Source organism: Lemur catta, chromosome 17 (genome assembly GCF_020740605.2).
Source record: "Lemur catta isolate mLemCat1 chromosome 17, mLemCat1.pri, whole genome shotgun sequence".
NCBI lineage: Eukaryota > Metazoa > Chordata > Mammalia > Primates > Lemuridae > Lemur > Lemur catta.
The window spans coordinates 32,597,126-32,669,214 of NC_059144.1; the positions used below are offsets into that span (position 1 = coordinate 32,597,126).

Genomic DNA, 72,089 nt, shown 5'->3' on the forward strand with positions numbered 1-72,089 from the left:
TTGGGAAGAAATACACAGAGGTCCAGCAGTACAGGCAGTCTTCTTTTTGTTTGTTTGTTTTCTGTTTTTTTCCCCAGCCTTCTTTTTCATTTTTTTTTTTTTGAGACAGTCTCTCGCTGTGTTGCCCCGGCTAGATTGAGTGCCGTGGCGTCAGCCTAGCTCACAGCAACCTCAAACTCCTGGGCTTAAGCAATCCTACTGCCTCAGCCTCCCCAGTAGCTGGGACAAAGGGCATGCACCACCATGCCCGGCTAATATTTTCTATACATATTTTTTTAGTTGGCCAGATAATTTCTTTCTATTTTTAGTAGAGACAGGGGTCTCGCTCTTGCTGAGGCTGGTTTCGAACTCCTGACCTCCAGCAATCCACCCGCCTCGGGCTCCCGGAGTGCTAGGATAACAGGCGTGAGCCACCGCGCCCGACCTAGCCTTCTTTTTCTATAGCCATGATATGCTTTGTATTCTTCGTACTTTCCATACATTTACAGTACTTTCTGTGTGTGCATGAAATAATCCTTAATAACATTTTTAGACAATCTCTGAGTAGAAAATAGGATAGGTTGGCGTTAGGAACTACCGCTTTTAATTAGAAGCGATTACGCACTGCTTTAAAAAGCATACACGTTTCACATAAGCAAACAAAAGCTTTCAGAATTTGCCTCCAAAAAACGTGTGTGTGGACGGAGAGGGAGGGGTGTTAATTTGTATTTGCGCATTTGTATTTGCTCCCATTTGTAGATAAATATTTTTTTAAAGCATGTATACATCCTAGAGTATGGAAAGAAAATTTCTGGGAAGATTTACAAAAATCTACAGCAGTTGGGAGTAGACTCACTTTTCGTTTTATTTTATCTTATTTTAATTTACCATATTTTTCACTTAATTTTTCTTTCCATACTATTTTATTGCATATTTTAATTTTATCCTATGCATCTTTACTTTCTAATTAAATTATATTTTGACTGACGGAGGGAGGTGGGAGAAGGGCGGAATCCTGCAGACCTCTGCATTCCGCGCTCTGGCCCCGCTCGGTCCACCGTCCTGGGCGCGCCCAGCCCACCTCCAGCGTCCCACCTGGGCCTGGCCACCTGGCGGGGTTGGAGGCGGGGAGAGGCGGGGCGGAAGCGGAGCTGACCCCGCCCCTCCGTGCACCGGTCGGTTGCCCAGGCAGCCGGCCTGGCGTGGCCTGAGCTCACAATCAGCCCAGTCTCTGCAGCTCCCAGCCCGCCCCGTGTGCTCCCCTGCCAGCGCGCTCGCCCTCCGTGGACTCCGGGCCTACAGACACACACACCCTTCCCCGCGGCCTCGCGCGCCGGCTCGCCTGCTCTGCCCAAACGAACACCATTCACGAACACCTGGGCGCAGCAAGCTGGGCCTGGGAACCCAAGGTCGAGGCTGGGGCCAGCGCCAAGAGGCAGAGGACGAGAGCCAGGGCTGGCCTCCCGGGCATCCCCCGAGACCCGGGAGCATGGGTGCTGGAAGATCCGCGGCTCCTGATCGCCCAGACTACTAAGAGGTAAGTGCCATTGGCACCTTGGTCCTTGCACCTGGCCTTTCCCTTGACATTACATCTCTATCCACTCCTCTCCTCTCCAGATTTTTGTGAGACTTAAAACTGAAAAGCACAATAGAGAACCCCCAAAATGTAAACCATCGCTTATGAGGGAGCTGAAACCCACAGAAGGTAGATTTATTCACAGCGAGCATGTATCGAGGGACTTGGCTAGATACTTCACCGGGATGAGCTCATTCCTTCTTCGCACAAGCCCATGAAGTGGGTACTGTTTTATCCCCATTTCACAGATGAAGAAACTGAGGTACAAACTAGGTAGGTGACCTGTCCATATTTACCCAACTAGTATGTGTAGATAATGATGCTGGGAAGGAAGGATTACAACAAATTTCCCCATCTCAGATCTACACTCTTTCCCCTGTACCAAGCTTGGCTTCCTGCTTCCTCTTTCTAGTGAACCTCCCTTGTCTCACAGATTCCTCTGAGAATTTGATGAGCTCTATGAGTCTCTCCCCACAGAGCAAAACTGCACCTGGACACACACACACATACCCACAGATTTTCATATATTAATAATTTCAGAGGATGCAGACCCCAAGCCTGGACCTCAAGTCAAAACATTCTGTTCTATTCCACTACCTTTGAGATTGTCACTGTAAGACTGCTGGCTCGGCTGGTTGGGCCCAAGGTGGCCCAGGGCTGTGCTGAGGAAAAGTACAGGTGTGTGTATATGCAGCAACCCTCTTGAAGCTCATATGTGCTGTGCAATTTACAAGGAACCCAGGACTAGAGGGCAGGATGTCTGTGATTTCCTCCAGTGGAGTGAGCTCTTGGTCAATCTCCGCAGTTGGTTGTAAAGGGCCACGAAGAGGCGCCACTGTCTACCCAGCATTTCAGGCCTTTAGTGGGAGGGTTGTAGTCCATAGTAAACCGACCCACAGACTGCTGAATTCATCACTGTAGCTTGATAGGACAATGCCACATGCTGCTAACTCTTTGTTAGAGATGGATACTATCAGAGACAACTTTGATGTCTCTGATTAGGAAGCCGCTGTTCACACAAATGAGGTGGTACCAATTCAGTACAACCAATAAGATATTTGGGAGCATCTTACCCTATTCCCTATGTGATGTACATATGTATGCAGTATGATGACCCTGCACCTAACCAGAATATGGCTGATAATACTAAAACAAGCCACAATAAATGTCACCAAGCCAAGCAGCAAAGGCCAAGTGGATGAACCTGAGGCAGCCTCACGGCTTTACTGGGAGCCTATCCAAACACATGATTCTAACAAGCTGAGTTACTTGGTTTCCTAGTCCCACCACACATTATAAACAGATTAGAAGGGAAGAGAGGGGCTACAGCAAACAGGACATTGAAGCCATCAGCCTATATCATGGGCCTACATGATCCCCGTAGCAAAGACGGGAGCACAAAGAAAAACTAAGCAAACAAAAGAACAAGACAATAGCATACATTTGACATTGGTGGACTCTCTCCTTTTTGACTTCTCCTAGTCTCAGTCTGCCCTGCAGCCACCAAAAAACTCTTAACTTCCCATAGACCAGGCTTAGATCACTCTCCTTCCATCGTGAATTATGGTCCCTATTGCCTGGTAGATTCTAACTCAGCTTGTGCCAAGATTAACTGTCTACACCACCTGCCCAATCTGGACCCCATCCTGAGTGCCCCATCTCAGATACAGGTATATAGGTGCTTAAGCCAGAAACCTGGGAGTTTTGGGGTTTTTTTTTTTCTTTTTTTATTCTTTCACTCAATTTGTTAACTTTCAGTCATCTTTTTTGAGTAAACATTTATTGAATGCCTTGTATGTCAGGACCTAGGTGACAGAGAAATAATGGTAATCCATAAGGTTTCTGTTCCATGAAGGCTATATTCTAGTGGGGGAGACACACAATGCACAAATTTAGTATATATCTAACTCTTATTTATCTGTATAAAATGTTTTCAGATAATAAGTGCTTTAGAGAAAATAAAACAAGAGGAAGAAGTAACACGGTGGCTACAATTTGGAAAATACTGACCCATGGAAATTCTGGGGGAAGAGCACTCCAGGCAGAAGGAACAAGAAGTGCAAATTCCCAGAGGCAGCCATGAGCTTCTGTTAATAAACAGAAAGAAGGCCAGTGTAGCTGAAGTTGACTAAATCTGGGGAGACTGGGGTGAAGTGAGGTCAGAAGGATAGGGAAAAAATCCTTAAGAGAATGTAGTGAGCAGTTTGGGTTTATTCTAATTACAATGGATAGATAACCTGGGGAGAACTTTCTGGCATGAAGGAAATGTCCTGTTTTGATAGAGGTTTGGATTGCCTAGGTATATGCATTTGTCAAAACTCATGGAAGGGTACGTTCAATAACTGTACATTTATTATGTATTCAAAAGACCAAAAATAACAAAAGAACTTAAACATTAATGTTGAACTTGAGTTAAGGGTATGCATGTTAGAATGTGTCTGCAATTTACTTTGAAATGGACGAAAAAATAGGATGGATTAATGGACAGCTAGAGGGATGGATAGATATGTGATAAAGCAAGGAAAGCATTATAATGGTAGGACCTCATTGCTGGATATATGGGTGTTCAACATGCACTTTATGTTTCAAAACATTTATACTAAAACACTGAGGAGCCAGGCATGCATTTAGTCCCGGCCATCTGGGGGGCTGAGGTGGGAGGATCACTTGAGCCCCGGAGTGCAAAGCTACAGAGAGCTGTGATTGTGCCACTGCAGTCTAGCCTGGGCAACAGCGAGACCCTGTCAATTAAAAAAATTTAATTTAAAATTTAAAAAATAAATGTTAAGGGCTAGAAATTTGTCTGATCTTATCTGACGTACATTTTTAAAAGATTTTCTGGCAGTTGTTGATTATCAAGAGAATAGGCTGTAGGGGGTTGTTATGGAAACAATGAGACATTAAGAAGGCTGTGGCCATGATTTGGCCTAGGAGGGTAACACGGGAGTGATGTCAAAGTATATGCTGGAGGTAGAGTTGTTGCCGATGAATTTAAAGAGTGAGGGTATCTGTGAGGGAAAGAAAGAATGAAAAGGTAACTCCTAGTGTGCTAATCTGAGCAGATGGATGGACGTCAATATCATTATTAGAAGGTGGGGGGAATGGAGAAGGTCAGGGTGGTCTCAACAGTTGTGTGGTAGCTATGCTACCTTGTAAATGCCTGTTAGACATCCACGGGAGAATGAAGAGTAGGCAGGTGGATTTATAACTTTTGAGCTCTGGGAAGAGTCAGAGATGGCTGCATAAATTTGAGAGTGAACAATCAGAAGCTGAGAATTGGGCTGAAGGTCTTGAGATGGGATGAGTCACCAGGGGAGGGTGAGGATAGAGAAGAGCCCTAAGGACCCAGCCCTGGGCACCCAGCAGTTAGTCTGCTGCCAGAGAGGGGGAACCAGCAAAGGAGACTGAGGGGGAGTGGGCCATAGTGTTGAAGGGAAACAGGCAATGAAGATACTATGGTTGCCTACAGAGACATATTTAAAGGAGGAACAAGTGGTCAACAGTGCAACTCACTGCTGTAGAGAGAATGTAGGTTGGGGAGCAAGTTTGCGGTGGAGAAAAGATGGTGCCTAGTTTCAGATTTTGTAGTAAGATGGAATCTTTTCATTGGAAATGATGGAAACCTAGCTAACTTGCTTATGCTAAAATAAGGTGGGGGAAAGGATATATCTACTCATGCAACCCTGAACATATAGTGGTGGGTGGCTTCTGGCACCATGAAATCCAGGGTGCAACCGATGCCATCAGTCTGAGTCTCTCTCCATCTTTCAAACATGGGCTGTCTTTGTGATAACCAAAAGAGCAGCCTGCAGCCCCATCCCCATCCCCACATCCTACAGCTTAGCAACTTTACCAGAAATAGTCTTCCCACATAGTTCTGGCAGGGAGTCCCATAGGGTGCTGATTGGCTGATGTTCCTTTTGAGCATATGCTTGAGAGGAATGGTTCACTCAAAAAGGCCAAGCCTAGGTCATGGATCCCTTCCTCTGGCAGGGGACAGAAGGGACAGCCCCATCCAAATGATCTGGATTGGATTCCCTGTATGATAATGAGGTTCTTTTCTCATAAAAAGTGATGAAAAACAAGGTGGTGTTGTGTACTACTCAATTCATAAAATGATTTTTGCATAAATAATAATAGGAGATAAAATTACATATTAGAGTATCCATCACAATTTAACAGTGGGATTGTTTATGAAAATTTACCATTGTCTCTCAACCATTTAACTACCTCATTCCCACTTAAAATGACATAGAAATCATTCATCATATCTTTGGTATCTCACAGAGCCCAGTAGATTCTATACATTTTTATAATATGTTTAAACCACTAAAATCTGTGTGGTCTCTATATTGTAGGGGACATGCTGATACAGAGCCAGGCAGAAGGGAGCTCAAATCCTTACCTTGGCAGATTACTTAACCTTATGGGTGAAATGGGAAAACCATGGCACAGAGGGAAGGTTAAATGAGATAGCCAGGAAACCACCTAGCAAGCTAGTATTAATTATGATGAAAGATTTATTTGGAATTACTGTAACTTTATGCCAACTAAAAGGCTTTTTTTGTATTTATATGTAATTCCTACTTTCTAAAATCAGTTGCAAATAAATAATAATGATAATGTTTCCTAAGAAACAGCCTCTCTTTTTAGGGAAGTTTTAAAATATTGTAATTTAATCAAAATAAAGATGATAAAATTAACTTTGTGTTGTGCTTTTTTCCCCCCTGCCACTATAGTTTTTGTTTTGGTCCAGAAAAGGCTTTTAAGAAGCTGTTCAAGCATGGCTTTGGCAGATAAGAGACTTGAGAACTTGCAGATCTACAAAGTTCTTCAGAGTGTTCGGAACAAAGACAAGAAGCAGATAGAGTTGCTGACCAAGCTTGGATACCCTCAACTAATCAATTTCACAGACCCCATTGATGGAATCAGTGCTCTGCACTTGGCCTCGGTTTCCAATGACATCGATATGGTCAGCTTTCTCCTTGAGCTGGGTGCTCACCCTGATGTGCAAGACCGGATGGGCTGTACTCCCACAATGAGGGCTGCAGAACTGGGCCATGAACTGTCAATGGAAATATTAGCCAAGGCAAAGGCGGATATGAGTATAGTTGATAATGAAGGAAAAGGTAAAAATTCTAACATTCTATCCAAGAGATTGCAATTCACTTTGTAGCCAGAAATCAATAAAATGGACTTTTTTTTTTGTTTTCCAGCTTTAAAAGTGAATTATTCACAGTTTTAAGTGAAAGGCCAAATTCTTACTCTTATACCTAAGGATACTCTCTCCTCATAATTTGAAAATGAGATAGGTATAACTTAGGGAAACCAGTTTTCAGAGCTTGCTCATAGAATTCGATCATTCTGTGTTTGGTCGTTTCTTTGAAATATGGAGAAATTTCAACACTATACATACTGTTATTACCATAATCATCCATTATAAAATATAAACTTTTGTTTAGAACAAGAGAAGAGGTAGAGCATTTATTATTCTTTTTCACATTTTAGAACTTTGGGCAGTACTATACTTAGGATTCCAAAAGGATTTTGTTCCCTCTCAACAGCAGTCTGATGTAGAAAGAAGTTATACTTGGAAGCTTGAAAGGACTAAGGTGGATTCTGCCATAAACTTCAACTTTCTAGGGTCATTTTTAAATGTTTTTGGAAATACAACTTCAAACTCTAGATATGGCCTTTCAACAATTATTCAGGTGAAATAGCTGTATTTCCACACCCTCTGCACCTCCCTAATGCCAAGACCAAGGTCTGAGAGCTTCTTGCCCAAATAACTTGAGATTCAGGCAAGAGTTAACAGACTAATAAAAATCACTCAGGTAATTACCACCAAGCTTAATATAAATTGGTAGGTTTAATCAGTTGTCCTAAAGAGTTGCTACAAGTACAAAACCACTAACATCAGCCCTACATTTGAGAAATAAATCACATTTTGTAATGCTAATGTTTTCTGACAGGAATAAAATCTACTTGTATAACTCCCTGCAGACTTGGTATTTGATAGGCGACTTGCTTAAAACAAGAGTAGAGGACCAAGAAAAGGGAGAATTATTTATTTAATGGCACCACGTAACAAAATAAACTTCAGATGCATTTAAGGGTCAAGTGGATTTTAAAATGTTAAATCTCGAAAAAACAATAGCCTCTCAAAGCTCTATGGAATACCATTTCCCAAAGTGTGTTCCATGGACCACTGAATCACTGGATGTTGAGAAATATTATGTGGAAAATTGGTTCCACTGTTGAATTCATGAAAGAAACATTGGATAAAACAAATTTAGACATGTTTCTTTCATATTGTGGGACCAAAGATGGCAACATTTTCCATGTTCATTTGATCATGAAATAGATTTTACTTTATGGCATACTATATTCTTGGAGTTTTGTGGAACAAAGTTTGGGAAACATTGAAATGAAGAAAAGTCTAACTTCTTGAGTTTGAAACAGAGGTATCAATCACAAAATAGATTGAGAAATTCTATAGCTTAGAAGTCTAAAATTATAAATTTTTTAAAAAATAAAATTGGAAATAAGGTCAAATAAATATTTGTAGCAAATGCAACAACTGTATGGTTATATGCTCATTCAAATTGATAGTAAACCTATCAAGGTTCTGGAAGATGAATGTTTTAGAAAACAATTAGACAAATCACATGAGAAGAACTTAAAACACAAAACAAAACTTGAAACAAATATAAAATCTTGTTTCACAAATAACCTTGTTAGTGCTGCTGCCTATGGCCTTGACTCTGCAGCCCATGGTGTGCCCACTGCAGAGGGCATTGTCTCTTCCCCACATCCTTGAGCCTGGCTTACCTCGCACAGTCCTCAGTTTGGCTGCCACTGGGCAAACTGCTTCACTTACTCCACAGTAGTCTCTCTGCCACTAACATCCTATTTTCTGGTGGCTGATATTGACAAGCAAACATTTAAATGGTTCAGTGGATCTTTAGAAGGATGTGAGACATGTTAGGCCTAATCTATACTTTCTCTTTGAACAACATTCCAAAATATGGAGAAAGTAAAGCTCTAAGCCAATATGCTCTTTCCTGTATGTTGTCCTAAGGAATTTACAGTGTCTGAAATTATTCTCCTTGAGAGTTAAGCCAGACTAGTTCCTTATAGCACCCATTTCCCATTGTCATTGTTGTTTTGGTCCATTATTACATGTTATGTCTTGCTCTGTCCTTAGTTTTCTATTTTTTTCTTTTTATTTCAAAATTTTAAGGGGGTACAAATGTTTTTGTTATATGGATCGCTTTTGTAATGCTCGAGTCACAACTATAAGTGTGCCCATCACCCAAATAGTGTTCACTGTACCCATTAGGTAGGTTTTTGCCTCTCCTCCCCTCCTTCCTACCCTTGATTGATTTCTGCTGAGTTTTACTTCCCTCTGTGCACATGTGTGCTCATCGGTTAGTTCCAATTTAATAGTGAGTACATGTGGTGTTTTTGTTTCTATTCTTGAAATATTTCACTTAGGAGAATGGTCTCCAGTTCCATCCAGATTGTTGCAAAAGGTATTAATTCATCTTTTTTATGGCTGAGCAGTACTCCATGGTATACTTACACCACATTTTATTAATCTACTCATGAATTGATGGGCACTTGGGTTGATTCCACATCTTTACAATCGTGAATTATGCTGCTATAAACATTTGAGTGCAGGTGTCTTCTTGATGAAAAGTCTTTTTTTCCTTTGGATAGATACCCAATAGTGGTATTTCTGGATCAAAGGGTGGGTCTACTTTTAGTTCTTTGAGGAATCTCCATACTGTTTTGCATATGGGTTGTACTATTAATAATTAGCAGTTCCATCAACAGTGTATAAGCATTTCTTTCTCTCTGCATCCATGCCAGCATCTATTGTTTTTGGACTTTTTAACTAAAGCCATTCTATAATAACTGGGGTAAAGTGATATCTCATTGTGGTTTTAATTTGCATTGCCCTGATGATTAGTGACATTGAGCATTTTTTTGCATGTTTACTGGCCATTTGTCTTTCTTCTTTTGAGGCTTCTATTAATGTCTTTTGCCCACTTTTTAATAGGATTATTTGCTTCTTTCTTGCTGATTTGCTTGAGTTCTTTGTAAATTCTTGGCATTAGCCCTTTATCAGATGTATAGCTTGTGAATATTTTCTCCCATTCTGTATATTGTCTGTTTGCTTTGTTATTATTTTCTTAGCTCTATAGAAGCTTTTTAGTTTAATCAAATCCCATTTAATAATTTTTTTTGTTGCCATGAGTGCCAATGAGGTCTTACTCATAAGTTCTTTGCCTAGACTGATATCTAGAATGGAAAACCTATTTGAGAAAAATTATTGAGGAAAACTTCCCTGGTATTGCCAGAAATTCAGACATACAGATAAAAGATGGACATCAAACATTGGGAAGATTCATAGCAAATAGATCATCTCCAAGACACATAGTAATCAACCTGTCCAAAGTCAAAATGAAGGAGAAAATTCTGCAAGCAGCAAGATATAAGCATCAAATAACCTACAAAGGAAAATCCATGAGGCTAACTGCAGACTTCTCAGTGGAAACCTTACAAGCCAAAAAGGATGGGGGGGGGCATCTTCAATCGTCTTAATCCAGTCTAGAATTTTGTATTCTGCAAAACTAGGTTTCATAATCGATGGAGAAATTAAGTCTGTCCAAACAAGCAAACACTGAGAGAATTTGCCATGACCAAACCTGCCTTGCATGAAATACTCAGAACAATATTATACACAAATCAAAACAACAGATACACACCAGTGTAAAATCACCTTAAACTCCCCTCCCCCCACAAAACTCACAACTCTTATAAAACAACAGAACAAGAGGTAAAACAAAGCAATAAGGGACTACCCAACAGGGTGAACAGACCAACGTCCCGCATATCAATGCTATCAGTTAACGTTAACAGACTGAATGCTCTTCTCAAAAGACATAGGTTGACTGAATGGATGAAAAAACACAGCCCAATTATCTGCTTTCTCCAGGAAATACATCTAAACCACAGGAAGCACATGGAACCAACATGAAAGGATGGAAAAAAATATTCCATGCAAAATAGAAATCAAAAGAAAGCAGGAGTAGCCATTCTCATATCAGATAAAATTGACTTTAAGACAACAAAGAAAAAGACAGTCATTATATAATGGTAAAGGGAGCAATTCAACAAGAAGACATAATCCTAAATCTGTATTTTGCAGCACAGGAGCTCCAAGATTCATAAAGCAAACTTTACTAAAGTTAAGCAAAGAAATAAATAGCACCATCATAACTGCCAGAGACCTCAACACCCCACAGTCAGAGCTTGCCAAATCATCAAAGCAGAAAATAAATAAACAATGGACTTAAACCAAACTCTAAATCAATGTACCTAACAGATATTTACAGAACGTTCTACCCCAAAACTACAGAATACACATTCTTCTCAGCATCACATGACACATTCTCCAAGATTGATCATATCTTAGGCCACAAAACAGGTCTCAACAAATTCAAAAAAATCCAAATCATACTATGTACCTTCTCAGACTACAGTGGAATAAAACTAGAAATCAATCCCAAGAGAAACATTACAACCTACACAAAGTCATGGAAATTAAACAACCTGCTACTGAATGATTATTGGGTCAAGAATGAAATTAAGATGGAAATCAGAAAATTCTTTGAACTTAATGACAAAAAGGACACAAGCTATGAAAATCTATGGGACACAGCAAAAGCATTCTTTGGGGGAAAATTCACAGCCTTAAATGCCGACATCAAAAAGACAGATCACAAATTAACAACTTAATGTCACACTTTAAGGAACTACAAAAGGAAGAATAAACCAATACCCCTGATGTGTAGCACATTTTGATATGAATTATGTTGAGGGTCTGTATGGCATAGGTCCTGGAAGTGGGGATTTAGTATTTTCTCTCTTCAGTGGAACAAAATGATTTGCCAAAATGGCAGAGCCCCCTGCTGTCTAGTTTCTCATCTCATTGCTACTATACTGACAGCCTGCATCTTACAGACATGGCTGGTCTGCACATTTTGTCATTCAGTACCATCTCTTTTGCCATTCTTCAGTTTTAGAAGGGACTGAGCGACCTACCAATAGCACTTTGGCACACCCAGCCCTGTACATTCCAAGAAGGGACACTTGGGGTATGGACTGCAAGATGCCAAATACTGAGCATCGACAGACTCACACATCAGCACTCTAGTTCTTCCCTAAACCAGGTCCTATCACATTTGGTTGTGACTTTTCTAACTCTATAAAAAACTGAGTTTTTTTTTTTCCGTCTTGGTTTTTTAATTGGTTTCAGGGAGAAAACCAAGATAGATAGGCCTTTGTGCTACCACCTTTGGCTAAATGTGGATGTTTAAATAATCATTTTTTCCTTCCTATCACATTCAAATGTATATGGACTGTTAATTAAATACTCTTTGGGGATTCCATTTTTCTGCAGGTGTTTTGTTTTACTGCATTTTACCTACTAAGCGACATTATCGCTGTGCTCTGATTGCCCTCAAATATGGTGCAGATGTCAACAATTCTTCCTATGAAGGAAAACCAGTATTCCTTAGAGCTTGTGAAGAAGCACATGATATTAAGGACCTGTGCCTGACATTATTGGAAAAAGGAGCCAATCCCAATGCTATCAACTCAGTATGACTATTCCTGTGATTATAAATATTTCTTTTTTTCACTTATAGAGTAATTATATGATTTTTGCATTTAAATATGGTAACATTATCCAGTTAGTTTATAGAATGTTCATTTTGACTCAGAATGCTTGAAAATGGTATACTTTCATTATCTTTATATTGTCATGATTCTATAGTCTATTTCCTAATTATGTTTGCAAAATTGGCATTTATTATATATAATGTCAAAGTATTATTATAGGAAATAGTAAAACAGGTATCAGTGATGCCTAATAAAAACTTTTCTTCTTGAAAAGAAAATATATAGTTCTGCTGTTTCTCTGATCCATTTTGTTCTCTCTCCTAATTTTACTGAGTTTTCTTTTCTTATAATTGTCCTTTCTAGACACTGTAAATAGATTTTCTTCTCACTAGTAAACACCTATGACTTAATCTTATATTGTTTTTATATTCTTTCCCTTTTTCTCCATTTTTGCTCTGCTTTCTTTGCAAGAAATGCATTTTTTAACATGCTATTCTCACAGTGGCACGCAGTGTGACCTTGACTCTGTACTTGTTTAACTGTTGTTCCTCTTTGTTACATAAAACTAAGAAAAATGTAGAGAACTAAACTTGTAAGGGTAAAGCTAAGGTCAAATGGATTCATTCTATATTTATACTGAATATGTTACTGAATATGCAGGTATAAATAGCATTTGATCTGTTTCATGTCCAGGCCACAGGCCGCACGGCTTTAATGGAAGCGTCGAGAGAAGGGGTGTTGGAACTCGTTCGAGGCATCTTGGAAAGAGGAGGTGACGTGAATACATTTGACAATGACAGACATCATGCTGCTCATTTTGCTGCTAAAGGAGGCTTTTTTGATGTAATAATCTGCTCTGTGCTTTAAAATTTGTTGCTAAAACCTTTCTCTCCTTTTCCCCAAATTTTTATATATCAAGTAGGTTACACTAAGGCAGAATTTTTTCTGAGTTACCTGTGTTGTTTTCATCTTGGTTTTGCCCAAATAATTCTAAAATTATATCTTAAAAAACATATTCCAGCTCTTTATTTAGTTTTATGTGTTTGCTAATTTATTTAATATTACTAATAATACTTTTCTGTCTACTGAACTATGACAATCGAAAATTTCTACCAACTGAGACTACCCTATTTTCTGCCTTCATCATGTATTATTAGAATCTTCTAAATATGATATGATCTAGTTGTGGGGAGAGCAATGCCCTCATACTCTTATCTCTGTGATGTTTGTGTATATCTAATGATATGCCTGAATTTTAAATATTAATATTCTGATTATCTGGACATATCAGCAAAGAATATCTCATAGAGTGACACTGCAGAAACAAAATAGGAGTTAATACTATCCTATTTTTCAAAATTCTGAACTTCCTCTAAAATTTCTTTACTCAATTTTCTTTGAGTTTTAACATGATTATTTTTATTTTTGTCACTGACTCTCTTCCCTGCAATAAAAGTATACATAACAATAGAAACCACATTCGGTAAAGAATTTGCTCTTCTGATGTTATTTAACATTCTCTGATGCTTTCTTAAATTGCCTACACTGACCAAAATGGTAGTGCCTCAGCTGAGTATAGAGTTTCCTATACTCTAGATCAATATGGTTTAATAGAACTTTTGGTGATAATGGAAATATTCTACATTTGTGCTATACAATACAACACGATACGGTAGCCACATGTGGCTTTTGAGTACTTTAAATGTGGCTAATGAAACAAAGGAACTAAACTTTTAATTTTTTTCAATTCATTTCAATTTGAACTTTAAATAGCCACATGTGGCTAATGGAAAATATACTGGATAACACAGATCTAGGTGCCAGTCTTCATTTAGTAAAGGCATATTCCTATTCCTGTACAATATCCACCATTTATTTTGCAGATATTGAAGCTTCTTTTTGCCTACAATGGAGACCTGGGTCTGATTGCAATGAACGGAAACACACCACTTCACTACGCTGCCATGGGTGGTTTTACAGATTGCTGTAAATACATAGCTCAGCGAGGTAAAATTGTCTAGCAGCTTTGTACTTAAAGTATTCATGATTTGCCTGTGTCACAGATAAGCAGAGAATTCGAGCCTGTCACATGTCAGTTGCTTATTTTTTCTAATAGCCAAACCTCACTGATATGTAGAAAGAAAATTGAAATTTTTTTCTGGCACTACCATCTATTAAATCATGAATCTGGGCTTAAAAGTGATGAAAATCTATTTCTCCAAATTTTTTAGGTTATTGTTAAAAATCTAAAGGGGACTGTTCATGAGTCAACTAATTATTAAAATTCTTATAGTTGATTAAATTCCTTATTTTAAAAAATGTCAACATCAACCCTAAAAAAGGGCAAACACTAAAACCATTTGCTTTACTTTGCATTTTTAATTATTTATTTTTTAAAAATACTCATGTATAAAAGTAATTTTTCTGGATAATTTGCAATTATTGGGGGAATATATTGGGGAGAAACATGAAATACAATGAAAATTTTCATGGAAAATTTGAAATATAAGCAATATTTATTATTTTGGATTTTATTGTAGCTTTTAATAACTATTAACTTAGAAATATAAACTGTATTATATATAGCTTAATGAGTTTCTTAAAATGAAAATATTAGCTAATCAAGTTTAAAGATATAGATCAATTTGTTATTAATTACATGCTAATTAAATGTACATTAAAAGTTTTTTAACTCTTTTTTAGAGATGAAACTGCATTTTGCTAAACTTTATGTTTTTTCCAGTTTATGAGAAATAGGCAAAAACTTGAAGTCCAACAACTCTATAATAGAGCAGAGAAAGTGTTTTGTTTTTCTATCTTCCACACAGGCACAGAATTTTAGAAGTCACTAAAACCCAAGGATCCCATACTGTAACCATTAATATTATAATAAGGCTAACATGCCCGCATAACAAATAGTGTAATAACTGATCCATTTTTAGTTTTATAAATTTATACTTTTCCCAGCCCCCAAATATAATAAATCCTTTTAACAAATGAGGAAAGAAAAATATATCAAATTCAAATTTAATTTTTGCTTTCTCAAACGGTTATCGGTCTTGTTTTCTAGTCTGTCACTAGCAGCAGTTTATTCTAGTATTTCATTTTTAACATTATGCATTTCTAAAAATTAAAGATCTGCCCAAGTTCAGACAAGCTTCTTCAACTTTAACATGTTGACATATCTTATTGGGACAAATGTTACCATGCATATACTCTATCATTTCTGTGTTACTGGGATAAAATCACAGAAGGCACTTTGAGAAGCAAAGGGCCAGGGCTTGAGTCATACAAAAAGCCCTTGCCAATGATGCAGAAAAAAATCCATTTTCCTGGAAGAATCATAAGACTGTATTTCTAAAGCAAATGTCTGAAAATGTACGGAGTTCTGTAGCATGTTAGGAAGTACAACCATGTCACCAGATCCTACGTGGATGACCCAGTTTCACAGCAGAAGTGTTATCAGTTACATTTAGAATCAGTTACATTCAGTTACATTTAGAATCTTAGATCTAAAGCAATCAGAGCAGCAAGAAACCATTAGCAATGAAATGCTCGTTTCTGAATAAACTCCCTGGGTTGAGTCTCTTCGTATATAAGTGTAAGGCATTTGTGCTGTCTAGATTCTTTTCCCACATTTCCTCCCAGTGCTTCTTTTGGCCCCTGGTCCTACAACTCCCTGTGAGCAGTGTGGGAGCCACATCCAAGGGCGGAGAGGGGAGTCGCCTTTGGCCCTCTGAGTTCTGCAGCACCAGCCAGCTAAACGTTGAGCATCATTACCACGGAGAAACATCAATCACAAAGAGAATGAATGGATCTTTACTTACTAATCGTGAAGGAGGAGACAGAGTCTCGAGTCAAAAAGGAGAGGAAAATTGCCTTTAGATCTTTAAGCTGGGATGTTGGAGTCTTTTATCCACATAAAAGTTTCTAACTAGGAGGAAACTGGAAGCAGCAGAGGGTGAGCAGGAGCAGGTTTAAAATCCTTTGATCCTTAGAGCTGGGTGAACATAGGATTGGCTTGAGAGGTGGTAGATAAAACCCCCCAGACACCGTGAGTAAGCAAAATAGCTAAGTAAAAACAGTGCACTAGGAATTAGTATGGAATTGCACCATGGAATTACTATGCTATGGAATAATATTGCAGACACCACTGGAAGGGCTCCCGTCCCAATAAGTTACTGTTCCCTAAACTGTCCAATATAGAAATTTTAGAATCTTTATCATCCCAATACACGTTTTGAATGATTTAATCACTAGTAAAATTATCAGCTTTAGTTTTAAAATTTAATTGTGACAATACCAAAGAAAGTATTAATCTCAAAAAAAAGAGTGTGACTTCTTCATAGTCTGACTTATTTATACATATCATGGATTCTTAATGTCTCAAGATACCTATTACAGAAAACACAGCCTTTTTGGTAGCACTAAATGGATTTCTTGATGTGTTCAGAAAAGCTTATTTCTTCGGTGAGTATTTACAAATAATGTTGGTCTCATCATTTTGTTAAGTAAGGGACCAAAAAGGAAAATGGATTTTAATGTTTAACTTGTACACAGATACAATACCGAAATTTTCAGATCTGGTTCACAAATTACTTTTTTCTCTGTGAAAGTTTTCCGTGTGACCTTACCACAAAAGCAGCAGATTAGTATAAATTACATTAATTTAATGCACAATACAGATAAAATATAGTTTTAGGTTGCACACAGATTTATAGTCTAAATCATTCGAAAAGAAACAGGTATTCTGAGCTTATAAGGTCCTAGGTAAGAAGTTTGAATACAGGTTCTTTCCAGATTCAAGTGTATTCTTGCTCTCTCCCTATGGCATGAAGTCTCCTTAACAAGTAAACCAATATGGTATGTGTTTCAAACATCTATAATTTATCTGAATAAATCTTATTTATTTATATTTATAAGTAGATTAAAATTTATAAATAAAGTTTATAAATGTCCTAATCCTGTTATAAATTGTAAAGTTATCTCCCACAGAATTCACTGAAGTGAAGCTCACAGGAAAAAAAAAAAAATCCCAGCTTAATTTTGTAAAACCAACCAAATATGCTCATTTCTATAAACATATAAGTTGGGGATGCACTTTTTTTTTTATTTCAGCATATTATGGGGGTACAAATGTTTAGGTTACATATATTGCCCTTGCCCCACCCAAGTCAGACCTTCAAGCATGTCCATCTCCTAGACGGTGCACACCACACCCATTACGTGTGTATATACCCATTCTCTCCTCCCCACTCCCATCTGCCCGACATCCGATGAATGTTACTACTATATGTGCACTTAAGTGTTGATCAGTTAAAACCAATTTGATGGTGAGTACATGTGGTGTTTGTTTTTCCATTCCTGGGATACTTCACTTAGTAGAATGGGTTCCAGCTCTATCCAGAATAATACCAGAGGTGCTAGATCACCATTGTTTTTTATGGCTGAATAAAACTCCATGGTATATAAATATATATATATATATATATATATATATATATATATATATATATATATATATACCACATTTTATTAATCCACTCATGTATGGATGGGCACTTGGGTTGTTTCCACATCTTCACAATTGTGAACTGTGCTGCTATAAACATTCAAGTGCAGATGTTTTTTTTATAGAATGTCTTTTCTTCTTTTGGGTAGATGCCCAGCAATGGGATTGCTGGATCAAATGGTAGTTCTTCTTGTATCTCTTTGAGGCATCTCCATATTGCTTTCCACAGAGGTTGTACTAGTTGCGATGCACTTTTGATTAATCATTTGCAATTAAGAAAACAATTGGATGAATGTCATTTGTACAGCCATACTAATGCCTTGGTATCATTCCTATAATGATGCTTCATGTTTTAGGATGTGACCTGAAATGGAAGAATTTAGAGCATAAAACGTCCAGGGCTGTGGCGAAGGAAGGCGGCTTCAAAGCAGCAAGCAAAGAAATATACCGAGCAGAGAAAATCGCCGCTAAACTGGCCAAGCCAGGAGTTAAAAATCCCAATCCGCTCTGGGCCCTCAGACTACATGACTGGTCTGTGGTACATGAGACTTCCCTCCGCGAAACCTTTGCGCTTGTGGACAGGGGCGATGGGACTCTCACCAAGGAGGACTTTGTGATGGTGCTGGAGGAGAGGCAAGATTTTGCAGGCCCGGAAAAGCTGATGACCATAGCTCAACTTCATGAAAAAACCCGAGGAGCAGGGGTCAACGTGAATGAATTCTTTAAAGGAACCAAATACTTAAGCAAATCTTTTGTATTGGGATCTTATGGGACTGAGAAAAAGAGAAAAGGGATGGGCAAAAAGGGAAGGAAAGGCAAGTTTGTTTTACCACTCCCGATCTGTGTCATTCCTGAGCAGGCGTTTCCACGCCGGGAAGACGGTGGGCCACCCTATTACATGATAGAGATCTACCAGAATGTCACTGACAGCAGTCGGTTTAATCGAGATCATCCACCAGAACATCCCATTCAGGATGACTCTGCCTGGTACACTGATGATCCGGAGAAGGTATTTGGAAATATTAATTTCATCACCAAGGCAGGCGATCTGGCTTCTCTGAAAAAGGCATTTGAATCAGGAATACCTGTCGATATGAAGGATAATTACTACAAAACACCACTAATGATGGCGTGTGCAAGTGGAAACATAGATGTGGTCAAGTTTCTTCTTGAAAAAGGGTACGTGCTTTGGTGGAGTGAGGTCTAAATTTTCATGAGACTTCATATGTCGAGGAAGGGAAAAGAAGCCTTTTAAGAAACATTCAGATCCAGTCAGAGTTTCAGTAGCACCAGGAAAGTGCCTGATCACTGACATCTACAATAAATAGATCCTATATGGGAAACGAGGCTAATGGGAACATAGGACTATGTGTGCACAGAGATGATTTGCAATAACAATTATGCAGACAGTGAAGGCCAATAAGTTTTCCCTCTGAGTGTAGAAAGAGTCTTCTGATTGGGTATCACTGGCCTCCTGTTGGTGACAGGACAATGCAGTTTGATCTCAGAGCTTTACCTAGATGGTGTGGAGTCATTTTTTAATCTACCTCTTTTTTTGTGTGGCAGTCTCAACAATTTCAGACAAGTGGGATGGTGGCCGTAATTACTAAGGACATGTTTTGGTCCCTCTAAAACCCAATGTTCTCCTCCCGAGAGGGCAGCCTTTTCCTTGGTTGACTTATAAGTATCTTTAAAATATCAAAACATGGCATTTTTATGTAACTTTTTAAACTACAACAATCTCTCAGGTTTAATTTCTTCTTCTTCCATACTTGTATAACCTGAGTAAGTTTCTGAACATTTTTGTGCCTCAGTTTTCTCATTTATATAATGGGGCTCTAATGGGACTTAGCTCACAGAATGTTTTGAATATTAAACAAATTCAAATATGTAAAGCACTTAGTGCAGTAATTGCACACTTGTGAAAAGATGTTAATGTTATTATTTCTATAGTGTTTAATGTCAAAGAAAGACTTAAATTTGTATATTATTAAGAGGACTATAAAGCAACTAATGAGAATTTGAACTTTTGGACAGTGAGTTTCTAAAAAGGACTAAAATTTCAAATAATACATTATAATGCTTAGAATTTGTAATGAAGTTTCATTTAAAAATTCATAACATGCAGAGAAAGTAGATACAAAATGGAATAATATAACTTTAATATTTCCTGTCGGCTTTTACCTTCATTGAATCTAGTTTTATAATTTTCTTTGCTTTTAACCTTGCAAAATTATAATCCCTAAGATGCCTTTTAAAACCAAACAAAATGAATATACGAGGTCTGTCTGGAAAGCATCCAGCCATTGTTAATATAATGAGAACATATTACATGGCTGGATACTTTCTGGACAGGCCTTGTATTCATAAAGTTACGGCTGTCAAATAATGCAGAAGAAAAAGGTTTGAAGAAAAATTTAAAGACATTTTAAAGAAAGCAGCATTTAATTTTACTCAGAGCTCCCCTGGGTTACAATTTAACAACTTGATAAAACTGTATGAAATTTTACTTTGCATTTTTAGCTTCCCGTGCTTGAAACAACCAATATTTTTAGTTTGTGCATCTGTTCTATTTTACAGGGCTAACGTTAATGCAACAGATAATTTTCTTTGGACTCCACTTCATTATGCATGCCATGCAGGCCAACAAGATATTGTGGAGCTTCTTGTTAAATCTGGAGCTTCAATTGATGCAGTTTCAATCAACAACTCAACTCCTTTAAGTAGAGCCATTGAAAGCTGTAGGCTGGATACTGTAAAATACCTACTCGATATTGGTGCTAAATTCCAGCTGGAAAATAGAAAAGGTATGTGTTGATATTCCTGATGGTTAGGATTAGAAAGGAAGAATTTATGTTATGGCCTAGACCCCTTCTGATGTTATTCCTATAGGACCACATTTTCCCCTGGGTGACTGGTGCAAACCTAAGCCTGAGTTAAATGTTATGGAAGTTTATCTTATACCCAGTGCTTCTCAAATCATTGGTGTTGAAGGGCCAGTGCTTTATTAATATGCTTGCAATCTGTCACGGACTGAGATTCTTTGGTAAAATACAATAAAAATGATTTACTACAAAAAATGAAACTAAAAAAAAAAAAAAAAAACTCCAAAATACAAGGCCAGACTTTTTTTCAATCATTAGCATCAATTGACAGAAAATTCTTCTATTAAGTTTCTATAAAATTTCTAAGCACTTACTTTCTGTAATTACTTCCTTGTGGATCAGTAATCTTTAGTATGTAGACTTGTGCCAGTTTGCAGATCACACCTTGAGTTATCACACTGTTATAACTGTTAATTCCTAATAATTGGCATACTCCACAGGCTTTATAGATTTTGGATTCCTCTTAAAGCTGGACAAAGTAATTCTTGAATTGAGGCTTCCTTGACTCTAGGAAGTAAACATCTGGCCTACTTTATGTCATAAATACTATGCATGAAGGAAAAAAATCATTTGAATAAATATTTGAGCTCCTTTATCTGGAGATATCCTTTTCCTCTAGTGGAACCCATTGCTTCCTTTGGCTGTGAGTGAGCATTAATACCTCTGGCTGGGTCAGATTGCCTCTGAGTCCCAGGTAGTATTGTACCAGTCCTGCCCTATGCTATTACAGGTAACATAATACCCAGCCACCTTTCTGCCTAGAGCACTTGTGACCACCAGCTTCCCCCCAGCCCTTTTAGAATGTACCCACTTACGTAATGGAAACAGGAGGATAATGTAAAATTATCACACAAAAGGAAATATGCACAATATGAGGAGAGAACCATCCAATTGATATTCAAGATTTAATCTAGTATTTCCTACCAACTTTTAAAGAAATGTCCAAAAATTTCAGAAAAAAATAATTTTTATGCCAGAAAGTGGCATATGGGATTTTAGAGCTGGGACTGCTAGAGAATATCTGATCTAGCTCTGTGAACTTGACACATACCCTTTTCTTTTGTAATCATCCTCACTACCACAGGCTTAGGGCTGATGTGCTGAGATTGTTTTCTACATGGTTTATCATTAATATGTTTATGCTAGCCCTGAATTTATGTTTATATTTCAACAGGGCATAGTGCCATGGATGTTGCAAAGGCATATGCTGATTATAGAGTAATTGGTCTGATTAAAGAAAAGCTAGATAACCTGCCAAAACCAGCAGATAATCAAAAACTGAAAGGCAAGCCACCTCTTAAGCAGAAGACTGAACCCCCTGAAATTAAGAAAGAAGAGGTAAGGAAAGAGGCTGGTTACCCATTAGTAACTGGAACTCCTTAAAAACTTGTTGGGGTCGGGGGAGACAGCAGCACTATTTACATATCATTACACACATGGGCAAAACCATGTGCAATGCATACTTTCAGCACCATTGCATAGTACTTTCAAAGAAATATCTAACAAGAAAATTCATGCTACTGGAGAGTCTAAAAAGTGCTCATTGCAAAAAGAATTCATGTAAAAATGAAATGGGTTTAGCCTAAATACCATTAAAATTGGTGAAAAAAGAACTGGTATTGGACATGTATAGATTTCGTCCTGAATTATACAGATTGGATGAGATGGTCCAAACAGGGAAGAAGAAGCGTAGCCTTCTGAATGAAGTAAAGCATGATTTTCCTTCATTTTGGTCTCATAATCTTTCATAGCCCACCTTACCCTCTTGCCCTGCTCCCATCAAGGAATTTTAATGAATACCACTGAGCTCTGGGATACAGAGCCACTTGTAACTTGGCTATCCTACAAAATGACTGTAGAAGGTTTTAAATGTGCCAAGTTGACTGTTCTTGATAATATGGAGTGGTTTAGGCACTTCTAAACTTCCAGCAGGAGGTTGAGGTTGTTGCCCATGGGAATTACTCAGACATCAAGACTTTGGCATTAGCAGGGAAGCCCTAAGTGCATTTCTAGGCTAGAAGCTTCTTTTGGAGAAGACTCACTGGAGATTCTTGGTAGACACAGGATAAGGGATAGAAGTCAAGAAGGAAAAGCTTTAATGCCATCAAATTGGAAAAGGTTGGGGACATGTAGGTGGTAATGTAGGAAGTGGATAGGATGAAAGGATTGTAGGCAGACAGCAGCATTATATACACAGAGAATGTTGGTCAGGATGGCAAAAGGTGAAGGAGGATCAAGCAGTTAAAGCTCCTACTGTATGAACCATTATCATTTTAATAGGATTCCATCCTTCTGATTAATGAATGGCCACAGGTCAAGGATGGATATCTTGAAGACCTGTGTGATCTGTCACTGATACTACTAATAAAGTAGAGTTAAACCAGGCAAACTAATTATCTCTCTCTACCCAAAGTCATAATAATATTCTATTTTTATCTGAAATTATAGCTTGTATAGAACCATTTTTAGGTTTTTTCCTCTGGCTTCAGAGTAAGATGTAGAACAGAAAATAATAATAGAAAGTGAATATAGGTTTTTACAATTTATAAGGTTTTTTTTTTTTTGGTTTTGTTTCCAGGAACAACTTTCAATTTATACTGTACCAGCCATATCAGAAGGAAAGAAAATGCAGAAGGATAATGTGGTTTATCTCAATTCATTGATTACCAGTGGTTATACCAAGAAAGTGGATACCACATTTATTCCACGGAGGGTAAGTAGTTTGGAAAGATCTTCATAGCATGATAGAAGCTCAGAATGTCATTTTTCAAATGCTTTGTATGCAGATCATCCAAACAAATGTCCAAAATTTACCTTTTATAGTGACTATTTGTGAGTGTCCTGTTTGCCAGGTCTTGCTCCTTTCAACTCAGTTAAGTCCAACTATTAATTGTCAATATCTAGTTTTCTCTATTATTACTTCTATATTGATATTTACATCTTCCTCAAAGGATTGAAGTCTTCTTTAGTCAATGGCATGCCCTACAGCCATTTAGTCACCCACCAAGTCCTATAGACATTTTTTTTTTTTTTTTGGCACTTCTCAGACCCAATCCTTCTTCTTTGTACTCTCTACCTCCATCTCACGTGGGAGTTTCATATTAATCAAGACTGGATTTATTCACTAACCTCCTAAAACATCTACAACTAAAGAGGTGGAGACATCTTTTGGGGAAGAGAGTTTTTTTCCCAATGCCCGTCAAACCACTCTAGATAAGCAGCTCCCCCTGCCTTCTATTATGAAAATAATTTTGACTTTTACATACAACATAAAGGTATATAAATGTGGATGATCTTGTAATTCCTTTGTTTCCCTGTTTTGACATCCTAAAAATGAATAGCAGCTGGCCTGAGGGTAACTGGCCAGAGAAGTAACTGAACATTTCTGAGCTCAGTTGTTCAGATAGTCATCATCAGAAATTGTGATGCTTGAGTAATTATTGATGTCATGTAAGAGGGGGGGAAAGGTTAAAATACATTTAGAAGTAAATTTGATAGTTTTATGTTAAAACTATCAAAAAGTTTTTAAATAGACTATGTATTGAAAATTGCCTGGATACTAGCATATGTACTGGCTGTCAGACTCATACCTGCTCTGGATGTGGCTATTTGTTTAAGATTTGGAGTCCTGAACCCACTACGGCAGACCTTATCAAGAAGAGGGAACTACGGCGGGAGAGGTTTAGTCACCAGGTGGACTTCGAAGATTTTATGATGCCTTTTCAGAAGAACATCACAGAGAAACTCAAGCTTTGGAAGCTGACTTAAAGACCTAAATCATAGCAATTGCTTCTTGGAATAAATGCTTTGAGGCCCAGGGACCAAACTTTGGAGAAAGTGGGTATGTCCATGAAAGCCAGAGCAATCCATACATTAAGAATTTGTTACCAAATATTTTTTTTTGCTTTAACAACTATAAATAATTTTGAGCCATCTAGAAAAGGTGTATTTTATTTTGCAATGAATGATGACATGTCATTAAGGATAAATGCCTCAATCTGCTTTAAGAATGTAGTGGAATATCTGGCATTTGGATTATAAACATTACTTTCAAAAGATTTGTCAGATGTACACCATTATGTTTATTAAAGATATAAATCTAGTGGAAATTGATGAAAACAATTTAATTTTTAATATTAGGAAAAAAGGTAGTATTTAATCCTTTGGAGAAGGAATTTGTTTCTTACATGCCATTATAAATTTTTGTGTATTAGATACATTGGGTGAAAAAACTTTTGACATGCTAGCAGACACTGTCTACACTCCACCCATTTCTCCTCTGCCCTGGGTTAGTAGCACCCTCAGGCCTGATTCCAGATGCCAGAGGGCTGCCTCTGACACTTAAACAGTGGGGTAGAAGTGCCTGAGAATTTTCATCCCCTGGAAGCCACTCTCAACCAGTGACTGAACAGATTCAGTGTGTTAACATCTATCTCCCTCACCCCCCTGGAGGGATTATTCCAAAGTGCACATTCTCGCTGACTCCTAGAGCTCCCCAGTGGAATTAAGATCACGTTGCCCACAGTGGTAATTTGTTTGATAACACACCTTTCATTGCCACTTTCCCTTCCCTGTCTCACCTTTCTCCTTTCCTCTGGTCTCTTGTCGAGATCACCTCCCCTTTACTCATACCTAAATCCTTGCTTCATGATTGCTTCTGTAGAGCTCAAACTAAGACAAAACCTGTGGTATTAAGTTATGATTCTATGTGCCCTGCCGCAAAGTTTTGCAAACACATTCCCTTATCTTCTGTTTGCTACAAAGTAAATGTTTCCTCAGCCTAGAGGATTTGCTCTTGGAGTCTTCTGCAATTGAGAAGCAGTTCAAGTGGTCTTCATACCGTAGCTGATACTTTGGGCAAATTTCCAGGTGCCAGAAAATAAAAACATGAGAATGACTAGATATTATATGTGACTTTTCCTTAAGGCAGGTGTGTGGGGGTCAGGGGAAGAAAGAAGAATTTAAGATACCCACTGTGAAACCTTACAACTGCCCACTGGGGTTTGGGCCTGAGTCCTGACTTGTACTTGGAAAAGAGGCATGTCAGGGTTCTGCCAGAAAAATAGAACCAGTAGAATGGATGGATATATGGATGGATGGATAGATAGATAGACAGATAGCTAGGTATATGAAGAGATTTATTGCAAGGAGTCAGCTTACATGATTTTGGGGGCTACCTGGTCAGGTCCTAAATCTGTAGGGTAGGCCATCAGAAAGTGAAGGGTAGAAACTCTTGGGCAGGAGTTGTCCCTGAAGTCCTCAGGTAGAATTTCTTCCTTTTTAGGGAAAACTCAGTTTTGTCCTTACTCCTAAATACTTCAGTATGTATTTCCTAAAATCAAGAACATTCTTTTACATGACCATATTATAATTGTCATGATTTCAACTGTTGTTAAAGCAACTTATAGGATCATGTCTATCCAAGCCATCAAGGACAATCTCCTTTACACAAAAAAGTCAACTAATTCTAGATATTTATTGCATCAACACAATTCCTTCACAGCAACACCTAAGATTAGTGTTTGACTGAGTTACTGGGTATAGTAACCTAGTCAAGTTGAGACATAAAACTGACCATCTCTGTAGGTATACTACCAAGTAAAAAGCTAACCGAGGCATTATCCACAACAAGAAATGTAATGGTTGTCCAAAAATATCCACCACTAATGGATGAATGGATAAAGAAAATCTGGTACATATATACAATGGAATATTATTCAGTCATAAAAAAGAAATCCTTTCATTTGCAACAACGTGAATGGAACTAGAGGACATTATGTAAGTGACATAAGTCAGGCACAGAGAGACAAATATCAAATGTTCTGACTCATATGAGGGAGCTAGAAAGATTTATCTCATGAGAGAGTAGAATGATGGTTACCAGGAGCTGGGAAGGGTAGTGAGGAAGGGGTTAAAGAGGGGTTGGTTATTGAGTACAAAAATACAATTAGATAGAAAGAATAAGATCTAATGTTTATTAGCACAATAGGGTGATTTTAACCCTATTAACAATAGTTTATTTTATATTTCAAAGTAACTATCAAAAGGAATCAGAATGTTGCTAGCACAAAAAAATGATAAAATGTTTAAAGTGATAGATATCCCAATTACCTTGATTTGACCATTACACATTCTATGCTTGTATCAAAATATCACATGTACCCCATAAATATGTGCAACTATGCAACTATTATGTATCCATAAAAAATAAAAATAATATTTTTTAAATTACTGAGAAGTTTAGTACAATATTGACTAAATGTGACTAGTGCAGTCATTTATGATCTTGGCCACATTTTGAAATGATCTGGAGAACATTAAAAAAATACAGATGTCTGGGCACCATCCACAAAAATTCTGATTTAATTGGGCTTAGGTATGGACTGGTGTTTGTATTTTAAAATATTTCCTGAGAATTCTTATGTACAAAGTTGAGAATCCATGGTCTAATGGATTTGGCACTTTGGAAGTATTTGTGGACCTTGGCAAGAGCCATTTGTGAGGAATGGAGGAGACAGGGGCAAATTAGATAAGTCAAGGAGTCAAATCTATTACGATCTTACATTCTTTTGGTAGAGCAATGTTAAAGCCCTTTCATGTTCCTTATCTACTAAACAGAACTACTGTACTTGGTAATAACCTTGTCATAGGACACTTTTTAATTATTTCCTAGGTCTATGGCTCTCAATCCAGGCTACTATTGGAACCATCTGGGGAGCTTTTTAAAAAGGCTCATAGCCTGTCCCGTCTACCTTAGGTCAGTTAAGTTAGATTCTAAGAATGGGAATAGGTTAAGGGGTTTTTTTTAAACACCCCAGGTTATTAACGGGCAGTCAGGGTAGAGACAACTTTCTGGGTACTGCTCAGAAGCTATGTCAATTTGTTGTTCTCTTAGTGCTGAAATATCTAGGGAAGTGAAGATTATTCAGGACCTATGGACAGGCACTGAGGATCACAAGATGCCAAGTGCTAAATGGAAAATGATAGAAAGGAACTTCTATTGGTCAAAACTCTCAGTGGAAGCACAAAGTCTGTAGACTCCTCAAGAGTTTTCCCTCCCGATGCTTACCCTAAGAAGTGAAATACCACTAAGGGGAAGGGCTTAAATTAGGGGAAAAATATAACATTTGCCCCCTAAGAGAAAGGGTCTTTTTTTTTTTTTTTTTGACCAATGCATTGTACAACTCCAGGAGGCCCCATTAACATAGAATTCTGTATGAATAGTGTCTCCTGGAATTGTGAGATCCAACAGCCCTGCCTATAACTACCTTAATGAAAAATGCACACCTTTGAAGCAGGTTGGATAGATAGTATTGCCCCTTCCTGGATACTGGGCTTCACATTGCTAACAACATTTACCAAGTGATTACAAGTCACATTGCTTGTTATCATCAGTAAATTACCCTCAAGAATTCCTAGAGCCATAACAATTTTATAAGGGACTAAGCTCTGGTAAAGAAAGTCAATAGTTTTAGTTTCTAGCTTTTGAGGTAGGCAGCTGGAAGTACAGCCAAAGGATTTCAGAGTACACAAAAGTGAGACCAAGAGACACTTGCTGATTTCTATTCAATCTCTAATTTTCCTGTGTCTTTCTAAGTGACGTAGAATTGGTAGGCTTTGAACTTGCTATAAAAATATTGCTAAATATGTGCTTGGTTTTTTAATATCATTTTACCTCTTATACTTACTTCGCTATGTGACTTGGCAAGCTGTTCAATCTCTTTCAGATTCTGTTTCCTCATGTGTAAACTAGGGACACGGGATAGTGGTGATTAGTACTCTTCACCAAATATTTACTGTTCCTCAACTCCTGGACACACTGTAGGATTGTACTCCCAGCCCCTCCTCCTTGTCGTTGGGTGATGTCAGGTGACTAGTTCTGACTAATGAGCTGTGAGTAGAAGTGAGGTTTGGCATTTCAGGCTGCAACTTTGGGTGGCAGGTGTAAGACTCTCTGAGCTCTCCCCTCCTCTGCTACTGGCTGCTCTGTCAGCCTGGGAGACATGCTGTAGGGTCCAGATCTGACCGTCAATAGACATGGTGGGTTAGAAGCAACTAAAATTTCAGGCTGTTGACTGGTCTCATTAGTTAACTTACTTCATAGGTTGTGGTAAGACCTTAATGGAATAATACATACTAGGCAATTGCTATATTATCTGTCACACTATAAAGTGCTAAATACATGTTTCCCTATTTGAGGTCATCATTATTGGACCTCCCTGTCCAAATATTAGCATTTATATAGCTTTCAGGATTTAATTTTCAGGCCTAGGATCAAATGGTTCAACTTACCATTAGCAGTATCTACTCTGACATTTAAATATACATAAAAATTATTGATCATCAAGTTTGTAAATAATGGTCTGGTACAATGGTTCATGTCTGTAATCCCAGCACTTTGGGAGGCCAAGGAGGGAGGATTGTTTGAGTCCAGGAGCTCAAAATCAGCCTGGGCAACATAATAAGACCCTGTCTCTACAAAAAATTAAAAAATCAGCCAGGTGTGGTGGCATACAACTAGTAATCCTAGCTACTTGGGAGGCTGAGGCAAAACGATCGCATGAGCCCAGGAGTTGAAGGCTGCGGTGAGTTACAGTCGCATCACTGCGCTCCAGCCTGGGTAAATAGAACAAGACTTTGTCTCTTAAAAAAAAAAATTGTAAATTGTATTTTTGGTTTATGATAATTGATGATATGCAAGAACCTCTAAGAACTTAACATTACTTTGCTCACAAAAGTAAACTCATAATGGCAAAAAAACTCTAATCTCCTTTTCAATAAATGACTATATGTAACTGATTAAGCTCTTGCCAAATGCGATTGAGGGAACTCTTAACTGTTTAATAAATTTTGAAGAAGTGTTTGGTTTTAATTCCTCATAAATGCAAAGCACATGGGTTTTAAGAAGAAAATCAAAAGGGATAATATTATAAAATAATATTGGTTTCTTCATTTCTCTCATTGCCATTTTTACAAACATACTCTACCTATAAATATGCACCTGTATAAATTATGACTAAATCTATTTTTACTGCTTCACAGTAAATCTTTGATGAATATGTGGGATCTTAATCTCCAGTGTATTATGTACTAAAGGATAATAGATTTAGCAGCAAAAATAGACAGCCATATTCCATTAAAAACCAACTCCATAATTCACTACTGGACTTAAGATCTGCTCCCAGTGCAAAGGTATACTTAGCTTCCAAAAGGTCTAAAACAAATTTTCCAGTTTTATAATATCCAGAGTCATATTTTTCTCCATTTTAAAAGGTAGACATCAATATTTATACTGTTTTTCATGTGCTCTCAAAATGACAGCTTAAGTGGCTTGACAATGAGTGATATCTGATTAAATGTAGTATTCTCTTGACAGGAGTTGTTTATTTGATTATTCAAATTATTAATCATCATGTCATTTATTTAAATTTTTTAATAAATAATTTTTTTCTTATAAAAGGACTACATAATTATACAGATAAAAACCTCTGCAAATTAGAAAGAAGAAAAAATTCACCCATCATTTCAACCCTAGAGATAAACCACTGTTAGCCACTCAAGGACTTTATTCTAGTCCTTTTGTTCTGCAAACATTTGTCATAAAGGTACAATGCAAATACAAAATAATATATGCTGTTTTAAAATCTTTGTTTTTGATTATAAATTCAATCTGTATGGCTCCTTATAGGGAAATTTGAAAACATAAAAAAAATTAAGACAAAAACATAACCCAGGAGCAAATCATCAGAGATAATCATTCTTCATATTTTGGTGCTTCCACTAAAAGTCACCCTTATTTATTCACTTAGAGTTTACTCAAAAGATGTATTTTGCAGAATGGTCCTTAGTAGCAAAATTACATTTTCCAGGGTGGCAAATAATTATTCACTTCTGTGTTGAAGCACCTGCATTCATAATGCATTTGCAATATGGGGCAAGTACAATGTGTTACACCCTGGACTTATAAATAAAATCTAACCTATTCTCTCCATGAGCTCCAGTTATGGGGAGGATGTAGACTAGGAAACAATTACAATACTGACCGAATAATGCTAGGATTTGAGATAAGCTCAGGATGCAATAGAACTCAGACAGAACACAAACCTATCTTGATAGGGGAGAAAATTTCAGGGAAAACAAAAGTTTCCAGGGGACAATGCAGTAGGGCTTAGCTCTCAGGGATGAGTGCAGCTTAAAACAGAGAGGAAGAGGGCCACCAGGAAGCATACATAGTCCAGGATCAAAAGTAATTTTAGGCTAAGAGTGGTGGCTCATGCCTGTAATTCTAGCACTTTGGGAGGCTGAGCCAGGAGGATAGCTTGAGGCTAGGAGTTTGAAACAAGCCTGAGCAAGAGCAAGACCCCATCTCTACAAAAAATAGAGAAATTAGCAAGGCATGGTGGCATGTGCCTGTAGTCCCAGTTACTCAGGAGGCTGGAACAGAATTGCTTGAGCCCAGGAGTTTGAGGCTGCAGTGAGCTATGATGATGTCACTGCACTGTAGCCGGGGCAACAGAGCAAGACCCTGTCTCAAAGAGAGAGAGAAAAAAAAGTAATTCCACACATATGAAGGATAGAAAGGTAGTGAGAAGAGATGTGGTGGGAGAAGTAGACCTGCAGGCTTTGTATTCCATAATAAGGAACCTGATATTTATTCAGAAAGCAATGAAGCAATTAAGCAGCAGAGTAACGTAAGCAGGCATGCATTTGAGAAAGAGCACTCTGGCTGCCGGAGGGAATGGAGGAGACATGTGGCAAGGCTGAAGCCAGAGAGAACAGTAAGCTACAGCTGTCATGCAGATTAGAAATGGAGAAGATCTAAATGAAGGCAGCAGTAACATAATAAATATTAAGGATGCCAAGGAGGCTTAGAATATTTCTTTTCCCTCCACATGCCACTTGGGGATCAACCTTAGATGTTGATCATGCTTGCCAAATTATTAATAAGATGACATCTCAAAGCCTGCCTTGATAATCTCCCTTCAGTCTTATGATATGAAGTTAAACAAGGAAAATAATATATTTTGGATTCTACCCTAAAGCAATCATCATAAGAGTCTTTGGTAGGATTCTGACACTATAATCAAAGCCAGGACATAGGGAACTATGCTGTATCACATACTGAGAGCAGATGGCTCAGGGTGATCCCCTCTAAGATTTCTCTCCTTGGGCAACTCGACTATTACAAAAGAACTGGGAAAATATTCCTTTGGGCCATGATGATTTATCATAGCTACAAGTTGAAGACAGAATAAATCTATTCTGGACAATATATTAATGCTTGCTAAATCATACTCATTCATAGTATGTCAACGAGGCAGGTACCCAAATGGGTACCTTTGCTAGGTAAACAAACGTGTTGGATAGGGAATTAGGACTTCACAAATGCCAGGGGACATTGAGGCTCAATGTTAATTTTTTTTTTTTTTCCATTTGGGTTGCTAACATGGTTTATTTGCAGAGTTCCCTTAATCGAGATAACTGACACAGAAAGCTATCCAAATTTTTTAGCACAATAATTAAAACAATTCATAGTTCATAATTTCGCTCCTGAACACCTTTTTTTAATAATTAAAACTTTCTGTAATGGGTTTGAATTGCCTCATGAGGGGATCATGAGTTTGCTGTCATTGGAAGTATTAAAAAGAAAAGGCTGGAATACCACTAAATGAGAGGCATTAGGCAGGAATCATACACAGATTAAAAATACTGGTTCACAGCTTCAAAGGTTTGTTGTTTTCTCCAAGCAGCTATGTGAAAAAATGACTTCTTTTCCCTGCTACCCAGCACCACATAAACAAATCCAACTAAGTTGATATAAGATTTCAGATACAAGGTCAAAAAACCTGAAACCTAGAATTCATTTAACATACATGTTTTGAGTTTGCTTTCGGCTTCACTAGGTCAGATCTTCTTAAAAAGCAATGATTTAAACATTTTATTAATTCTACCTTTATTGAGAACCAACTTTGTATTGCTGGATATGCAAAAAAAATAAATCACATATAATGGGTTATTGAAAATTATATCAATTTACAAACTGAGTACAGCTGTCTACTTCCATTGTAAAGCCTTTGCAATGAAAGAAAAGTTGATGAAAATAATCCATAATAGTATGTAAAAAAAATAAATAAAGGTTTCCAGCAGAGGAACAAAAATTGTGCAGAATCTCTAGAAGATAGAAAGCAATCATGTGCAGAGATGATAACAACTCAAAATACATGTAGGAGAAAATGATTCTTTCAAAAGTCAGATGTGTCCAGAGAATCCCAAGGGAGGGAGATGCCATTGCTATGGAACATAACAGAAGGAGAAGCCACCATCGATGGCTCATGATGGCAAGAGATGCTGTTTTCCCCTGGATGATTTTAGGAAATCTTAGAAAAAGTGAGATCTTACCTGTCTACATACTCGTTTAAAATTGTTAGTATTCTCTCCAGCACGGTTTACTGAACTTGTTCAGGAGTGAAGCCACATGTCCCTAGTTTACCGAACTTGTTCAGGAGTGAAGCCACATGTCCCTTGGGAGTGTGCTGCCCAGGAAAGAAGAAATAGGTGATTCAGACAATTGTGACAGTGACTCCATAGGAAGAAAAGTCTGGGACGCAGGGACTTTGAGGAAGATATCCCTTGGAAACCTCATCTCATTTCTTTTTGATTCTATGTAATTACAGAGAACAATTAACATCCTATGAAACTTAAGAACTAGTGCCTGAGAGGATAGACAAAGTCAGGATGTTTGTAACTATTAATAGAAAGGTTTGAACAAGTCCAGTCCCAGCTATCCAAATTGTCCTCCTTGCCATCTGTAGACGGATTGAGGTTTTCTGGGTCTTGAATGAGATTTTCTTTTTTCTAAGGTACTATAATTTCCATGAAAATCTGAAGGGGACTAGACAAACCTAGCATGGAAAACGGGAACTGTCAGAAGAGTGTTTGGTGAAAATGAGATTGGGAAATTTGACTAATGGTGGATATAGAGAAACTGACTAGACAAGAGAAGCGTGACCATTCAAATGGTATCAAACGGAAAATTTGAAAGTTTATTCTGCAAGAAACGACTTAAAAAGTTTATTCTGAATGAGAATATGATTGCCAAGAATTAGTCTTCAAGTAATCCAGGATTTAAATTTCCTTGATTTAGACTCAGAATTTAAATGGGCAAAATGATGCATGAGACTTTGCCTCACTGTTCTTAGGGTTGGCTTCTTCCCATCATCCAGGTTGCAGTTTTAAGATTACATCCTTACATAAGATTTTCTCTGACTACTTAGCAATATGGGCTTATATGGCACATTGAAATGCACCACACGTGTGTTTCAAAGTCAAGTGATTAGAAAACTAAGGGCCCTGAAGACTGTTCATGGAAATAGGCATCCACAGCAGATGCTGTCAGAGCACCCACGTGCTGCCCAATTACTGTTAGCACCCTTTTCCGAATCTTCTCCTCACTGACATTGTCTCACCAAGCACCCCTGCCCTCCCTGAGGGCTTTCTCTGGCTTCAGTAACATGTTCCAACATGCAGGGCAGCCTAGAGGCATCTGTGAGTTGATGCCTGTAGAAGCAGTCCTCAACAAACATCGGATGGAAAGTGTTGGATAAATACTCCAACCCCTTACCTCTTGGGTAGGACAACACTGAGGCATGTTCTGCAAAGTGTTCCCAAAGTCCCCAAGGCTCTGAGCTCCAGTTGCTCTCAACAGTAATTCTTTTCATTAAAACACCCCTTTATTGATTTTCCTCCCTCCCCTGTCTTCCTTCCAGGGCTTCCTGGGCTCATCCCCCAAATAAACCACTTGCACTCATACCTGTATCTTAGCTCCTCCTCTTCTGGGGAGACCCAAACCCAAATGGCATTTTTCCACAAAGGAAAATCCACCAAATATAAAAGAAAGTGGATTAAGATGAATTTGAGCTAACAATGATGCACATTTAAGCAGCAAGAATGGCTGCAGTTGAAAACTATCAATAACAACACTAGAGATGCATCGATAAAAGTGTCTTCCCCAAGCCGTGCGGGAATTCACACTGTTTGCCTGTGTGCAGAGGCAGTACAAGCTTTACAAAGCCATGAAATATTTAGCGGAAACCAACCTTTACCAGAATCCTAAATTACTGTTCTCCACAAACTCCAATATTGTGCTATGTTAAGTGAACGATACCAAATTTTACTAATAGTGAATTCCTAATACAGTAACTTACTCGTATGTAGCACTTGGTTATCTATTTAAAAACGAAATGATACCATATGGCATATCATTTCCCCATAATATAGAAAAAGCTCTCAGTGTTTTATCAATTTGGGCCCAAGACTCCTGAAAGCCTCGTGGATGCTGGATCACACTCTATTTCTGTGTTAAACAGAGGTCACAGACATTGGGTAAAAAACTCAACTACCACAAGCAGATGATGCCCACTGCTTTCTTGGCAGGCCGATCCTTGACCAAAAATACTTTAAACAATAAGTTCTCAGCTCCTAAAAGAGCAAACATGCCTTAAGGGAAAAAAGAAAAAGAAAAATACACAATAGTCTTACCGACTGCCCTTGGGTTTGGTATTTACTCTTCTCTTTCTTTGGTCAGAGCTGCTGAGTATAAACTGGGCTCCTGCCAGGTTCTGACCATATTCTTTCAACAGTCATTTTTCAGTAAGTTCTGTTTTCTGGAAGAGATAAGAAAATAGTACCTGAGAGGAAATCGGCCACATTTGTGTGCAGAGTGATCTCAATATGTTTGGTGGGAAAAGGGCACATAGATATTAAACCACCCTTGGCAGAAAACTTCCTTTGGGTGGATTTTTTTAATTCTCCTCCAGCCAAAGCCTTCTGTCTAGTTACCTACATTTGCAAGTTGGTATCCCCCAACGAAACTGCAAATGAGTTGAGGGCAAGGATCTTGCCTAATTTACCTTCACATGCCCAGGACAGTGCAGGTGCGTGAGTGCAAGTGTGTGTAGGCCCAGATCCACGGCTGGAGTAAGGAGGAAAGTGCCCCTGAGGCTGGACTTCCCCTGCATCTTGGAAGTTGCACTCCCACCCCAATCAGACGTGGTGGGTCATCTTCCACGACACAGCCACTTCTTCAACAGCACTGTGGACATGGGTGGACTTTTTCAAAAGGAATTGTGCACTCAAGGCAATGACTGACATCTCTAGGACAATAACAGGCTGAGACTTTTTCGTTTTGCTTTCAAGACTCTCAATGTTGGTCCTGCCCTACCCAGCCAAGTGTAAAGATTCCCACTCCTCTTGTACATGCCTCATCGCCTCTATTCTCTTGGGCTTGCTCACCGTCTACTAACATGCCTGGCTAAATTTGTCTCCATACTTTCTCTCTCATTGCTCCTCAGACTATATAGGCTTTGGCTCTTTTCTGCTAACACTACCCTTCCTTCATTTCCTACTTTCTCCATGAAGCCTTTCTCAAGAATTCCAATCCCTCCCTGATGCCTATAGCACCATTATATTTGGTATCTATAAGCCATTGGTGCTTGGTGGAGTCAGGGTTGTCTTTCTTCCTCAGACAGAAAATTCCTCAAAATCAGGGAGACCATGCTTCCTACCTCTTCTGTTTCTCCTGCAGCACTTGGCATAACCTTGAGCAGACCATCAGCAAAATGTAGCTGCTTCTACATAATATACTGATGGAAGTTGATTAAACTTTTCTACAGCACCTGTTTCAGTGTCATACTCATAGGCTGGAATAAGAAACTTTTCGTATTACTGTTCCCTTGGGCTTCACCACTGCAGTGCAAGCTTGTTCTACTTCCAACTGCCAGGGTCTGCATCTCTGTGCCACAGGACTTTCTCCCAGGCATCAGGGAGCTCCTCTGGCCTCAGGCACAGTAGACTGGACAGCCTGGGAAATGAACCACTGGCAGCACTCAGCCATTGATCCCCAGGAGCTGGTGGATAAAACCCAGCTCCCTCACCCCTCCATAGGTCAATGCTGGGTGTTCTGCATCGTCTCCCAGGGTTCCCCAGCGGAGCTAAGCACCAGTTGCCCACAGGGGTAACTTACTTGTTAATGCACTGCTATGTCTGCCTTCCTTCCTGTCTCAGTTCTGTACTTCCCTACCAGTGTGTCCTGGGATCACCTCTCAAATAAACTGCTTACACTTGGATTCTTGTTTCAGAGTCTGCTTTTAAGGGAACCTAAACTAAAAGAACATTTAGTAAATACTTGTGGAATGAGTGAAAAGGTGATTTTCACCTTCCACCTCTCAGGCAGAGGGGCCAGGCCAGGAACAGGGGTGGGTTTCTGAAGACCAGGAGGAGAGAGGGCTCAACTCCCATGCTGTACCTCAAATTGGAAGCTCCCATCAAGGGGAGGCTGCATGGTAATCAGTTTAAAACACAAAGCACTGCGCCCTTGGGGGCAGCTGTGAAGTTCATTGCACCCAATGAAGGCTAGAGAGGGCAGGTGCTGACAACACAGCGGCCCAGTTTACTGGTCCAGTTTGGAATGGCAAGCTACAAGGGCTATTCAGAAAGAATCCAACCATGTAATATGAAAAAAGATATTAACAATGGCTGGATACTTTTCAGACAGCCCACGTATATCTTGGCAGCACAGGACAGCCCCATCTGTCCTGGTTTCCATTAATCCAAAACAAGAGGAGGAAACCAGAAAAAAAAATAATAACAACTATTAGACTTTTTGCTAACCTTGATGAGCAACATTTGAGTTGAGCTATGAAAGCAGAAAAATGTCCCTTTCTTGCAGCTTACATTTTGGAACAAATTCTATCCGCTAAAATTGTTTTTCAGGAATGATACAGAGAAAAGCCATACAAATGTTTAGAGGATGATAGGAATAACACAGTTACCCTCTGATTAACTGGAAGGCCAGCCTGAGCATTTCTGATGGTTGATTGCATAATTCCAGTTCTTGAACATTTAATGCGTTATTTCTTTGGCTGCCGGGGGAATGCAATTGCTCAATGGAATGTGAAGAGACTTGACAAAGACTGTTTTCATGGTTATATGCCAAGTTCTTGGTTTAACGTGCTTGCTTAATCAAATGTCTACTTGTGATCTTTTGGGGAGTCGAACTTCATTAGCTCTTTCCTCAAAGAGAAGTTAATCGACTCAGGAAGGAAGGCTTATTCATCATAGGTCAGCAAACATTAGCACTTTCTAATAATTACTTCCAAGCTCCATTTTCTAGACAACTAACCAGTTCAGCAAAACCTTGGTTCATAAGAAATTGACCTGTTTTCAGCAGAAGCATTGCAACCGGTGCAAGATGTAGTATCTCATAGAACAGGGCTGTCATTTGAGCCAAAATGATTTGCTATAGCAATGCAACAATCAGAGCAAATGATGCCCAGATGCCCATCTCTTCACTGAGGGAAATCTGGAAGACAGCTCTGTCATAACTTTAATCTGAGATCTGCCTAGCTATCTTGATGACAACCATCTTAATGAACATGTAAATTTCTCATTGTCTTCTATTTTTAAAATGTACGGCAAATTTTCTGCTTAGTTATGCATAATCAGAAAAGGAACCCTCAGTGCTGTGAATTTAAAATTGAATAAAAACTTTGTCTTCTCAGAGAGATAGCATGCTAGATGAAGGAGGGCTTACAAGAGCCTCTAATTTACAGATGTAGGATTGCTTCCCACTGTAAATTATTGTGGTAGGCAGAATAATGGCCCCTTCTCCAAAGAGATCCACTGGAAACTGTGAATATGTTGCCCTACTTGGCAAAAGGGGCTTGGCAGATATAATTAAGGATCTTGAGCTTATCCTGTATTACCTGGGTGGACCCAATTTAACCTAATCTCAGGTTAGGTTCTTAAAATTGAAGAACCTTTCCCTGCTGTTGCCAGAGAAAAAAGTGACAGAGGAATAATGGTCAGGGACGTGCAAACTTGCTGGCTTTGAAAATGGAGAAAAGGGCCAGAAGCCAAGGAATGTGAGTGACTTCTAGAACCTGGGAAAAACAAGGGAACAGATCTCTCCTAGAGCCTCCAGAAAGGACCACTGCCCTGCTGAGACCTTGATTTTAGCCCAGTGAGATCGATGTTAGACTTCTGACCTCCAGAACTGTCAGATAATAAAATTGTGTCATTTTAAGCCACAAAATTTGTGATCATTTGTTACAGCAGCAATAGAAAACTAATACCGTTATGATATTTAAGTATCTCCTGGAAAGATTTACACAATAAGAAAAGAAAAAAATGTATATGGCAAAGTTCATTTTTTCTTTCAAAATATATCTGTTTCTTTTCTTTTTTGTTTGTCTTTTCTTTCCTTTTCCATCCTCCAGAATTACCAGCTATTAACACTTTGCCTTGTGACCTTTCTTTCTATTTTGGAAAGGAGTAAAATATTCCTTACAGATAAGCACCTGGTCCCCCTTAGCCATAAACTCCAAGTTGCATTCCCTAACCCACTCCACTACCATAATGCCCTGGTCTCCACGCAGGTCATATGCTCTCTCCTTTCCCAGCCTTAGAGATGGAGGGTTGGATATGGCCACTCAACCCACATGGATTAGAAGAGGGAGAGTGTTTCTTCTAAAAGAAAATTGAGTTGCTATAGCTAAAAGAGAGAATGCATACTTGGCAGGAGAAATCTCTCATATATCAAATCAAGATTCTTGGGTATGAGGGGGATAGTTTCTTCCCCAAAATGCTTATGTTTATTCAGACTATTTGTGTTTCATGAGCAAAACTGTATCATCTGCCAAGTGCTTCATTTCCTTTCCCCATGAGGCATGTGTAAATCCATACCTTTTTAGAGTTACTTAACCTTGAGGCAGTTGTTTAACCTTTCTGTGCTCCGGATTTTCCATTTGTAAAATGGGAATGATAATAGGATCTACCTCATACATTTATAATAAAGATTAAATAAGTTAATATTTGTGAAGTGCTTGCAATATTGTCTGGCAGATGACAAGTGCTTAAAAAAAAAAAACCTACTAAAGGTTGTCTGTTCACTCTATTGATTGTTTCCTTGGCTGTGCAGAGCTTGTTAATTTAATCAGGTCCCATTTATTTATTGTTATTGTTGCTGCATCTATTGAGAGGATCATATGGTCTTTGTTTATAGCAGCACAGTTCACAATTGAAAAGATGTAGAAACAACCCAAGTGCCCATCAATATATGAGTGGATTAATAAAATATGGTATATGTATACCATGGAGTACTACTCAGCCATTAAAACAATGGCGAACTAACACCTCTTGTATTAACCTGGATGGAATTGGAGACCATTCTTCTAAGGAAGTATCACAAGAATGGAAAAACAAACACCACATGTATTCACCATTAACTTGGAACTAATTGATCAACACTTACGTGCACATAATAGAAATAACATATATCAGAAATCCAGCAGGTGGGAGAGGAGAGAAGGGGATGGGTAAATTTACACCTAACAGGTACAATGCACACTATCTGGATGATGGACACACTTATAACTTTGACTCAAACAGTACAAAAGCAATTTAGGTAACCAAAACATTTGTACCCCCATAATATGCTGAAATTAGATATATATTTTTTTTGAAAAAAGAAAAAAACCTACTAAATAAATATGCAAAGTGTGATATTATATATTTTTCTCAGAAAAGAAGATTCACTGATTTCTCAAATGAGTTCATCTATGCTTCTTGTCAAGGTGGCCTCTGAAAAAATGAGAAACTGTTGAAAATATTTATCAAATGAATGAATCTCATTTTCACAGTATAAACTTTTTTCAGAGACACGCATTTCCTTAAATACCATTTACCTGTATTGTAATTTCTCTCTCTCCATGAGCATGTGTCAGAATGTAATTAAATTAACACCAGTGCAGTCCTCCTGTCAAGGAAGCTCTGGCTAAGGTAACAGCATCAAGGAACAATCTGGGTATTGTGACTATTGTGAGACATTGTCTCCATCTCCATCTATTCTTACTGTCACAATATTTGATTTAATTAAGTTATGTAGGATAGCAATTATGGCAAAGGCAGTTTAGCTGGAAAAAGACTCCTTGAAAAATGAAGGTCACATCTCCAGACACCACTGCTAGGAAAAGCAGAATTCAGTCCCTACTCGGGGCACAAAAACACTACCAGACACATAAAGAGACCGAGGATGGGAACTGCCTGCTCCTGAAAATGCCAAACTGATGTATGATGAGAAGCTGAGTCTCAGAATCCCTTTTTGCTGGATACATTCAATCAACAAAAGGAAAAGGCCATGTATGAAAGGTGATTCAAGGTACTGCATGCTCTGCCTGCCCAAAAAGACTAGTCTAAAATTACAGCCCTAGAGTCACTTCACTGATTAGGCATTGCCTCAAGTAGGTCCTTGCCTGTCACAGGGACATTTGCTAGCTGGAGGGAAATGCATTAACGTCCTAGCCCCACCAGCACTTCCACACAGGCAATGTGTGAGATTACCCACCTGAGGGGTGGGAATGTTCCCCATTCCTCTCTCCCCCTGTGCATACACTGTTGCCCGAGAACTCTGCAGTTGCTTCCACTAGTGAGCTTGCTTTGGCCCCATATGGTTTGTCTTGGCGAGTGGCATATGGGCAAAAGTGAGGACGTGCCAGTTCTGAGTGCTGCACCTCTCTGCTTGTTCCTCCTGTGTTTCTGCCACACCATTCTGTTCATATTCCAGAAGAATGAGAGCCATGCGGAACAGAGACACCCTGGCCAGTCAGGAAGCCTGTCAGCATTATAATAAATGTTTATCATTACATGACACTGAGATTTGGGGTGGTTTGTTACACGGTGTTGTTGCAGTAACAGTTAACTAATATCCCTGCTATCAGCTAAGAGGGAGAGATGAGTGTCTTAGCCACAGGAGGTGACATTTCCTGTAACAGAAGGCAGAACTTGTAGGAGCTTCGTTGCAGTCCCCTCTTCCTTGCTTTCTGTAATTATAGAATCTAAAAAGTGAAACACTCAAGTTCCTAGAAATTTTTACAGCTAGGGATGGTCATAAAATCTAGTTCTAGCCAATGATACATAAGTGTAGCTTTTTTGCAGGGGACTCCTGGGAATGTTTGCCATTCTGATAAGAAGAAAACAGACTTCTGTTACTGCGCTTTCCCCTTCCTCCCTCCTTGAAGGCACTCGTGATACCTGAACCTAACGCAGCCAGCTTGCAACCAGGAGGTGAGCAGCATGAAGCTGAAAAGCCAACAGCTTAAGGAGGGCAGAGTAGGAAGATGGAAAACCTGCCTCTTTGGTGATATTGCCAAGTGGTTAAACCAGCAGCGACAAATGCCTCACTCCAGCTTTCTTTTTATTTAAGATACAATCAGTGTCTGTTTTTGTAAGCCTCTCTTTGATGGGCATTCTGATATCTAAAATTAAATGAATTACTAACTGATACGCCTATTTTACAGTTTGGCTTAAGTCTGGCCCAGTCTGTTTGCATCGGAAAGGTGAAGCAGATTCCTCATTGGGTATTGGAGGAACTGAAATACAAGGAAACTCTGAAGGTTTCAAAGCCTACTCGGGTTTTCATTTTCACTGCATTGTATTTTACTAATACTAAATGTGATATTAATATGCCACAGTCAATCCATCCTATTATTGGTAAGCATTTGGATTTTCCCCAGATTTTTGCTGCTATAAATATGAGGTTAGGCCTGGTCTCTCAACTGCTGCCCCACCTACCACCCATCCTACATTTTGGTGGAGGGAGTGGCCTGGGAAAGGATTTTCAGGGAAAATGGTGAGCTTTAGAGTAAGGCTGGGTTGGGGCACCCCTTCTGATGCACATATACAAGGGTTTCTTCAGAGTATTTGTCTAGGAATGGAATTGATGGATCATGTGTATGTAATTCTTCTAATTTAGTCAGCAATGCTTAGTTATTTTCTAAAGTGGTTGTACCAATTGTCATTTGTACTAGTCTAAGCCATAGATATTCCCATGTTCTAGCTGATATGTTGTATCATCAGAGTTCATAATGCTTGACTGCTGGGTATAAAATTGTATCTCCTTGATATTTTATTTTTCTCATCTTTTATTTCAATGGCTTTGATTATCTTTTTACATGATTGTTGACCATCTATGTTTCCTCCTCTGGTAAAATGTCTGTTTCTATCTGTTTCCAATTTTTCTAATAGTTGTTAGTCCTTTCCTTACTATCCTTTTCCCAGGAACTAAAAAAATTATGTATCTGTATACTAATTCTTTGTCAATTGTATGCATTATAAAGAATACATGTATTGTCTTCCAGCAAAACAACAAAACAAAGCCTTAGTGGGATTGGGGGATCAGGGAGAGGAGGGAACCCGCAGATCCACAGTCTCATCCTTTAACATGAGAAGTCCCTTGGGAAGTGAGATGGGGATAGGTTGAATTACCTCTGTTTTTGTGTCTTGACATACTTGACCTATTAAAATTGAGTCTACCCACCATCCTTAGCCTCTTCCATGGAGCTTTCTCAAAATCCAACCAGAACGAACCACGGCTTTGACTGAATTCCTAGAGTTTGTTCATATGTCTGTTTTGATCTGTTATGTCCCCCTCAATTGACACATCACTCTTGTCCCTGCATGAGTCCAGCTGTATAATGTGTCTTTTCTTCTCTACCAAGACAGCAACTGAGTCCCTGCAGAATCTCCTGCAGAACATAGTAAATGCTCACCATATGTCAGGCCTTTCATAACTTGTCATGACAATTAATTATATTAAATGAATATAAACTTGCTTTATAGCATGCTTATGCACTCACCCCATGCTTGTGAGTGTATCTGGAAACATAGTCAAGGGTTGCTAGCAAAAACAGTCAGCCGAGGATACCTTCTACTGCAGACGAAGTAGGTTAAGAGAGAAATGACAGAGGACAACAGAGAGGACAAAGAACAATTCAAAGTCACCTCCAAAGAGTCCAGTGTCTCTGTATAATTTGCTCCCTTTTGGGAGCATTCCTATCAGAAGTTCTGATGAAAAAAGAGTCAGCAATCTGGCAGTTTTGCATTTTTACCCTGTTCCTTAAAATATATGTTGAATCATTTAGACTCTTTAGCTTTTACTTTAGTCAAAAATAAGAGGAAAAGTATAAGCTGGAGAGTGTTAGAACTCATAGTTAAGAATAGGGGGTGTCTCAGACTGGTCTCCCAGAAACAGACCTGGAAACAAGGATTTGAGTCTGAATGGTTTATTTGTGAGGTGATTCCAGGAAACACAGGAGGAGAATGTGGAAACGAGACAATGAAGGAAAGGAAGTTAATACAGGTGCATTAAAGAGGAAGTTATACCTGTGGGTAACTAGAACAAATTGTTACTCGTGGGTGATGAAGAGCTGGCGTATTTATCCACTAACTCCCATCCATCATCAGCTGAAGGCTGCTCGTGGGGGCATTTACACTTGGTCACTCCCAGCTTGTCCCATTCATGGGACAAAGAAAGTCCTTCAGCAGAGAATCCAAGGTGCTTGCAGTAAGAAGCCATTGGCACGTATAGGAATGCTGAGTGTTGATAGTATATGGACAGGGTGTTGACAGTGTCTGCTGTGTGGGGAGAAGTAGAGGGTGGAGTATTAGGGTGCTAGAGATAACTGAGCAAGGAATGGGGACCACTCACTTGGGAGGGCTGACACCCTGGACAGCCAAGGTGGCATGCCAATGTACAAAGGTCTCATTGAAACAGTTGGGGAAATCTATTAATATATTTTAATATACTTTATCTTTAATTATATTAAAGGTAATTTATCTTCATTGTCTTTAGATCTAGAATGTCTTCAAAATCATAAGGGTCAAAATGCATACTTAACTTTCATGCTCTATATTGGGGGAATAACAGACAACATCTACATATAGCAGAATAGTCCAGATCTATCTAAAATTGTGAGTCAGTTTTTAATAAAAAGGAAAAGTGCTTATTATTTAATGTTAAGTGGTTTTGTAAAAAGACAAGATCTAAAATTGTGTATCCAGTAGGATTTCCACACCATAAAAAACATGTACTGAACTGATACTGGAAGACAATGTTAACATTTTACAAGTTTTTGAGTGGTAGGCTTGTAGATACTTTTCTCTGCTTCCTTATAATTTTCTAAACTTTACGTATTTTCCACAATTTTTTATCACTGTGAAGATGTTTATAAAATTTTTTTTTTAAAGTATCAGGTCACTCATTGCCACTAATGGCCCTACAGTGACTTTGCTGATTTGACCCATCTGAGCCTCTGTTATTAGATTCTGTTTAGGGCTGTGCTCAAGGATACCAGCTCTCAAGAGATTAACATATTCAAATCTATTCTACTCATTTCTTAAGAAGTCCATGTCACATTTCAGTTCAGCCAACAAACCAACATGTTTTGCTAATTTAATAAATGTTCATAGATTACCCACTGTGTGCCAGGCACTAAACAAAACCACACATAGTTCCATCCCTTATGGAGGGAACTGAGTAGTGAAATAAAACAAATAAATAAAAATGTCTATCTTTGATTAGTTCCATGTAGGAGACATACATGGCTCAGTGAGAATCTATCGCAGGAGATTTGGATCAAATGGGGTGGCTGTCCTCAGGAAGTGAGGCTCAATCTAAGATCTGAAGGGTGCACGGCAGTTAACTAGGCAGATGTTAACTGAGCTTCTAATGTGTGTATGGGGTCACCAGGCTGGGGTCTTGGCATGCAAATCTCTGTTCCCAAGGATCTAGCTGTCTGATTGTCAAGCCACAATCAATTTTCCTAAAATAACAGGGAAAAAAAACACAATAGTATTGGATGAAGGACCCCAATAACTGTAGGAGGATGGAGGAATTCAAAGGAGGAGTGATCAATAAAAGCTAAAATAGGAAGGGCTCTTTGAAGGAAATGTAGCTTGGGTGTACTTTTCTGCCAACAAGCAGGGATGGTTTGGCAGGCAAGGGGAACCGCGTGAGCACAAGCCCAGAGGGGTCAATGTCAATAAGCCTTTTATGAGACAGTGAGATGGCCAGTGGGACATGAGTAAAGGATGGATGCTGGGTAGAAGGGATGGCCTGTCCTTGGAAGCCAGATAAGGACACTTGGACTTGATGTGACAGGAACTAGCAAGCAAAGATTGACCAGACCAAAGTGGTATCTACAGGAGGACTGATGTGGCCAACTATAGCACCTGGACAGGGAGAGCCAGAGGTAATCCAGACTGCAAGTCTCCCAGGGAAGATGTGCCTCCCTTCATCTGGATATGATAGGTTCACTGGGTTTTTAGCCTCTGAAAAGGAAATCTCTATAATATATAAAAGGGAAGCATCGTGGTATTGCTCGATATAATATGTTTTATCTCACTTGTCGTATCTCTTTGTCTCCTACAACCAAAGAAACATGCTCAAACAACCAATTTATTTCCTCTTCCAGAAACTCTGCCCATGGAGGAGACCCTATCTACAAGTCATCTATGACTCAGCTCTCCTAGAGCAACCCCTGAATGGCGAGACTCTTCTCCCACTTTAGGGAGCCCCTCTTTCCTATCCCCCAACCTTCCTGACTCACAAAACTTGATGCCAGATGTGGTGGTGTGGGAGTGAGAGTGGGTCTGTCCAGTTCGTGTTGGTAAAGGGCCTCCGTTAGCCAAAATGCCTCACTGGCAGGACTGCGGAGCCATGGGGGTGAGGGAAAAGCATCTCTTCCCTAGCAGATGCGGACAGAGGAGACTACACATTCCACCTCATGCTTTGTCCACGTGCCAGCAATTCCTTGGGCTGAAACATATCTTGTAGGTCATTTTCTAGCATGTTCCCCTGACTAGATAGCCCCTCCTATTTTATAGATCTCTCTAGGAAAGGTGAGTTTTTAAACTTCTTTTCATTCTGTCTTATCTGTATAATTTAAGGATCTTTTAATCAATGATAGAGAAGTTACCTTCACCCTGCTTCATGTGATACATGAAGCCCCAATCATGTGATATGTTGCAAAGCCCCAATCATGACAGGGCTAGAATTTCTGTATAGGAGAGATTAAAGTATGGCAATCCAGTTACCTAAAGAGATTTCACTTGGAACTGTATTTGCATAGCAAACATGTTCTTTTTATTTTGATATTATGTTTATTGAGGCAGCACATGGAAGTAATGGAGCCCTACAGCCCACACCTCCCAAGCCTGTCCTTGACACCAGCATGGAGCCCTGAAACTAGTTTTCTGTCTAGTTAGAGACTCTCTGATAAGAGGTCTGTACCCTCACCTTTACTTTCATCCCAAGAATAGAACATTGTCTTGCATGCAGAAATAGGCTACAGTGACTAAATTGGCCAATTAATTATCTAACTTCACTAACAGCACTGGTTCTTTCCTTACTGGCGAAAAAGTTCTCAGTAATCAGACCAAACCCTGCAGCTCTCTGGACCTGACCTAGCAAACACCTTTGCAGTTTCTCTGGATCTCTGAGGCCCTCTAGTGGCTGTCTTAGGCTGAACTATTAATACCTCCCAAGCTCAGTTCTCCCAGCTCCTGCTAAAAATTCAACCCGCCCCAGAATTTAAAAAGAAAAAAGAAAAAAAAAAAATTCTCTATTTTGCTTCTTGTAAAATACAAAAAGCAAATTTATGGATGTCTAGTCTCTGATACCATCAGAGTTCATCTGGTTTCTTAACCTTCCTGCCCTGTTTTGTGTTTTAAGGAGCTTTGAAAGCACCTTGTTTGTCTGATTATACCCAGGATGGCTCTCCCTCACCCCAAATACATCTTTAGGTTTGTTTCTGAGCATCCCTGACTTTTGATCACAGAAACACATGAAGGACCTAACTGGGTCCTTCATGCAGAGCAGGGCAGATTTCCAGGCCTGTTGGGCCTTACCTGGCAAAGCCTTTGAGTGATTCCAGGTTCCAGGGGCATTATGGGGGCCTCAGCAGGACCAGGGACTATTACTGTCTTTTGTGACTTCAGTAGGTAGGTGAACCCAGGGTGCGGTTTGAAACTGGCTGCATTGGTCATTTTTCTGAATCGATTTGTACAAACCCATGGGAAGCTTTCCTAATATAAACAGACTGCATTATGGCTGTATCACCTTCATCTGACCCCTGGGAGCTCTAAAGAAAAGCCCTTCATACTCACCTGGCCTTCAGCCCGACCAGGCAATTAGGCCACTGGCCAGGCTGAGACTGAAGAAGGGCAAGGAACCTACACTTAACATGTCTAACGACAACTGCCATTCCCTTGGTTGAAAGGAAAAGCCAGAGAGAACAGCTATTTGCTGGGCTTTTCCTGAGAGCTTACCACTGAGTTTCTCATAGTGGGGTAGGTATGTTCATCTCCATTTTGCAGATGAGAAAATTGAGACTCAGAGTTAAATGTATTTCCCAAGATCACACAAGTATTTAAGCAGCAGGGTTAGAATTCAAACCCAATTCCAACTCTTTCTAAAACCCACTCTTTAGCCAGACCCTGCCTCTTATCTTAGTTAGCTTTGAGTTTCAGGTTCTTAACCCACAGTCTATGTGAGTGGTGCCTCCTGGAGTTGGACAATGCATAACCCTCACATCTCTACAGTGTGTTTCAAACCGATTTTGGGCTTAACAACCTCTCATATCCAAGATTCTAAGCCTGGCTTGAAATTAGAACCTTGGTGCTCAAAATGTGGTCCCTGAACATGGAGCATGAACAATATTTGGGAGCTTTTTAGAAATGTAAATTATTGCCCAACCCCCACCCCATGGAGCCTTTACTCAGGACTTCTCAACTCTGATGAGCATTCAAATCACCTGGGAATCTCGTTAAATGCAGATTCTGGTTTAGGAGTTCTAAGAGGTGGTGCTAAGCTTGCGCTTCTCTAACGAGCTCCCAGGTGATGCCAATGCTGTGATCTACACTTGGCCCAACATAACTTCAGATCAGTAAGTCTCAGACTCCAGTCTGTATTCAAATCACCTGGGGTTGTCAGTGCACAGATTGCTGGCCCCCACCCCAAAAATCTCTTATAATAGTCCTGCATCTTCACCTTTACTTTCACCCCCAAAATAGAACAGTGTCATTCATGAAGAAATAGGTTATCAGTGAATAAATCGGTCAACTAATTATCTAACTTTGGTAACAGCTGACTATTTCTTTGCCCTGTGAAGGTTAGTACCTGCTGAGAATGTACTATAGAGGGCCTTGAGTGGGGCCTGAAAATTTGCATTTCTAACAAGTTTCCAGGTGCTGCTGATGCTGCAGTTACAGAGACCCCACCTTAGAGGGCCACTGTCTGGCCTGCCAGAACTTCCTTTAATTAGGCAATTAACACCATGCTTTCTAGCTTTTCACTTGCACGAAATCCTACTCAGTCCTTGAATTTGGCATTTTGGAGCTGAAAAGGATTTCAGAGGTCACCTGGTCTCAGTGAAGGAAATGTGAGTCCAGAGTCTCACCCAAGGCCATACAATTAGTCAAGAAGCAAAGCTGGCATTAAGCATCCTGGTTCACTCTATTCCGTGTTGTTTACTACATCCTGCTGGCTCTGAAGCTTCATAATTTCTCCGGCATCTGGCAACTGCAGTATTTTTGGTGAGCTCTCTGTCTCAGGCCAGCTTTTGCAAGTGCTAGAATCCCTATCAGACACAAATGTCATCAGCACAATCCTGGAAACGCGGTGGCCTCCTAACGGTTTTGTGAAGAGAGCTTTGGAAAAAACCAGCATCCGACCTTGCCACTGTGATGGAAATACAGCAGTAGTGAGCAAACCCAGACAGGGTGATTCAGCACAGAGGCCCTGGGGCTAAGCAATACACCAGGAGACTGCCAACAACTGGCACCTAGATTCTCCTGGGCAACTCCCCTTGCCTGAAAGGATTCTTTTGTTTAGAGAAAACAATACTCCCTTTTTGTTTAGAGAAAACAATACTCTCTCGTTCAAGGGAATAAACTCAAAGGAGGGTTTCAAATGTGGACTTGGGTGCGGGTTGTATCAGTCAGTTTCTGTTGCATGCCAAAGCACTCAATACTTAGTGGCTTAAAAAGACAACTGCTTATTACTGCTCACAGGTCTCCGACATAAAGGGGAAGTACGCAAGGTCCCTTGAGGCCTAAGCTTAGAACTGGTGTGTCATCAAGTCCACCATATTCTATCCACCAAAGCAAGCCCCAGGGCGAGCCCACTTCTTTATGGCAAGAGCTATAACTTCACAATACACAGATACAGAGAGGGTGAAGATTTGTGACCAGTTATGCAGTCTACCACAGAAGAGTTTTCTTAGTTTAGAAGACACAGAGACAAAACTTCCAAAGCAAATGGTTTACTTAGTTACTTGGGAAGTGAAGGAAATACTGGTAGGGGAGTGGAGATTGAGACACAAAGAGGAAGCAGCAGTGAAGGGTGCACAGCCACGCCAGCCAGTGCTCTGGGCAGCTGCAACTGGATTCCACTGGGGAACTCTGAAAGCTAGTGTAGGACACAGGCCTTATTGCTATCCTATCTGAGGGAGGGGGCTGGGATGGCTATACATCAATTCATATCTGTCATTTGTTGAGGGCTGCTCCCAGGAGACACGAATTCCCTGTTATTTCAGCCTCTCACCCTGGGCAAAGTGGCTCGAGAGGTCAGAGCGAGCCCTTGGCAAAGAAATGTAGGTGCTGTCAGCTGGTAGCCAAACCCCTGTTCCCTGAAGCGGTTAGAGTAAGGGGACATAAGGGAAGGGAATTGGGGGTTGTGGGTGGGACAGTCACAGCATCTCTTGCAGTGCAATAGTGATAAGAAAGAAAAAAATGTCAAGCTTCAGATTTAAGTTATTTTAGTCAAAAAATACATATATATATATAGTTTATATCTGTTTGCTTTATTTTCGGTGATGCCTCAGTTCTCCTGCTGACAAGGGTTGGGACACTAGATGGCATTGTATCAAGTTGTCCTGTAGCTCAGGATACAAAATGCAAAGCCTTGCTCCTCCTTGTCCTTGGAATTTGACAATTACTAGCAAGAGTTGAGAGCAAATGAATGTCCCAGTCATAGCAGTGATGGACCACTTCATCTCTACCAAGGCCACCACTCTGTCTTGAGCTTGTGCTGTGGCAGCAATATCACAAACCACAGGGGCCCAAACACAGATGGGCAGGCAAAGATAGCTGGTGTTTTCTAAGGGTTACGGTTCACAAAACCCATGGGAGCAGAAGAAGTAAGGAGAATGAAGCCTTCTACTGCCAGAAAGGTCTTTGAAATGTACAAATCACTAGCTTAGATTCCACGGCCTGACACTGTAAACCCTCTGTTGCAAGCACCTTGAACTCCCTTGCCCCTCTTTTTTCACCAGATGGACTCAACAAAAACAAAAGTCTACTTAAATCAGGTATTTCCTGTCTCCATCAGAATGCTACTTGAGAAATATTGAAATGGCTTGAGTTAAACTTATTGTCACAAACTTTGAATGATCACATAACCCTGCTTGTGAATCCAACTCTTCATTTCTATAAATTTAAGTACCTACCCCAAATGTCCCTCATCTGCTCCCTAACTCTCACTCATAGTGGGAGACGAAGGGGAATTAATATTTGCTGAACAAGCACCCAAACTATTATCTTAACATTTATAAGATTCTTATTATGTGGCAGGTATTAGTTAAGCATTTTATATTAGTAACTCATTGAATTTTCATAATAGCCCTATCTTCAACTGTAGTAGATCATACAACCAGGTCATAATGGAGCTGGGATTTGAACCTAATACTTCCTTAACCACTATACTATACAGCCTATCACAGGAAGAGAAACAAAAGGGTTTCATGGTTTTTTTAAAAAACTAATAGAAGCCCATGTAATATAGCCTTAAAAGGAAGGAGATTCCACAGGTTTTTTTGGTGACTTGAAAGCCACCAATAACTGAAGCCACATTTTCCATCTCTCAGGGGCTACAGAATCCATCTCTTCTTCTCTTTGTCCATCTGTTCCATTTTCCTTCCTCTGCAGGATTTCTCCATTTACTTGCCAACTTGCTCATAGTCCATATTGGCAGCCATAACCCTAAAACTACAAGCAATTACATCCCTGCCTCCACTACTGATTAGCTGTGACAGTCTGTGTGTGTGTGTGTGTGTGTGTGTGCACGCGCGTTAGGCGCATAGTTCAAATTTCCAAGACAAGAAATTTTATTGACTCAGCTAAATCTATGCATGGGCTACCTTAGGTCAGATGTCTGTCCACTCCTGGATTAATCAACCATGCTAAGGGATAGTATGGTGGAAATATACTTTTTGTTGAAGTATATAATACATACAGAAAAGTTCATAAATCATAAGTATGCCCCTCTATTAATCTTGATTAAGTACACACATCTGTATAACCAGAACCTAGCTAAAAAAAAAAAAAAAAAAAAAAAAAAAGCAAAACATAACCAGCACTCCCAAAGCCCCTTTATCTAGTCTTTTTCTCCCCTGAAGGGTAATAATTATCCTGATTCCTATCATCATTGATTAGTTTGCCTTATTTTTTATTTATGTGAATGGAATCATGAAATATGTACTTCTTGTGCCTGGCTTCTTTTACTCAATATTATGTTTGTGAAATTTCTCTGTATTATTTTGTATAGTTACAGAGCATTCTCATTGCCATGACATAACCCATTGTGTGCATATTTCAAAATTTATTTATTCATTTTATTGTTGATGGGTATTTGGGTTGTTTTCATTTTAGGCTACTATAATACCTATTACAAATATTGCTGAGATAGATATGTCTTTGGTGTACACAATTTTGTCTTGTTGGTATATGCATTTCTTTTGGAAGTTACTGAGTCAGGGATACAATGATTTTGAGATTAAAAAAATTACCACAGAGATGGAAAAAAGGTTTGATTCAACTTGTACATCTAGACTCAGCTTCCCAAATGCTTTGTTTTGGAGGTCTGCCAATTTGTTCAATATTTTATGTCCATTTTACAGACCTCATTGAATAAACCTTATATAAATAAACATTGGAAGTGTAAGATGATAGATAAAAAGGAGGCCTTCCATACACATGCAGCTATTATTAAATGATTTATACAAGGTTCTCAGTCTCTCTTAGAAGAAAAGCACAAGTGAGCTGCCTCTGCTTCTTTCTCTTTGTCCATTTGGCAGCTGAGAGGGGACGAAAAGCATGCTCTGTTCAGATCCTTGGCAGCTGCAAAGCATTGGGAAAAAAAAGCACTGGATTCAAAGACATAATAGTCAAATCAAGTCCCCCATATATTACAAAAATTCTTTTCAAAAATATTATTATAGGCTTCTTTGTATTTTATATACTTAGAAGGAAAACATTTGGAGGACAGAATACAAAATGTAGCAATAAAAACTTTAAGACTACACTAAGATGACAGAAACGTTAAAATAATCTGACAAATATTTTAAAACAGTGATCATAACAATACTTCAACACCAATTATAACCATATTTAAAACCAATGGAAAATCAAAAATATGAACAAATAGAAAATACCAATGGAACTATTAGACCTGACAAATACCATAACTGAAATTAAAAAAAAAAAACCCTCAATGGATGGGCTCAACAGAAGAATGGAGGAGAAAACGGAAAGGGTCAGTAAACTGGAAGATATAATAATAATAATTATTCGATCTGAATAATAGAGAGACAGTAGACTGAAAAAAATCTATAGATTTTGGAACCTATTAAACTGTAACAATAGAGCTAACATTAATATCATCAGAATTATTGATGAAGAAGAGAAAGAAGGTAAGGCTGAAAAAGTACATGAAGAAATAATGACTATAAATTTCCCAAATTTGGCTAAAGACCTAAACCTACAGATTGGAGATACTGAAAAATCTCTAAACAAAATAAATCCAAAGAAATCCACACCAAGAAAATTAAAGACAAAGAAATATGAAAAGCAGTGAGAGAGAAATGACAACTCATAGAACAAAAGCGACTTATTAGAAATCATGGAGGTCAAAAGGAACTGTTCCAATATTTTTCAAGTTCTGAAAGAAAAGAACAGTCAATCCAAAATTTAAGATCCAATGCAGATATCCTTCAGGAATGAAGGGAAAATCAAGACATTCTCAGGGCCGGGCGCGGTGGCTCACGCCTGTAATCCTAGCCCTCTGGGAGGCCGAGGCGGGTGGATCGCTCGAGGTCAGGAGTTCGAGACCAGCCTGAGCGACACCCCGTCTCTACTAAAAATAGAAATAAATTATCTGGCCAACTAAAATATATATAGAAAAAATTAGCTGGGCATGGTGGCGCATGCCTGTAGTCCCAGCTACTCGGGAGGCTGAGGCAGTAGGACTGCTTAAGCCCAGGAGTTTGAGGTTGCTGTGAGCTAGGCTGACGCCACAGCACTCACTCTAGCCCGGGCAACAAAGTGAGACTCTGTTTCAAAAAAAAAAAAAAAAAGACATTCTCAGAAGAAAAAAAAATAAGAGAATTTATTACCATCAGCCCGACTGTAAAAAGAAAGAAAATTATAAAATGAGGAACTTTGGAACATCAGGAAATAAGGAATATAGTAATAAAAAATACTGGTAAAAACAATACACTTTTCTTCTCCTCTTGAGACTTCTAAATTATATGTGATGGTTGGGGCAAAAATTTTAACACTGTCTGATGTGATTCTAAATTTATGTGGAGAAAATAATATTTAAGAAAATTGTACTACGAACAGAGGAGGATAAATGGACATAAAGGTCATTCAAACTGAAAAGTGATGATACCAGTATAGTGAGATATATATATATATATGTGTGTGTATGTGTATATATATATATATATATATACATATGTATGTGTATATATATGTATATATATATGTACACACACACACACCATTTTAAAAAATAAAAATACAAAGAGATACACTTAGAACCCCTGTAGATAATTCAAAATGGAATTCAAAAAAAATGTTCAAGTAATGTACATGAAGGCAGGAAAAACAAAACTGAGATGAAAAACAGAGAGAAAAAACAGAAAACAAGCAAAAAATAAAATGACAGACTTAGGCCCTAATATATCAATAAATACACTAAATGTCAATATTCCAAATATATCAATTAAAGGACAGATTGGCAAAGTGGATTTAAAAAAATGACCTAACTATATGTTATCTACAAGAAACTCACTTCAAATGTAACAATATAGGTGGATGAAAGTAAAATAATGCAAAAAGATATAGCATGCAAACATTAATCAAAGGAAAGCAGCAGAAAAAGAAAACAAAATAAACCCAAAGCAAACAGAAGGAAGGAATGACAAAAATAAGAGCAAAAATCAATGAAATTGAAAAGAGAAAATTAACGAAATAAAGAATTGGTTCCTTGAAAACAGCAATGGCATCTACAAACTTCAATCAAGATAGATAAAGAAAAAAAGAAAGAGGAAAATATCAGGAATGAAACAGGAACTATCATTACAGACCTTTTCAACAAATAGTGATGGCATAATTAGACATCCAACTTGAACTTTGAGCTAAGTTTCACATTTTATACAAAAATTAACTAAAAATTTATCATGGACTCAAATGTAAAATGTAAACCTATACAATTTTTAGATAAAAAGAGAAAAAGAACTGTTTGGAATATGAAACTATCTTAGATTTGACACTAAAATCATGATCCATAAGAAGAAGAGTCGATAAAATGAATTTCACCAAAGCTAGAAACTTTTGCTCTGTGAAAGTGCCTGTTAAAAGGATGAAAAGACAAGTTACAGACTGGAAGGAAATATTTCCAAATCTCATACATGACAGGATTGTTATTTAGGATAAATAGAAAGCTCTTAAAATGCAACAGTAAACAAACAATTCAATTGGAAAATAGGCTAAAGACAGAAGGAGACATTTCTCTGAAGAGAATATACTGACGGGAAATAAGCACAAAAAAGATTTTCAACATCATTATCCATTAGGAAAAAGTAAATTAAAACCACAGTGAGATATGAGAATACCACCTATCAGAATGACTAAAATAAGGAAAGAGTTAACATCAAATATTGGCAAGGATGCCGAGACATTGTATCACTCACACATTGCTGGTGGGAATATAAAGTGTCACAGCCATTCTGAAAAGCGTTGACAGTTTCTTTAAAAAAGATTCAACATACACCTACTGTATGACCTAGCCATTGCTCTCCTGGGCATTTATCTCAGAGAATAAAAATTTATGTTCACACAAAAATCTGTACATGAATATTTATAGCAGCTTTATTCAAAATAGCTCAAAACTGCAAGCAACCCAGATGTCCTTCAAGGGATGAATAATTAAACAAACCATTCCATACCTTGAAATACTACTCAGCAATACAATGGAATCGGCAATGTATGAATTATCGATACATACAACAACCTGAATGAAATGCCAGAGAATTAATGCTGAGTGAAAAAAAGCCAATCTCCAAAGGTTTCATATGACTGTATGGCTCTCTTTATATAGCCTTCTTAAAATGACAAAATTAAAGAAATGGAAAACAGATTAGTAGTTGCCAAAGGTTAAGGAGCAGGTAAAAGTGGAAGGGAAGTTGAGGTGACTATAAAAGTATAGAATGAATGATCCTTATGGGGATGGAAGTATTCTGTATCCTGACTGTATCAATATGAATATCCTGGTTGTGATATTATACTATAGTTTTACAAAATGTCACCACTGGGAAAAACTGTGTTAATGATACACAAGATCTCTCTGTATCATTTTTTATAACTTCATGTGAATCTACAAGTATCTCAAAAAGCTTAATTCTTAAAAAGCTTAAGGCTAAAGTGATTTTTAAATGTGACAAAGAGCAAGTGGAGAAATAATTGGAAAGAGCACTGGAGTAGAGGTCAGAAGTCCTGGATTCAAGTCTTGATTCACCCAACTTGGAAAATCATTCCCCTTGTCCAACCTCATTTGTGTAAATACAACTGACAAGACCTGCTACAGTTACCTCCCAGAGTTGATAATAGGCATAAATTACATTAATTGAAAGAAAAACTTTAAAAACATGACAACCAAGGCTCTATATAAATATTAAGTATTTGAAAGCTTACATTATATAAATGATGCCTCAATCCATTTTTCCTGGTCATTTGGGAACATAATTACCTGGCTAAGACTACCAGCTAATTTCCTTTTCACCATCAGTCATTAAAACCTGGAAATATAAGCAAAGAACAATTCTGAACAAGAGAAGAAAGGAGCCTGATCTCTTTTCCAGTGCTATGACTCACTCAAGAAGGCAGAAATACGTCAAATGTTCCCTCTCCTGTGGCAAAGGGTACTGTAAAATAACCTCACTTAATCTGTGTTACAGAGAATGTACCACCTTAAGGCTGAGATCCCACTTCTAACATTTTCTTTTTCAGGACTTGTTTGAGGAGATTGCACAGAATTCATCCCATGGTCCTTCATGTGAGAGAGAAATCATTTAGCTATTTAACACCTCACAGGCCAACTTAGAAGGGATAAAGCCAATTTTGGCTATCATTGCTTTGAGGGCATAGTAGAGATCATTTACTGTATCTACAATTGACCTTTGAACAACACAGGTTTGAACTGTGTGGGTCCATTTATACACAGCTTTTTTTCAATAAACGTTACACTGGCCATGCCTGCATCTCCTGCCTCCCCTTGTACCTCTTCCACCTTTTCTGTCTCTGCCACCCTGGAGACAGCAAGACCAACCTAGGTTCAGGGTGCGTCATAGTCCTCTTCCAAACAAGTACACACAGAAAACGGTTTGACTTTCTGATTTCCCAGATAATTTTTTCTTTTTATGACTTCAGACACAATCAATGTCTCAGTCCTGAATAGGGAACTTGGATTTTCACCGTTAAAATGAAGGCTAGAGAATAAGGACAGCCACATTGCCCTTGTCAGCTCTAATGTTCTATGAAAACAAGAGGGAAAAAAAGGATGAATTAAGAAAATTTTAAAGCATAACACTGGGTTCATCAAAGATTCTCCCATTAAAGGGAGAATCCAAGTTGTTGCTTGCTTTGTATTTGAACGCTGTGCATGTTTTTCATGATGGCAATAATAATTTATTGACAAAATGCTTTTATTGAGTTGCCTTTGCTGAAGAGGCCCTGCGTGCTTTTTCACCAGCTTGCTACAATTAAAAGCAGCAGTAAACAGAGCCTTTCTATTTAGACTGAAAAGCAACGATTAAGCTTGCCTGACTATAAATAGGAGGCAGCTTCACTTCTACGGCCTCAACTGCACACATTAAAGACTTCAGCTACAAATGCCCCCAAACTGATAAATTGTCAAACTCTGACCTTAAAACTGACAATTTCTTAGAAAACGAAAGTAGGTAAAGTATGCATAATTCTAGATAATTACTGGGATGTCTCTGAGGCCAGGAAGTCAGTACACATGCTGGAAATCTAAATTTATGGGCTTCTATTCTTTTCGTTTTACTATTATCAAACCATGTTTTTCCTTGGGCAGCTGTGAGGGCTGGTTTTTTTTTGCCTGGGAGGCATTTGAGAAAACAATGGAGTTAAGAATTAGGGTAAGGAAGGTGAAAAATAAAAAGTTACTTCTCAAGATTCGCATTAGTTCAAGTGATTCAGCAAAGAGACCACAACATGGGCAGGCAGTGTTAAATATTTTTGAATAAAATTTTTTAAATGCAGGTCATTCATCCCATCTACAAGGCATTGATACCTAAGTTTGCAGAGTTATGAAGGCATTTGATTCAACCTCCTCATTTTCTGCAGCAGGAAACTGAAGGCTAAGAAAGCCACATGAACTGTCCAAGGTCACGGAGCCTGACAGTGGCAGGGCTGGAACTGAATAGCTTTCCTGACGGCCACTGCAGAATCCACTGAGTGGAAAACTTTACCTTCTTCTCTTTATTTTCAGGACAAACAACTGGATTAATTAGATCTAAATAATCAAAAGTCCAAAGGGTGCAAAACAACCTTCCAAAGGTGACAGCATTTTCCCACTTGGAGATACTGTGTCCCCTCTGCTTCTGCATTACCCATATGAGGCAAGAGTTGCCAATTTCTGAACGTCCGGAATGAGTGAGTTTCCAAAATAGGTCTAGGGTGATCACATATTTCTGTGAGTCCTCTTGGGTTTTTGTTTGTACATGCCCTGTGTCTCCCATTGATTTTCCAGCTGCCTGTGACTCCACTTGGGTCATGTGATAGATATTCTCTGCTGACTCCTCTCACCTTCTCCACTCAACTTGGTGCCCAGGAGACTGGCATTTATGTATTCATCAATGGAACCAGAGTCTGTTAGCTACAATTGAGCTTGGCTGTTGGGGACACTAATAAAAGACTAGATAGCAGGAGGATAAATAAAGAAGCCAAGATTTTTATTCACCCATTTCACTTCCTGCAAAGTAAAGCAAGTTGCCCAACTGAGCTTTGCCCAGATTAGCCAAACCTCATAAAAGTGAGTGAGAATTGATAATTATTGTGAAAAACCACTCGGTTTTCAGTAGTAGTTTTTTTATGTAGCAATAGGTGACTGATACAAAATATGACACCTAAAAAGAAGAATTTAAAAGCCATCCTAAAATGAAGATAAACATCTGTGAAGACCAGAAATGGAAGTGAACCCAGAAGAATAACTGGGATTGCATTTGCAGACTCACTTGACTCCAGATCCAGAAACAAATGGAGACAGATGGGTTCCTGTGGGATAGCAAAACTACAGGTCTTCCAAAGGAAGTAGGAGACTTACTCTTCAAACTCATTATTTGAAATCAGAAATAAGTTTGAGGTTCTCTCACCCATTAAAGGGGACTGAAATAAGCTCTTAAAACCAATGTCTAAACTACCATTATGTAAACATAAAACTAGATAGCAGGGAAGCTTTAGGAAATACAGTCTTAGGCTTAATTGCTGACTTGGCAGATGAATAGGTGATAACTCCAATATCAGTGCAGGTTAGGAGCCTTGAGTTACCAATATAATATAAGACCTGGTTTTTGACTAAATGTTCTTGGGAGATGATGGAAAAAGAGATTAAATATAAATCCACAAAATTGAGAGACATAAGGGTGAGGTAGGAAGAGTGAGATGGAGAAGAGAGATGCTCCATTCAATTATAAAATTCCAAAACACATGAGGAAATACTGCTAAGGAAGACAAGAACAAAATAAATAACTGGAAATGAATTCACTCTAGATGAAATGGAAATAATAAGAGATTATCACCCACAAATCTTCATTAAAATAACCACCATAGAATGTATTATATTTTAGGCATAAGAAGAAAATACCTTGAGAGATATAGAGGGATGGAGTGGATTACATAAACAATAGTTAGTACAGAATTTGGTAAAATATGTTGATAAACTTAATTTACTATTGACTTTAAAAAGAGTGGTATTTTCATATAACTAGATAGAATTCAAATAATACCAAGAAAGATATAGATGGGAAAGGTGTTCAGTGAATAATAAAAACATACTAAGTTCTTGGGTTATTTGGAAGGAGGGCAGAGATACTAAATAACTTCAATTCTGTTCAGAATTTCTATACTTAAGTAAAAATGTTAAAAATTTTGAAACAAACAAAAAGAAATAAAGAAGAAAAAGAAGCAAATAAACAGCGTGGTAAACATAAAACATAAAATAAGTAAGTCCAAATAGAATAGTAATCAAAATAAGTGTAAATAAATTTAACTTGCTTATAAGAACAAGATTAGCAGGCCAGATATTTAAAAATCCAATTATATGTGGTTTATAATGGATGCACCTAAAATATAATGGTCCAGAAAAGTTGAAAATAAAGAAATGGAAAAAAACAAGTAATGCAATCACTAACCAAAAGAAAGCAAATGTGGCAATATGAATGTCAGAGGGCATTGGATTCAGGCCAAAAAGCATAAAAAGAGACATTACATCATGATAAAAGGTACAGTCCTGTATTTGAATGGCTAGCATTATGTCTTGAAACATAAAAGGAAAAAAACTAACAAAATTACAAAACAAAATTGAAAAATCTACCATCCTATTCGAGATTTTTAAATACCCATATTAAAAGCCAGTGGAGCCAGCAGAAAATATTAACTTGTAATAAAAAGATCAAAAAGAATCAACCCATTTTATAGATGTAAGAACTGAGACCCAAGGTGGTTGAATGATTTACACAAAGGGTCACAAAGTTTGTATGAGTCAGAGCCAGGACTAAAATTCACACCTCTAATGCTAATCCTATGGCCTCCCCATTTTATAATGTTAACACATATAGAGTAAATGTGTTAGAAAAAAATAAATCCTTTACCTATTTGCAGAAATGACTAGGCCCTTAAAATAATCCATTGGTATCCCACTCAGATTTCCTCGGATCCCTTTTACATTGTCAGGGTATCTTTCCTTGCCTTCTAAGTATTTTCCTTCTAATTATCCATCTCTATGATTCTCTATAGAGACCACCTTTGGGCCACTGGAGTGGCTACTGAGAGACAGGGTGGCACTAATTCAATGACCAGCAGGTTTGGGAAAATAGAAGCCTAGCTCCCTTGCCTTGGAGTTGGGACAAAATCCAAGGCATAATTTATACTCCTAAGCTCCCCCTGGGGTTCAGGCTGCAGCTGAAACTCTGTTTGGTTTCTGTCCTTCTCTTTTCTGCTTTTCACACCCAGTTTTTTCTGAGAAAATTTCCTAAATAAATCGAGTTGCACATTAATTCTCATCTCAAGGTCTGCTCCTGGGAACCTTCCTCTAAAATAAGAACCATACGGCTCTGTACTAGAAGTACAGAGAGAGTAGAAAGTGGTCCTAGGGAAAGGACATTTGAGCAGCTAAGGATTCCTGCTGCTCCTGTCTCTGGGAATTTCCAGTTTGATTTGGGCACTAGGAATCTGGCATTCTGACTGTAGTGTCTGCCAAGCTAGAAAAACACTCTCCTGAAACTTCAGACTTCACGTCAATAACTATTGACTAGCCAACTTTCTGTCCCCAGTGTACCCTCTTGGGTCCAATTCTGGATTAATAATGGCTAAATATGGAGGATTCCTGGCTTCTCTCTCTCTCTCTCTCTCTCTCTCTCTCTCTCTCTCTCTCTCTCTCTCATCTTTATTTCCCTCTATATATCTCTCCCCCCACCCCCAGTGGCTTATTTCCCTTAAGGCTGGCTCCTTAAGCGAGCATGCAAAAAGGCAACTCTTGGATGCTGGGCCTTAAGATACAGGACCATGGGTAGCCATACCAGCAACTTCGTAGGCTTTCTAGTTGGTTTGGCCATTATTTCAACCTCTACTTTGTACCCTATAGCTGTAGATACAAGTCTGGATCTACAGGTAAGCCCCATCTAGAAATTCAGGTCCACTCTATAGCAGGCAAAAAATTGCTTTACCCACTGTGGGTTAGAATAACACTTATATAATAAAATATTTACTATTTCTTGATGCATCCTATATGCCATTTTATAGATGAAGACGCTGAGGTTTAGAGATGAAGATTAACTTTCCTAGATTCACATGGCTTATAAGTGGCTATGCCTTGCCACATACAAACCAAGGATTTAGTGAGCCAGACACAAGCCCTGACCCTCCATGTATCCTACAAGTCACAGAATTTCCCATCCTTGACTTTGCTGACCCCAGCTCTAGCACTGGATTTTCCTGTGGTTCTCTTATCAAGTGCTCTAATTGTACCTCCCTGGTTAAGGCTCTGACACCCATCCTCTGCCAACTCATTTTCCCTGGGAGCTGACATTTGCTCCTCAAAATATGTCTTCAACCTCCACCTGCCATTTTCCACATAGACGTACAACTGGTGAATTTGCCCTGAATATACATCTCTAGGGACTTCCTGCTTCAAAGCCCTGTCCACCTTCTGCCAGACTGAACTAGGCAATGGGGGCCCCCAAATCCCTGAGGCCAGTTTCCCAGAAGCAGAGCCCTAGAGAGGAAAAATGAGATGTCCATGGTTTAAGTCCTTTTGAGGGAGGATTCTCAAGAGAAGCAACTAAGAAAGGAAAGTGGACAGGATAGGCAGGGGAAGAAGCCAAGCAAAGAAAGACGAGTGCTCAGGTAAAATCTGCACCTGGCCTGATCCATGAGAGAGGCTTTGGAGCATAAACCACAACACTGACAACAGTGGCCCTCACCTTAAAGCAAGGGGTCTTGCCTTTTGTACCCCTTTATCTGTCAACCATTGTTATAGGTTTCACCCAATGGGAGGGTATGGGGAATGTAACCTCCTGGGCATTCATCGAGGGCAATTATTGCAGAATGGGTCCCTTAGCAGTCAGCACTCACAGCAGCTGGAGGCTGGGGCCCCTGCTCTTCCAACAGCACCCACTGGAAGTGCCTAAACATTGAGCACTGAACATGGGGGATTTAGCGTTCAGATCCCTTTTCTCATCCTCCCTCCTGCTCTTGGCCTCCTCCTGCTCCCTGCCATCCCATGTGGCTGGGGCGCCCCACGCCACCTGCCCATCCACAGATTGGATTTTAGTACCTGCACAGAGTCCACCGCATTGGCGCCTGACACTTTGTTAGTGTTCTAAATCTTTGTTTACAGTTACCAGGACTCCCCAGGTAGCAGCAAAAAAGTCAACAAGGAAATAAAACTCCACCAGCTGGTGTATTAGTTGGGGATAGAATCACCATACAGGAAACAGCTGGGTATGCACCCACAAACCTCAGAGCATTGTCGGCTCCTAAGGCTCAGCTGGAGCTGCATGTTTGAATTCCCATTTCCAAGCCAGTCTGTTTATATGCACTCCTCCACACCTTACTAGTTCCTTTGCAGCATGGGAGCCTTGCAAAGCTGAGGCAGTAATGAGCTTTGAAGCTGTTTTACTGCCTTTGACAGCCCACGGGCAGGTCGTTTGATCCAATTGCTTGCTGCCACCTCCAGCAATCTCTTGGCAAAATCTGTGCCATTATGTCCCATTTTTTCCTCATTCTAAAGCTCACATCATCTGATGCTGAATCCTATATGCTTCCTAGTGCATGCAATTAACACTTTAATGTCACCCTGAAAAAACTGGCCAGCCCAGTTTTTGGGCTGCCAGAGTTACTAGGAAGAAAATAGATTTTGCAGACCTGACAGCACATTAAGAAGTGGAAGGCTGGAGACCGTCTTAGCTGATTTTATAATTTTACCTAGTGTTCTTTGCTCAGCCAAACTTGTCTCCTAATAACAAGCCAGTTCTGTAACATGGAATTTCATTCTTTCATTAATTTGAAGGCATTTAAGTTCTAATAAAAGGGGATTAGGACAGGACTTGGTGCCAGAAATTAAAATGAAGATATTATTTTCATGTTTTGACAATACCTTCACACTTTCACCCTTGCAATCCTTTCTTAAACACCCTTGCAAATATGTGAAAATCAGCATGTCACCATCCACTTCTGGAAAACCACATTTCCATCTCGCTCTCCCAGCTTTCTCGTTTTATTCACACGCTTGGTAATTGTCGCAGAGAGAAGAGCACTGAGCTTTAGTGCAGTCAGATGTTTTTGTATTTTCCCTTTACTCTGTATGTGAGGCCATACCAAAGTTTGCAATTAACACTGGAGCTCACCTTGAAAATAGCATCATCTTTTTCCTGAAGATACTCAAACTCCAGGTAATAACATCTGATTATATCACAGTCCCTTCAGGGTGCCTTGCTGCTTTTAATAAGTATGTGGTAAAGAGAATATCTTTCTTGATTCTAGCTGTATTCTTTAGCAAAAGCCTACACTGCACCAGTGTGAGGTATTACAATATTCTCATGAGTGTTGAAAGGAGTCACAGCTATTCCTAATAGGTCACTGTGCCCAGATGGAGACTATTGCATTTGCATGTGATGGCTAAGCCTCTTGTCCAGCACACAATTGTTTAAGAGACCATTTTTATTGCTATGCCCTGATAATCCTCCCTCCTGAATAACTCATTTCCATCAGGAACAGGACAGAATCAGAACAGCATGACCAACGATAATCTCTGAAATGTGATTTCAAATGGAGAAGTGTGACATGGGTTTTTCAGAGGGCTGGAAAGTGTGCATTGTTTAGTAGCTTGACCCAAAGCCATCCTCAGGAGGTATGATGGGTTTAAGAGGGCTACATATTCCTTGACACTCCTCCCCCTGAAAGTAGGATCTACTTTCCCACCTCCTGAATTTGGGTGGGCTTTGTTGTTGTCTTCTCCAATGGTGTGCAGCAGAAATGACACTAAGATTTCTAAGGCTAGGTCTGAAAAGGTCATGCAGCCTCCTCCTTGTTCTCTTGGAACACACACTCTTGGTGTCTTCAGCCACCATGTAAGAAATATGAATATTCCAAGGTTACCGTGCTGGAGATACTACATGGAAAGACCGATAAGAGAAGGAGATGCTCAGCAAGCCCCAGCTATTCCAACCCTGGCCATTTGAGTCTTCCCAGCCCAGGCATCATACATGTGAGCAACAAAGCCTTAAAGCTAACTTAGCCCTAGCTACTCTCCAACTGTAACCACAAAGAGCCACAAGCCAGAAATGCCCAGAGGAGCCTAGTTGACCCTAGAACTATGAGAGATACTAATAAATTACTATTATTTTAAGCCACTGTGTTTTGAGGATGTTGGTTCAACTGCAATAAATAATCAGAATGGAAAGTGCATTACACATAGTATAACATAGAACTCAACCCAGATGAGTACCCTGCCTGCTACTGGATACATGTCTATGGTAGTCAGCATGCTGTTGGGTGCACAGAGACAAGGCAAAGTCTCACAGGGCAGTAGGGCTGGTGGATGTTAGCATGCTGAGATTTCAGGGAGACACGATGTACCCTCCCCCAGGAAGCTGCTCAGGCCAATGACCTCTCCCATAGTAATTGCTTTGATAAATATTTGCAACCTGGAAACTTGCTGCATGTTAGACATCCCATGTTTAAAACTAGGAACACTCAATGGTTTTGAGAAGGGACTGCCAAGGAGGTAGCGTGAAAAGCAAGTCTACTAGGGACAGCTTATTTCCTCTCTCTGGTCTCAGGGACAGGGTTTCTTCCCAGCCTCAGGGGTGGAACATGTGATCCAAGCGCCAGTCAGTGCAATACATTCCTCTGGCCATTGGGATTGGTGTAGGGCTGAGCATTAGGTCCATGTCAAACCAATCAAAATGAGTATCAGGACGTTCACAGAGAATGCTGGGAAAAAGATGCTCCCTCTTTTTCACTAGTTTGGAATTTAGAGGGGTATTGCTCTGAGAGCTACTGGCAGCCACCGTATGATGAAGAAGAGGGCAGAAGACCAGGGAATGGGGTAAAAAGAGCGGAAGCAGAGCTGACAGAAGGAGACAGGAAAAAAAATTGATCTGATTAATAACATCTTTGAACATGATATTCAGCTATTCTTGAAGCTAGATCTTCCCTGGACTATTATTTATGTGAGCTCACAAATTTATTTTGTTTGATTTAGGCAACCAGAATTTAAAAAGAAATCAGCAAGTACATGTTATGCTGAACTTCTCTCAAAGTTTATGTTCGAAAAATTATTTTTGCTGCTAAAAACATGTTTGGAAACAAATGATCTTACTCAAATTGATTTAGTCCTTTTTGTTTTATAAAAGGAAGTGGTAAAGTCAGCATGAGAAGCCTGGTCACTTGACATAGTCCCATGTGATGATGACGACGATGATGAAAACAATGATATTAATGTTCACCAAGTACTAATCCTGGGCAAGACACTGTTCTAAGTGTTATGACCATATTAACTTACTTAATCATCTCCATAATATTACATGGTATTCTCTTATTATCTCTACTTACAAATGATGGAATTAAAGCACAGAGGGATAAACAGCATTCCTTGGATTGCACAGCTAGTAAGCGGTGAAGTCAGGATTCAACCCAGCTGTTCTCTTAGCGATACCCTACACCAGGGGTCCCCAACCTATGGTGAATTGTATAATTATTTCATATACAATGTAATAATAGAAATAAAGTGCACAATAAATGTAATGCACTTGAGTCATCCCAAAACCATCCCCCCAACCCCTTCCCCACTTCCCTGGTCCATGGAAAAATTGTCTTCCCTAGTGCCAAAAAGGTTGGAGACCACTGCCCTCCACTGCCTCTGACAAGGTAGAGCGCCTTCCCTGGGTTATGGGCTCTGTCTACAGTGCCTCCATTCTTAAAGTGTGCAACCCAGAAGGTCCCTGTTAAATGTAAGTGGGAGAATTTCCATCATTATGGACTTGCTGCCGTCATCTGTTCTTATTCCAGCCACAAAGTATACGATTTACTCATGGCTGCTTGCTTCTCACATTTTTACTAGCAGTGAGAGAATACAGAGGTCAAAGGGAAGGAGGATTTTTAAGTCAAGTGGTCAGCTTACTTCTGCTTCCAGAAAAAGTATCATGCTTAAAAATATGGCACAATGCTTTATTTTTCAAAAGAAAAAATCAAATTGTAGCTGACTCTAACTCCCTGTTTCCCTTGAGTGAAGGAAGATTCAATCTCAGTGAGTCTGCGTTCTTCCTGCCTACCCTTCTGCTCCCAAAATGGCCTAGGAAGCTATGTACATAGTATACATTTTGGGGGAGATGTCACTCTTATATGGTCACCCTGTATGCGCATTGTCCAGATTTGTGTACTCCCTGGAAAGAACCTGGCTCTGACAGTTGTCTGTCATTCTTGAGTACAGGGCACCTTGCTGAGGCTGTTTTCCAAGGAGGTGCTAAGGTGTGAGATCAGAAGCCATCATCTCTCTCTTTTTGTACATTAATCTCCACCTTTCTGCATTTGCTATTTCTATGTATCCCTTCCTTGTGGTGAAGAACACAAACACCCTCACTGCCCTCCTCCATTCTTTATAGCACTTTTCACACTGAATGGGTTTCTGCCTAAATTAAAGTGGGCTTTTCAAAGAATTGTGGGGCTTTTAAACATTCAAGCATCATTTACTTTACTATCCCCTTAAATACCTTTTGAAAAATCTCTTAGAAGTCCAATCGATTTAGGGGTTAGTTAGCGTGTATTTTAATTGACCATTCAATTTCAAATAAATGTGGAGGAAATTATAATCCTCAACATCTAAACGACAATTTAAGGAGAATAAGACCTTGATTGAAACCATTAGGAGCTTAGAAATCAGCCTCTGATGTGGTCAAAGAAAACAGCCCAGGAATTTTTAAATCCTGTCTTGTTTTGCTTTTAAGAAAAGCTTTAAAACCACAAAACTAGGAGAGATGGTTTCAAAATTTTGAAATCATTTAATAAACAGATAAATACAGTTACTTTAGTTTGGCACTGAGAAACATTGATAACCAAAAGTTTATTTAAAAAAATAAATAAAATTGATATTCTCACCTAGCCTGTAGGCTTGAGGCTTGGAAATAAAACATTTCATATCCTATCATCTATTAACATATTTTCATCAACCCACATATTCAAAGTCCTTATCAGATGGGCCATGTACAAACTCTCTGAGAATACCCTTTTCTATCAGCCCATTTTATTTATTTTTTATTTCAAATATTACTACATAGACATGATCATCTCAACAGACAAAATAGACATTTGGAAAATTTCCACACCTTTTCAAAATGAAAATATTGAACAAATAGTAAAAAAGGGAACCTCCTCAACTGATAAAGGCCATATACAATACAAAGCCGACAACTAACATAATACTAATATAAGATTGATAAATTCCTCCCCACCAAGTCAGGAAAGTCTACTCTCACCACTAGCAATAAACTATCCAAAAATGAGCTGGAGGTAGCACATTATGTGACTTCAAATTATATTACATGGCTACAGTAATCAAAACAGTATGGTACTCATATAAAAACAGACAAATGGCCAAATGTGGTGGCTCAGCCTGTAATTGCAGCACTTTGGGAAGCTGAGGCAGGAGGCCAAGAGTTCAAGACCAGCCTGCGCAACATAGAGAGATCCCATTTCTACAAAAAACAAAAAAATAAAATTGGCCAGATGTGGTTCACTCACTCCTGTAGTCCTAGTTATTCAGGAGGCCAAGGCAGGAGGATCACTTGAGCCCAGGAGTTCGAGGTTGCAGTGAGCTAGATTGTGCCACTGTACTCCAGCCTGAGTGACAGAACAAGACCTTGTCTCCAAAAGAAAAAAAAAGAAAGCAAAGAAAAGAAAAACAGACCAAAGGAACAGAATAGAGAACACAGAAATAAAGTCATATACTTTACAACCAACTAATTTTAGTCAAAGTAAACAAAAACATACACTGGAGAAAGGACACAGTATGCAATAAATGATGCTGGGAGAATTGGATAGCCACATGCAGAAGAATGAAACTGGACCCATATCTCTCACCATATGTAAAAATTAACTCAAGATGAATTAAAGACTTAAATGTAAGACTTAAAACTATAAAAATTCTAGAAGAAAACCTAGGAAAAACTCTTCTGGACATTGGCCTAGTCAAATAATTTGTGACTAAGACCTCAAAAGCAAATACAAGAAAAAACAAAAATAGACAAATGAGACTTAAACTAAAAGGCTTCTACACAGTAAAAGAAATAATTAGCAGAGTAAATAGACAACCTATAGAATGGAAGAAAATATTCATAAGCTATGCATCTGACAAAGGCCTAATATCTGGAATCTACAAACTGAAACAACTCAACAAGAAATAAAACAAATAATCCCATTAAAAAGTGGGCAAAGGGTATGAATAGGCATTTTCCAACAAAGACATACAAATGGCCAACAAACTTATGAAATGCTCAACATCACTAATCATCAGAGAAATGCAAATTAAAACCACAATGAGATACCATCTTACACTTGTCAGAATGGCCACTACTAAAAAACCAAAAAACAATAGATGTTGGTGAGGATGCAGAGAAAAGGGAATGCTTGTACACTGTTGGTAAGAAAGTAAATTAGATCAACCTTTATGGAAAACAGTATGGAAGTTTCTCAAAGGACTAAAAATAGAAGTACCATTCGATACAGCAATTCCACTACTGGATATCTACCCAAAGGAAAAATATATATATTGTATCAAAAAGATACCTGCTCTTGTATGTTTATTGCAACACTATTCACAATAGGAAAGGTATGGAATCAACCTAACTGCCCATCAATGTCAATGGATAATTGGATAAAGAAAATGTGGAATATATACTTAAATATATATATACATACATACATACATACACACACACACACACACACACACACACCATAGAATATTACTCAGCCATGAAAAAAATGAAGACATGTCTTTTGCAGCAACATGGATGGAACTGGAGAAAAGTCAAACACCACATATTCTCACTTATAAGTGGGAGCTAAATCATGTGCACATATGGACATATACTGTGGAATATTAGACATCAACGACTCAGGCAGGAGGGAGGGAGGGTAGGAAAGGGGAATGGGATGAGAAATTATTTAATGGGCATGATGTGTACTAATCAGGTGATGGTTACAAAAGCCCAGATTTCAGCACTATGCAATACATCCATGTAACAAAACTGTACTTGTACTCCCTGAACCTATAAAAGTAAAAAAAGAAAAATTTAAATGAAATTAAGAAAGTAATTCCATTTATAATAGCATCAAAAGGAATAAAATACACAGGAAAAAAATTTAAGCAAAGAAGTGTGTGATGGTTAATTTTATATGTCCATAGGACTAGGCTATGCAGTGCACAGACATTTGGCCAAACATTATTCTAAACATGTTTGTGAGAGTATTTCTAGATGAGATTAACATTTGAATCAGTAGACTGAGTAAAGCAGATTGACATCCCTAATGTGGGGATGGCACCTCATCCAAATAAAAGAATACTTGAATAGAACAAAAAGGATGAGCAAAAGGGAACTTCTTATGACTGACTGCTTGAGCTGGACATTCGTCTTTTCTGGCTTTTGAACTCAAACAGAAATATCTCAGTCTTCAGCTTGCTGACTGAAATTCTTGGAACTTCTCAGCCTCCATAATTATGTGAGCCAATTTCTTAAAATATTGTTCTCTACAGATAAATAGATAGGTAGATCCTATTAGTTCTGTTTCTCTAAAGATTCCTAATACAAAATTATACACTGAAACCATAAAATATTGTTGAAAGAATTTAAGGACTACCTAAATAAATGGAAAGACATCCTATGTTCACAGATTGGGGACTACTGCTATCCCAGTAGTATTATTAAGATTACTATCTTAACAATAGACAGTTTTGTTAAGATAGCAATATTCTCCAAATTAATTTTCAGATTCAACTTAAGCCTTATCAAACTCCTAACTGCCTTGTTTGCAGAAATTGACAAACTTATCCTAAAATTCACATGAAAAGGCAAGAAACCCAGAATGGCCAAAACAATCCTAAAAAAGAACAAAGTTGGAAGACTCACTCTTCCTTATTTCAAAACTTACTATATAGCTATGATAATCATCTTGAATAGTTGGTACTGGCATAAGGATGTATCTCTTTGATATATATAGAATCAAAAATTGAAAGTTCAGAAATAAACCCTTACTTTTATGATTAACTGAATTTTGACAAAGATATCAACACAATTCAATGAGGAAAGAATACTCTTTTCAATAAATGGTACTCAGACAACTGGATATACACATGCCAAAGAAGGAAGTTGGACCCCTCCCTCACACCATATACAAAAATTAACTCAAAATGGATGAAAGATCTAAATGTAAGAAGTAAAGTGTAAAAATTATAGCAGAAAACCTAGGCATAAATACTTGTGATCTTGCATTAGGCAATAGTTTCTTAGATATGACACCAAAAGCACAAATCAAAAACTTTTGTGCTTCAAAGAATACCATAAAGTAAGTGAAAAGACAAACCACAGAATGGGAGAAAATATTGGCAAGTCATATGTTTGATAAGACACTTGGCCATATAAAGAACTCTTACAAGTCAACAATAAGAAGACAAACAACACAATTTACAAATGGGCAAAAGATTGGAATAGACATTTCTCCAAAGAAGATATACAGATGGACAATAAACACATGAAAGGCAACATCACTAGCCATTATGGATTAATAAATGTAAATCAAAACTACAATGAGATACCCCTCCACATCCCTTGTGATGACAAAAATTAAAAAGGCAGACAATAACAAATGTCGGTGAGGATAGAGAATTGGAACCCTCGTATATGGCTCTAAAATGGGGATTGTAAAATGGTGCAGCCATTTCTGAAAAGCAGTTTGGCAGTTCTTTAAAAGTTAAATATACAGTGACTGTTTGATTCAACAATTTCATGTCTAGGTAATAATCACCAAAAAGTGGAAACAACCCAAATGTCCAACCATTGAATAACAGATGAACAAAATGTGGTATATTCCATACAATGGATTATTATTTGGCCACAAAAAGGAATGAAGTACTGATACATTCTAAAACATGCATGAACCTTGAAAACATCATGCTAAGTGAAATAAGCCCATCACAAAAGACCACATATTTTATGATTCCATTTATATGCAATATCCAGAACAGGCAACTCCTTAGAGACAGAAAGGAGATTAGTGGTTGCTAGGCAATGGGAGGGCAGGGAAGAGAGACAGGGAGTGACTGTTAATGAGTATGCAGGTTCTTTTTGGGGTGATGAAAATGTTCTAGAATTAGTGGTGATGGTTTTACAACTCTGTGACAATACTAAACACTACTGAATTGTATACTTTAGTATATTTTATGGTATATAGACTATATCTCAAAGCTGCTCCT

At 38.7% G+C, this 72,089-nt stretch overlaps 1 protein-coding gene and 1 long non-coding RNA gene across 2 annotated transcripts; one reads left to right on the plus strand and one right to left on the minus strand.

Moving 5' to 3' along the window:
• The first annotated feature begins 6,301 nt into the window (after window positions 1-6,301).
• ANKEF1 (ankyrin repeat and EF-hand domain containing 1) lies at window positions 6,302-24,583 on the plus strand. Its single transcript, XM_045528088.1, is given in 10 exon segments — window positions 6,302-6,684; window positions 12,027-12,226; window positions 12,941-13,090; window positions 14,131-14,254; window positions 18,116-18,938; window positions 20,340-20,566; window positions 21,819-21,982; window positions 23,223-23,357; window positions 24,263-24,386; window positions 24,389-24,583. Coding segments are annotated over 10 exon segments (2,325 nt in total). The 5' UTR covers window positions 6,302-6,338; the 3' UTR covers window positions 24,421-24,583.
• On the minus strand, window positions 18,013-35,238 carry LOC123622047. The gene is made up of 3 exons (XR_006729402.1): window positions 35,183-35,238; window positions 33,044-33,177; window positions 18,013-18,123 (listed from the first exon to the last, which is right to left on the minus strand). It is a non-coding gene; the product is annotated as an uncharacterized LOC123622047 (long non-coding RNA).
• Window positions 35,239-72,089: the final 36,851 nt, after the last annotated feature.